The 55,733-nt window shown below is 40.0% G+C and overlaps 1 protein-coding gene across 5 annotated transcripts; it reads left to right on the plus strand.

Annotated features, from left to right (window-relative positions):
• Nucleotides 1–1,929: 1,929 nt before the first annotated feature.
• CEP41 (centrosomal protein 41) lies at nt 1,930–52,155 on the plus strand. Of its 5 annotated transcripts, XM_027538985.1 has the most exons (13): nt 2,023–2,050; nt 17,815–17,878; nt 29,087–29,194; nt 29,321–31,159; nt 33,477–33,524; nt 38,020–38,081; nt 39,309–39,378; nt 44,498–44,642; nt 46,320–46,471; nt 46,845–46,912; nt 47,973–48,087; nt 48,541–48,756; nt 49,699–52,155. In XM_027538985.1, exons 5-13 carry the CDS (start codon nt 33,485–33,487, stop codon nt 49,845–49,847), a joined length of 1,017 nt encoding a protein of 338 aa, XP_027394786.1. In that variant the 5' UTR covers nt 2,023–2,050; nt 17,815–17,878; nt 29,087–29,194; nt 29,321–31,159; nt 33,477–33,484; the 3' UTR covers nt 49,848–52,155. The 5 variants fall into 5 exon arrangements, with proteins under 5 accessions (XP_027394782.1, XP_027394785.1, XP_027394783.1 ...); XM_027538984.1 differs by lacking the exon at nt 29,087–29,194 and having other exon boundaries at nt 1,962–2,050; XM_027538981.1 differs by lacking the exons at nt 29,087–29,194; nt 29,321–31,159 and having other exon boundaries at nt 1,930–2,050.
• Nucleotides 52,156–55,733: the final 3,578 nt, after the last annotated feature.

Raw genomic sequence — 55,733 nt, forward strand, 5'->3', positions numbered from 1 at the left:
AATATTAATAGGAGGCTCTTTTAGTCTCTCAAGGTGTGGCCCTTGGACCCTGTGCATCAGACTCAGGGGTGGGAGTGGGGGAAGACGCATTTAAATTACAGATTCCTACATTTCTACCCCAGACACAAAGAGTCAGCATCTCTGACAATTGGACCTGAGAAGCCACATTTCTGTAATATCTCTGATTGCTTTATATGCAGCCCGAATTTGACAACCACGACTGCTGAGGCAAAGAAACCTGATATTCCCATTCCCTCTGCAACACAGGGGAGCCAACCATACAGAGAAGTGAGTCCAAACACTGATAAATGGAAGTTGAGCTTCCAACTTGGATGAGCTACTGGGTCTTGTACTTTCTGTTCTTTTGATTTCTTGACATCCGTTGTACTTTAACTTGATTAATGCATTATCACTATTATCCATTCAGTCTCCAAGGTATAGAAATGATAACCATCCTTGATTCCTTCCTATCTCTTGCACTCCTTACCTCTTCTCATGTCTTTAAATCTCTTTTCCTCTTTCTCACAACCCCGTAGTTTAGTCCCTTATTATTTCCCTCTCTGCTTTCCCTTCTCCTGTTTATTCTACCCATAATATCTATCACCACACCACCCCCACTGCACCAGGTAAACATCTAAGTTGTAATGTGTCCAGAAGCCTCTGCTTGCTATGCAAAAGCTTCTAAATATACTCCCACCTCCAATGGAGTCTCTAAACTCTTCCTTATTTTAGTGGAGGGGAGAAAAACTGGTAATTGCAAATAGTGGAAGGATTTGAGATAACAAGGAAGTTAAAACTCAGGAGGCATGAACGTGCAAGAAGACAGCTGTGGCCAGTTTAAGATCCTGGAGATCAAGCAGCTCTGAGTGACAATACGACTCAAGATTTGACTGGAAGGGTGGGTTGCTAAGGAGTCTGAAAGGACAAGGGCATGTCACACCATGTTGTTGAATGGGTCATCTGCCCAGACCCTGAAACAGCTCAGATGTATGCTATTATTCACAAGCAGAGAGCTAGCCAGTATGAACAGTTCAGGGTAACCTTTCTCCATTCCTGGAAAAACAACTTAAAGCAAAGGACAAAGGGTTACTGTGTTTGTTCCCCCCCGTGTAAAAGGAAATAATAATTTTGATGGATTTGGTGGGACATTTTGGAGCCAAGTCAAACTGTGTGTGTGATTGTTTTGTAAAGGTGCTAGGACTTAATTTTCAGATCTGGAATAAGAACAGGTGGTGGCTGATGGCAGGAGTCACAATGGTTTCCATGACAACGGGACTGGGTCTTAGTCATCCTCCCATCCTCCACAAAACCTTCTGCAGCTTTTCTCATAAGGTGCTTATTAAATATTTGTTAAATGAATGAAGACTCACAGAATGATGTGTGTGCTTTGCAATTAAGGCTGCCGTTCTGTTGCTAGTTAAAAGCTTTTAAAGCAACAATAATGCCTGTATTTCCACATGATATTTTGCACAATTTGCATATTAACTTAACCTGAAAATAAACTACAGATTCTCATCCCTGCTGAACAACCATGTCCCATAACTATCCTTTATTGTGGAAGAAGTATCCAGATGTTTGGCTAAAAGAGCCCTAAAGGGGGGCGGCCCTGCGCGGTGTTTGTGCTTCCACCTTAGCTAGAAACACTTGCTTTTTCCACGCTTTCGAGCCCCTCCCCCCCTCGACTCTCCGCAGCCGCCCACGCGCTGTCTGCAGCTTCCCCTCCCCCCGCGTCCCTCATCCCGCGCGGAGGCTGGAGTCTGCAGGCCCAGGCGAGAGCACAAAGAGCCTCGCCAGCCGGCGTCCCGCGTTGCCCTTGGCAACCATTGAGCAGCGTCTCACTCTCCCTTGACCCTGCAATGAGAGAGTAAACAGGGCATCCATTGGCTGGCAGGGGAAAGCAGGCCAATCGGAGAAGAGGTTGTAGGGAGGCGGCTGAGCGGGGGTTGTGGGGGTAGGAAGCTAGGGTTAGAGGCTACCGGTGAGGCTAGAACCCCGGGCGTGGTCGGTTGGAGCAAATATGTCTGTCCGGAGGCACATTGGGAATCCTGAGGTGAGGGCCAGGTCCGGATCGGAGAATCGGAGGGGGCGGGCGCACCGGAAAAGGCTCCACGTGGGCGGGGAAGAGTAGCCAGCGACTTCCGCCGTCCGGAAGGCGGGAAGCGGCGGTGTGAGGAGGGGTCTGGAGGGGGAGGGAGGTGGGGCGGGTCTGGGGGGAATGAAATGCCTGACCCTTGTCCTGCGGCCCATAGGCCACCATCCCGCACAGGCTCATTGTGTTTGTCGCCAAAAGAAGCGAAGTGCATGAAGACACAATCCTTTCCCTCAGAGGGCTTACAGTCTAAGAATGGCAGCTAAAAAAATAAGTAACATCAGGATGAAGCCCAAAACACTAAAGGAACCAAATCAAAGGAACCATCATTTCTGATTATGGGGATACAGAAAGAGCAGGAATAAGTAGACTAAGCTAATTGGAAAGGACGCAAAATATGACATAAATTTTACCTCCTCCTCGATTAAGACCTTTTACTTACTTGGCAGTTTCACACTCAGTTGCCCTCTGCATATGGGGTCATTTCACGGCAACAAATGTTTACTGGATTCCTACTGTGCAGGGGGTGCTAGAAATACAAAGAGAATCAGACAAGGCCTGTTTATTAAGTCTAGTGAGGAAGACTTATAAACAATTTGAGTTCAATGTGTTTGGAGAATAGATGTTAGGAGAGCAGAGAAGAAAGCTAGGGCTCACCTGAGGGAATGAGAGAAGTAGCCTGGAGATGATCCGAAGTCTCAAATTACTAGGCAGATGAAGAAACATCCCAGGCAGAGAGGACCGCCGGAGCCAAGTTAGGGAGATGTGAAACGCTTAGGTAGACAGCACCTCGTAGAGAGGCAGGGCCTCTGTGCCTTGCCAGTGTAACAAACTGGAGTTGCAGCTTGTTTGATCTCATGATGGATGTCTATGAGTTTTGTTGAGAAAGTTGCACCTTTGTTGAGAAAGGTTGAATTTAGGCTCTGCAGGGGAGTGCCATGATCCATTGTAATGTCTACCATGGATGTAGAGAAGGTTGGTGTGAAGAGTAACACTTTGACCAAGGCCTGCTGACTGCTGGTCAGAATTTGAGAAGCTTTGGGGTTTTAAGCAGCCCAGTGCCATGATCAGTTGCGTGTTTTAGGTGGTAGTTGTAATCACACTGCAGACAATGGATTTGAGGGGGCTAGGACTGGGGCTAGGGAGATTGGGGTTAGGTGGTTGTTATGATACAGAGCTCAAGTAAGGCTGTGGAACTAGGGTCAGAGAGAAATACTTAGGGGATAAAATAATCTTGACTTAATGATTAACTCTGAGAAATGAGAGTGTGATGGATGACTTTGAGCTTGGGCTACTCATTAGTGCTGATGCCATTAATGAGATCAGAAATATGGGAGAAAGAGGATGAATAGTCTTACAAGTGTAGGGGTAGAGAAACAGGGATGCCCTCTATGGTTGCGTATTTGTGTCCTGGATAAAGATGTTCAGCTTACTCTCTTGTTTTCATGGAGCACAACTGCCAGTTGTTTTCTTAAGAAAGATTGCATAGGAAATAAATATTTTAAATTTATGTCTACAACATTAGGCATATCTAAAAATTTTATTTTACCTTCATGTTTATTTGCCTGAGAGCTTAGTTAGGTATGGAATTCTTGGTTAGAAATCATCAGTCTATTGGAAACATTGCATCGTTGTCTAATAAGCATTCACTTTTTGTTGTGGAGCGTTCAAAACCATTCTGTTCCTTTGTATGCCACTTGAGTGTTCCTTTCTGGAAGCTCATAGAATCTTCTCTTTGTGACCAGCATTATGATGTTTCACAAAGATATTTCTTGATAGTGTTTGTTCTCACTTTTTTGGGGGAGAGGCACCAGAAACTCATGTCTTTCTATTCTGTAAACATTTTTAAAAATTGTTGTTGACTCACGTCCTCCATTTTCTCCATCCTCTCTTGAATTCATTATTCTGATATTGCTTCTATATGACTGGTTCCCTAATTTTCTTAAATTTTATCTCCTATTTTCTACAGCTTTGTTTTCTTGTTCTCTTTGGAAGATGTAACTTTATCCTCCAGTCTTTCTATTGAGTTTTTAATTTCTGCCATCATGTTGTTAATTCTTAAGAACTCTGATTTGAGCTCTAATGTCCTTTTAAAAAAACCTTTATTTTTAAATAAATTCACAGGAAGTTTCCAAAATAGTACAAAGTGACCCCATGTACCCTATACCCAGTTTCCCTCAATGATTATATTTTATGTAAATATAGTACAATATGAAAAGCAGAAATTTGACATTTGTACAATATGTGTGTAGTTTGGAGCTATTTTATCACATGTGTAGATTTAATATAATCAAGATTTGCATGAGTGTTGATTTACAATCAAGGTAGAGAACTATTCCATCGCCACAAATCTCTCCCTCAAGCTACTCATTGCTAGTCACACCCACTTTCCTCCTCACCATCCTAACCCCTGGCAACCATTAATGTGGCCTCTTATTTCTGTAATTTTGAAAATGTTACGTAAATGGAAATCGTACAGTTTGTGACCTTTTAAGACTCGCTTTTTTCACTCAAAATAGTACTGTTAAGACACATTCATGTTGTTGCCTGTAGCAATAGTTCATTCGTTTTTATTGCTGATTAGTATTCTGTGGTTGTATACCAGTTTGTTTAACCATTAAACTATTGTAGGATATTTTGGTTGTTTTCTGTTTGGGCAACAAACAGAACAGAGATATGAACTTTGGGGTACAGTTCTTTGTGTGGATGTTACTTTTCATTTCTCTGGGATAGATGCTCAAGAGTGCAGTTGCTGGGTGGTATGGTAAGCTTATATTTAGGTGTGTTTCTTTTTAAAATATTTATATGGCTGTGCAAGGTCTTCGTTGCAGCATGTGGAATGCAGGATCTTTTAGTTTCAGCATTCAAACTCCTAGTTGCAGTATGTGGAATCTAGTTCGCTGACCAAGGATTAAACCCTGCATTGGGAGCACAGAGTCTTAGCCACTGAAGCACCGGAAAGTCCCATCTGTTAAGTTTTTTAAGAAACTGCCAAACCAGTTTTCCAGAGCGGGTGTAGCATTTTGCATTCCCAGCCCTAGTGTTTGAGAAATCCAGTGTTTTTACATTCTTGGCAACATTGAGTATTAGAAGCATTTTTTATTTTAGTTGTTTTAATAGGTGTGTAGTGATGTCTTCCCTGGTGGCTTAGACAGTAAGGCGTCTGCCTACAATGCAGGAGACCCGGGTTCAATCCCTGGGTCGGGAAGATCTCCTGGAGAAGGAAATGGCAACCCACTCCAATATTATTGCCTGGAAAATCCATTGGACGGAGGAACCTGGTAGGCTACAGTCCATGGGGTCGCAAAGAGTCGGACAGGTCTTAATTTGCATTTTCCTAACTGATACTGGGGCTTCCCAGATGGCTGAGTGGTAAAGAAGTCACCTGCCAATGCAGGAGATGCAGGTTTAATCCCTGGGTAGGGAAGATACCCTGAAGTAGGAATTGGCAACCCTCTCCAGTTTTCTTGCCTGGGAAATCCCATGGACAGAGGAGCCTGGCGGGCTACAGTCCATAGGGTCGGAAAAAGTTGGACACAACTTAGCAACTAAACAACAACAGTATCTGCACAGAGTTGTGCAGTCATCACAGAAACCAATTTCAGAGCATTTTCATCACCCCCAAAATAAATTTTGTAACCTCTAGCTGCTGCTGCTGCTGCTAAGTCACTTCAGTACGACCCCATAGACAGCAGCCCACCAGGCTCCCCCGTCCCTGGGATTCTCCAGGCAAGAACACTGGAGTGGGTTGCCATTTCCTTCTCCAATGCATGAAAGTGAAAAGGGAAAGTGAAGTCTCTCAGTCGTGTCCGGCTCTTGGTGACCCCATGGACTGCAGCCTACCAGGCTCCTCCATCCATGGGATTTTCCAGGCAAGAGTACTGGAGTGGGGTGCCCTTGCCTTCTTCGTACCTCTAGCTATCACTCCTTAATCCTCTCCTGTCTGTTTCTGTCTCTGTGGATTTGCCTGTTCTCTACGTTTCATGTAAATTTAATTATGCAAAATGTCTTATGTGACTAGCATCTTTCATAATGTTTTAAAAGCTCATGCATGTTGTATTATGCTTTGATATTTAATTTCTTTTTATTACTAAGTAATATTCCTTTGCATGGATATGCCACATTTTTTTTCATGCATTCTTTTATTGATGGACACTTTCGTTGTTTCCATTTTCGGACTATTATGAATGATGCTGCTATGTGTATTCGTACAGGCGTATTTTGTTTTATTGCATTTAGCAGATACTGCATTTTCAGAAATTGAAGGTTTGTGCAATTCTGTATCAAGCAAGTCTTTTGGCATCATTTTCCCAACAGCGTTTGCTCACTTCATGTCTCCGTGTCACATTTTGGTAATTATCACAATTATTTCAAACTGTTTATTAATGTTTGTTATGATGTTCTGTGATCTTTGAGTTACTACTACAACTTGCTTAAAGCTCAGATGATGGTTAGCATATTTTAGCAAAAAAGTATTTTTTAATTAACATATATACATTTTTTAAGACAATTCTTTTGTACACTTAATGTTGTTCAGCTGTGTCCGACTCTTTGCAGCCCCATGGACTGTAGCCCTCCAGGCTCCTCTCTCCATGGAATTCTACAGGCAAGAATACTGGAGTGGGTAGCCATTCTCTTTTCCAGGAGATCTTCCCAACCCAGGGATTGAACCCGGTTTTCCTCTATTGCAGACAGATTCTTTACCATCTGAGCTACCAGGGAAGCCTGAGAGTAGAAGCCTAGTTGAGTTGCTGGAGAAATTAAAGTTAGGGGCTAAATTTCAACATGAGTATGCACCAGTCACTTAATATCCCTATTTTCAGTAATGATAGCCTTTCCCTATGTCTGGAAACCATCCCGCCCCAAGTCCAAAAACCCTTTTCAAGAAATAACTCTATGGATAGCTGCTGTGGTGAGGGAAGGGCAGTCACCCAGTGGCACAGAATGAAAAGGTTTTGAAGATCCACTAGCTTCTTATTCAAATTTCAACCAATTTTGCTTATTTCAGCCCTTTTACTTCTGGAGGTGCCTGGAGCTATCAATTTCTGGGCCTTTTAAGAACTTTTCTTGGCTTTCCCTTCAATTTTCTTGAGTATATCAAGTAATTTTCACTTGTTGATGGGCTTCCTAGACTTCTAAAAACACATGTTATCATTTCTCCTACACTCGCTCTCTCTTTGGGGGGCTTTATGTCCTTAAAATAATATCCTTTTAATGAGGTTTTTACTGAGGTTTTGGAAGGAAGTGCATTTGTTTAATATGCTATCTTCACCCAGTAGGTCATGATCTGTAATTATTTTATTTGCTTGTCTATTTCTGGCACATCTACAAGAAATGATAGGGATCTTGTCTGTACTGTGCCACTGCCTGGCACACAATTGTTCTTTAAATATTTGTTAAGTGAGTAAATGAATATATCTCAGCTGGGAGAAGTCAAGGCTGCTGCTGCTGCTGCTGCTGCTGCTAAGTCACTTCAGTTGTGTCCAACTCTGTGCGACCCCATAGATGGCAACCCACTAGGCTCCTCTGTCCCTGGGATTCTCCAGGCAAGAATACTGGAGTGGGTTACCATTTCCGTCTCCAGTGCATGAATATGAAAAGTGAAAGTGAAGTCACTCAGTCGTGTCTGACTCTTAGCGACCCCATGGACTGCAGCCTACCAGGCTCCTCCGTCCATGGGATTTTCCAGGCAAGAGTACTGGAGTGGGGTGCCATTGCCTTCTCCAAGAAGTCAAGGCTAGAGTTCACTATTTGGAAATTAGAAGCATGTAAATAGAATTAAGGCTAAATGGCCCACAGAGAACTTACAGATTAAGAAGATGGAATCCTAGGGAAGACAGTGTTTAAATGGCTAAGAGAAGGATCAATGAGTCATTGGAGAATCAGGAGAGAGCCATTATTGAAGTCAAGTGAAAACTGAAGAAGATGGGACTATATAACACTGTGCAGAAAGGTCATGTGAGTTAGAGGCTGAAAAGTAGCTTATATTTAGCAGTAGGGGATCTCTGACATTGGCTAGCTCCTCCAGGAACCATAGTAGAATGATGCGGACAGTGGCCACGTTGCAACGGATGGAAGAGTAAGATGCAGTTACTTAGTGTAGGGGTCCCCCCCACCAACAAGGAGCATAGCTAGAGGGACTTCCCTGGCAGGCCAGTGGTTAAGATTCTGCACTTCAACTGCAAGGTTCATTCCTGCATTCTGCACAGGTTCAATCCCTGGTCAGGGAATTTAGATCCCACATGCTGCATGGCACAGCCAAAAAATATAAATAAAACAAGGAGGTTAGCTAGAAAGTAAAAAGGGTGAGATGGCATTCCAATTATCTGTTGGTTTGTCATGAGTTTTCTCAGTATTTAGTGGCTTAGAACAACAACAAACTGAAGAAGGTAGGATCATGACCTACTGGGTGAAGACAGTGTATTGAACAAATGCACTCCCTTCCAAAACCTCAGTAAAAACCTCATTAAAAGGATACTATTGTAAGGACATAAAGCCCCCAGAAGAGAGAGAGTGTGTAGGAGATGTAATAACTTGACATTATTATTGGTCAAGTTCTAGAGGTTGACTAGGTTCAACTTGGCAATTACTTGGGCTCTCTCATGTGGTTTTGCAGACAGACAGAAACTGGGTCTAAAGTTATCCTGAAGGCTTTTTTCACATCAGATTGCTGATATAGTCTGTTGCTGGGACCTCAGCTGGTGCTGTCAGCCATGCCACCTACATACGACCTTTTCCATGTGACTTGGCCTTCCCTGTGGTGGGAGCTGGGTCCCAAGAACAAGTGTCTCAGAAGAACCAGGTGAAAGCTGTGTTGTCTTTTATGATCCAGCTCAGAAGTCCTGTGGCATCACCTCCATCAGTCACATGCCCACCCAAATTCAAGGAGAAAGAACATAGGTCCCCACCCCTCATTGGGAGGAGTGTCAACATCACAGCGTAAGTGGGCTGGGAAATCCTGTTGTGGCCATCTTGAAAAATACAGTCTACCACAGGTGGTAGCTGCTGGCAGAGTAAGGGCTGCTGCACATGCAACGTGGGTCCAGGCTGGTGTTTAAGATCAGCAGAATTGGACCAGATTAAAACTCCGATTAAAAAAAAAAATCTCTTTTAAAATTGATACCTAGTGCCTTCATTTTATTGATTTTCTCTTTATGCAAATGAGATAAGTAGAGAAATTCTGAACAAAATATGTAATGGAATTTTTTTTAAGTCCTTAATTGTAAATCATACATTGTCATTTTAATGTGAACAACCTTGTGAATTTCATTTGAAAAGAAGTGGGAAGTCAGAAAAGCTTATTCGTTTTTGAGTGACCTGTGATTCAGACAATCTCCCTCATTTTTTTTAGTGATTTTCCTGCAGAAAAACCCCACTGTTGACATCTCATTCTTTTCCCTTCTTCCCCAACATCCATGTATTCACAAATACATGGTCTTACCTTGCATGTAATAGTGATCTGCCAAAATACTCCTTTGATTGTCTGGCTCATATTTCAGTGTTTCTGATATCTTCCATCATCTCCAGGGCTAGTCCAGACCCTCAGACCTTGCTATTATAAATTCAGGGGTTTCCACCTGGTGCTTCTGTATCCATGTCCAACCTTACGGCATAGGATTCTATATACCTGTGATTCTTAACCATTTGGTGATAGACCCCTTTGAAAATTTGGTGAAAATCAAGGACGCTTCCCCTAGAAAAATGCACATACACTCGAAGTTTTTACATACAGATTCATGGGACTCATGGACCTCCTAAGTTCCATCCATGGACCCCATATTCAGAACCGCTGCCTGAATGAGGCTGTGCAGTAGAGTAAGAGTTCACGTTCTAGAGCCAGACAGTCCAGTTTAATTCCAGGTTCTATCACTCTTACCAGCTAACCTCAGAAAGTCACTTCACCTCTTTATTCCCGTTTCCTAATATGTAGAATGAGGCTAACACTAGTATCTACTTTAGTGGTGGTTGTGAGGATTAAAGGAGAGAATGGGGAGAAATGCTTAGCTGAGTGCCTGACAACACAGTTAAGTGCTCAGTAAATGTTAGCAGCAATTACCTTTATTATCGTTGGGTCTTCTCCAGCAAATAGAACAGTTTGCTGTTCTCTCAACATGCTTTTGGGGCTTCCCAGGTGGTGCTAGTGGTAAAGAACCCACCTGCCAATGCAGGAAACATAAGAGACTCGGGTTCGATCCCTGTGTTGGGAAGATCCCCTGAAGGAGGGTATTGCAACCCACTCCAGTATTCTTGCCTGGAGAATCCCATAGACAGAGGTGCCTGGCGTGCTGCAGTCCATAGGGTAGCAAAGAATCAGACACGACTGAAGTGACTTAGCACTCATGCAAACATGCTTTTAAAAGTGTCCTTGCTATTATAATTTCTTCCACTTAGAATACTTTTTCCATCCGTTTTCCCCATTTTGTTATCCACAGAAGTTCAACCCTTGAAACACAGCTCCAGTGCCATTTCTTCCATTCAGTCTCCTGTATCACCCCCAGTGTGAGAGCTCTCTCTGTTCCAGGTTCCTCCAGCCCTTGATGTCAGTGCTGCCCACAGGGCACTAGCACTCACACTGCATGTGGCTCAGGTCTCAGGACCACCTCCATGCATCTGGCAGTACTTAACTCCTCTCACGCTGGCGCAAGGCCCTGTACCAGGTACACAGGTAGAGCCTCTGTCCCAGTGCAGGCAGTGAGGGGTGTAAACGGTACAAAGTGCTGTGACAGTCTAGGCAGGGAAGAGATTTCTATCTGGCTGCACTCCCCAGAGGAGGAATCTTCCTGGAAGATGTGCTTGTGCTGGGTCTTGAAAGCTGACTAGAAGTTAAACTAGATAGCTGACTACCTGCTATCTAGGCAGGGTATCTATCTATCTATCTGCTATCTATCTAGTTGAGGGTATTTTCTTTCGACCCTCCCTAGAGATGTAAGCCCTCAAAGGGCCTCTGACACTTTTGGTTGCTTTCAAAGAGCCTGTACTAATACCACAAACATGAACTTTCTCAACTTTCTCCCTCCTCCCTCCCGTTGAACCTTCATCATGACCACCTATCTTATTTCATTACTTATTGGCTGCACCACAGGGCCTGTGGGATCCTTTTTCCCCCAACCAGGGATCAAACCCACCCCCCTGCATTGAAAGCACGCAGTCTCAACCACTGGACCACCAGGCAAGTCCCCTTATTTCATTATCTTAAATATATTTCCAAAGCTGCACGTTCCGCCTGGGCTCTGGGCCTCATCTTCTCCTACTCCCTCGTTTTCATAACTTCTCGCCTCATTTTCAGCCTTTTATTCAGCCCATTTGTTTATAAACATCCTCGAACCTCTCCTTCCTTCAGACAACAAAAACTACTCCTTAGCGACTCTGAAGGAAAAAAAAAAAAAGACCCAACTGGCTACTATGCTCCCTTCTCATACACTTAACTTGCTTTTTCGCTTTTCTTGGTGTCAGTTTACCGTAACGGCACCCAGCAGGGTCATCAACCACTGTTGGTTCATTCAGTCCAAATGCACTTTTCTGTTTTCTCTTCCTTGACCTGCATTCTTGTTCACTTGTTCATATTTGATCTCCTGTTCTCTGACTTGACAGCATCAATCGCTGTTGACCATTCCCTTCTTCCTGAAACTCCTCTTTAATTCTCATGACCCACTTTCTTGTGGCCTCTTGCAAGTTTCACCCACAGTGCTTTTCTCCACCTGACCATAAACGTTGGGGATTTTTCCCCCTCAGCCTGTACATTCTCCAGTGGTGATTCTGTCATTCCCATGGCTTCCCCTGCTGCCTGCATGCTGACAACCCCCAAATCTTGTTTTTTCTAGTTCAGAAATCTCTCTTGGTCTGCAGACCCCCTAGATATCCAGCTTGCCACTTCCATTTTGGATAACCCACAGATACCTCATTTTCAAAATGCCCCAAACAGAATACATAATGTTTTCCAATATATGCTTCCTCCTTAAGTCCTTTTTTGGGGGAATGGTATCACTGTCCTTTGGGCTTGCCAGATGGCACAGTGGAAAAGAATCTGCCTGCCATTGCAGGAGATGCAAGAGACACAGGTTCAATCCCTGAGTCGGGAAGGTCCTTTCAGTTCAGTTCAGTCGCTCAGTCGTGTCTGACTCTTTGCAACCCCATGAACTGCAGCACACCAGGCCTCCCTGTCCATCACCAACTCCCGGAGTCTACCCAAACCATGTCCATCGAGTCGGTGATGCCATCCAACCATCTCATCCTCTGTCGTGCCCTTCTCCTCCTGTCCCCAATCCCTCCCAGCATCAGGGTCTTTTCAAATGAGGCAGCTCTTCACATCAGGTGGCCAAAGTATTGGAGTTTCAGCTTCAACATCAGTCCTTCCAATGAACACCCAGGACTGATCTCCTTTAGGGTGGACTGGTTGGATCACTTTGCAGTCCAAGACAACCCATTCCAGTATTCTTGCCTGGAAAATTCCATGGACAAAGGAGCCTGGTGGGCTACCATCCACGGGTCACGAGGAGTCGGACACGACTGAGCAGCTGAACGACAATGACAATCACTGCCCTTCCCCTGTTATACTGGTCAGTTTTAAAGATTTTATATCTTAAAGACTTTTTAAAACTGCCTCTCACCTTTACTGCCACTTTCTTAGGACCACAGATTCTCTGAGCACAACCTCTTACCTGATCTTTGTACCTCCACTCTTGACTATGATCCTATTAGTTCTCCAGGGTGCTGCCAGAGTGATCTTCCTAAAATGGAAATAGGATCCCATCCCTTCTCCCTAAACCTTCCTCAGTTACTCCCATCAACACCAGGGTTCCTCAATTTAAGCACGATCGACATTTGGAGCCAGCTAATTCTTTCTGGGGGTTGGGGGTTCCTCCTGTCGTTGTAGGATATTTAACAGCATCCCTGGCCTCTAGTTACTAGATGCTGGTAACTTACCCACCACCCAGTCCAGACATTGACAAATATCCCTGTGAGTTGGAGGAGCAAAATGGCCCCTTTTGATGTACAGGATCCATAGTGATCTACAGAATAAACTCTAGGTTTCTCAGCATGAGTACGAGGCCCTTTGTGCTCTGCTCCCGCCCTCTCTAGCCCCACTTGGCCCCATACTGCCCATAGTCCCGCAGGTCTGACGGTTACCAGGAACCCTGCAGCTCCCACTACTAGTTCAGCTTGACTGACTTCCTCAGCCCTCAGGTTTCAGCTCAGAAGTCACTCCTCAGGAAGTAGTTCCAATCTTAGCACACACCCCCTGCTTCCCTCTGCTTGTTCATCGTGCAGTGTGACATCTGCTCACTTGTCTCACATCCTAGCATCAGAGAGAGCTGGATGGCAAGGACTGGGTTTTGTTACCTCTGTGTCCTCAGCATGGCAGTTTACTCCTAGTAGGCACCCAGTAGATGTCGACTGAATGAATGGTTGGTGCTCAATAAGCCTTTGTCGAATGAATGAATAGTCCTCCTTGAAACAGCTGCTTTTCTCAGCTCTTTCACTTTCCACCATTCCATCCTGTTTATGTAATTGAAAAAAAGAAGCTAGTTGGTCAGTAGGTCAAGAAACAGTCACCCTGAAAGCAAGGATTTTAAGGAAAAAAAGTCTGGCAGTTCCATAAACTGTGTTCTGCATATGCTAGAACACGAGAGTTTTATGTTATGGTTGGTACCAGAAAGTCAGGAACAAGGATTTGGACCAAAATGGGAAAATGGGCAAGAAACACTACATTTTTGTCCTGTAACATATGGATTTCTCATTAGTCTATGTAAGGGAAAACCGGGGGCGGGAAAGGCTCAGCCATTGCAGCTGTCCACACTCTCTCCCCCCATCATTCTGCTGCCACCACACCTGGTCCCCAGAGACACCCTCACTTCTTAGCTATGTTGGCTGAGGTATGGACAAATCCCCCTGGTTCAGCAGAAACTAGCCTGGAATCTTTCAAAATAAGCTTTGCTAGGAAACTAGTGGGAAAAACAAGAGTAAAAACAGGAAACAGTGTATAGAAACTATAAAAATACAGCGTGTGAAGGGAAGAAAGAAAGGGAAAGACAAAAAAGAAAACCCCTTAGCCTGCGATAACTAAATTCGAGTTTTAGCTTTCCTTGACTTAATTTAACAGGCACATATTTTCCCTGGGTTTTTGTTGTTGTTCGTTTTATTTTGTTTTGCCACAGTATCGTCTCCCTCTGGGGAACTCATCCTATAGTCCTCTTTTCAGTCTTTGAATATTTTCCGTCTCTCACTTAAGAATCTTCTCTGTCTTCATCTTAGACGTTAGAGTCACTTTTTCTTACCGACAGCGGGGTTGCTGATCAGATGGAGCTTTCCAACCTGTCTCAGGATAAAGAAGCTCGGGGGTTCCACCTCTGAGTACTCATGCCAAGTGTCCATGACAAAGGTTTTATTTGCCTGGGGTGAAATGAAAAACACAGACAATATCAATGAGTTTTTTAATAACACTGTAGAGCTGATCTTTTTATTCTAGGATTTTTTCTTTCTTTTTAATATTAAAATAGCAGATGGAAATTGTGAGGTTTTACTTTGTTTTTGTTTATGTCCTTGTCAAAATTAAATGTGGATAATTTTCTGTAGGTATCCCAATTTTAAAAAATTCTCCCTGGTTTACAAAATCAAAAACTCTGACTAATAGATATTCTGTAAGACATATATATATATATATATATATATATATATATATATATATACCCTATTTTTTATGCTTTGTGAGTCATTTGAAAAAGTATTTTAACATGTGGATTTGTTTTTCAGTCCTCCCAACAGGGCATGCTGTAATTTAACTATGTTTTCAAGGGCAAATGATATAGGTTTTAAAATCTAATGTTCTCTTCTAAGAAACTAAATAGTAATATAGTAATATAATCCTCACAATAAAGGACAAAAACTGTATGGACCTAACAGAAGCAGAAGATATTAAGAAAAGGTGGCAAGAATACACAAAAGAACTATACAAAAAAGATCTTAATGATCCAGATAACCACAATGGTGTGATCACTCACCTAGAACCAGTCATCTTGGAGTGCAAAGTCAAGTGCGCCTTAGGAAGCATCACTACAAACAAAGCTAGTGGAGGTGATGGAATTCCAACTGAGCTAAAAGATGATGCTGTGACAGTGCTGCATTCAATATGCCAGCAAATTTGGAAAACTCAGCAGTGGCCACAGGACTGGAAAAGGTCAGTTTTCATTCCAGTCCCAAAGAAGGGCAATGCCAAAGAATGTTCAAACTATCGCACAGTTGCACTCATCTCACATGCTAGCAAAGCAGTGCTCAAAATTCTCCAAGCTAGGCTTTAATAGTACATGAACCATGAACTTCAAGCTGGATTTAGAAAAGGCAGAGGAACCATAGATCAAATTGCCAACATCCATTGGATCCTTGAAAAAGCAAGAGAATACCAGAAAAACCTCTGCTTCATTGACTGTGCTAGAGCCACTGACTATGTGGATCACAACAAACTGTGGAAAATTCTTAAAGAGATGGGAATACCAGACCACCTGACCTGCCTCCTGTGAAACCTGTATACAGGTCAAGAAGCAACAGTTAGAACTGGATATGGAACAACAGACTGGTTCCAAATTGGGAAAAAGAGTACATCAAGGCTATATATTGTCACCCTGCTTATTTAATTTATATGCAGAGTACATCATGAGAAATATCAGGCTGGATGAAGCACAAGCTGGAATCAAGATTGCCGGGAGAAATATCAACAACCTCAGATATGGAGATGACACCACCCTTATGGCAGAAGGTGAAGAGGAACTAAAGAGCCTCTTGATGCAAGTAAAAGAGGAGAGAGAAAAAGCTGGCTTAATAGTCAGCATTCAAAAAATGAAGACCATGGCGTCTGGTCTCATCACTTCATGGCAAATAGATGGGGAAACAATGGAAACAGTGGCAGACTTTATTTTGGGGGGGCTCCAAAATCAGTGCAGATGGTGTTTGCAGCCATGAAATTAAAAGACACTTGCTCCTTGGAAGAAAAGCTATGACCAACCTAGACAGTGTATTAAAAAGCAGAGACATTATTTTGCCAACAGAGGTTCATCCAGTCAAAGCTATGGTTTTCCCAGTAGTCATGTATGGATTTGAAAGTTGGACCATAAAGAAGGCCAAGCACTGAAGAGTTGATGCTTTTGAACTGTGGTGTTGGAGAAGACTCTTGAGAGTCCCTTGGACTGCAAGGAGATCAACCAAACCTAAAGGAAATCAATCCTGAATATTCACTGAATGGACGGATGCAGGAGCTGAAGCACCAATACTTTGGCCACCTGATTCAAAGAGCCGACTCATTAGAAAAGACCCTGATGCTGGGAAAGATTGAGGGCAGGAGGAGAAAGAGATGACAAGAGGACAAGATAGTTGGATGGCATCACCAACTCGATGGACATGAGTTTGAGCAAGCTCCAGGAGATGGTGAAGGATAGGGAAGCCTGGCGGGCTGCAGTCCATGGGGTCAGAAAGAATCGGACACAACTGAGTGACTGAACAGCAAACAACAAAATCCTCATTCTAGATATTTATTTATTGGTTGAATATCAGTAAATGTGCCCTCCATGTGCTAGGTCCTGGGTGAAAACAAATTTGAGTAAGTTATCATTCCTACCCTCAAGGAAATCCTAGGCTAGAAAAGAAGGTCAAGGTATAAACAATAGTGCAGGGTTCAGTCCTCTAGGAGCCAGAGAGAAAGTAGCTAATTTCACCCTGGACACCTTTATAGAGGAAGTGAAGTTTTACACATGGACAGTTGACAATTTGCTAAGACTGGAAACCTGAGTGAACCTGGTACATTTGGAGAACATTTGGGCAACTTCAACCCAGGAACATGTGGGAGAGAACAGAAAATGAAGCTGGAGAGATATTACCCAGTTCTAATCTCAAATTCCACTGCTACCTGTCACTGAACATCTGCTTTTCATACTTGTAGGCCAGAAAAAAAGCCTGAGCAAGAAAATTGTATTTTGTAATGTCTTTATTCATTAGCCTTCCCTCTCTTAATGGCTTTTGAAAATGCCACTGAAATTTAATATGGGTAAATGCCTTGTACTTGGATTCAGATTTACTACCAAAGCACAGGACAGGGGAGACCTGACAGCTTTTTACTGACCATAAACTTTCCCTGAGCCCATGATACACCCCAGCTGCCGTGAGAGCAGATGCCATCACGATGACATCTGTGAAGCTTCAACTCAAGGGGAGTTGCAGGAAAGACCTGCCAAGCCGGGTCCTGACCTGGCAACATCTGGGCAGTGTGCTCAGGTCTGCGTGCCATTTTTTAGAGGTTGCATAGATAAAATCTAGAGGGCATCCAGAGAAGACAGCCTTCAAATCATCATCTGAAGGGGAAAACTAAAAAGGAGAAAAGAGCTGCCTTTAGTTATTTTAATGGCTTGCTTGAGGCAGGGTGGAATGGTTCATTCTAGGTTGTATCAGTGGACTGGGTGGAAATTAGATCAATTTTGGCTCAATGTCGGAAATCATTTTCAAGAGCTTTTTTCCTAATTGCATAGTGCTATGAGATTATTTTGACAAAATATGGAAATGTTTTGACAGAACATGATAACCATCTTCACCTGTGGAGAAGCTGTAGTGAGGAGCCCAGTTGGACCTCTAGAGCTCCTTCCATCTTTAAATTCAATAAATTTTAGAATTTGTTCTAATTGTTAAAGTACATTGTCCCTTTCCCAACAGTAACCCAATTATTTGTGAATTTTCTTATTTTTTAGTATCTGACCAGAAGGATACCACAAAACCCAAGGTATCAGCATGTCAAGTCAAGACTAGACACTGGTGAGTAAAGATTAACAAATTAAAACTTTAAAAAAATCTTAATAGCTGATTATTGACAAAAAGCAGTATGTCATGCCTGATAACAAATCATAGCTAAAAGTTTCTCACTGTCTTGTCTGATGTCTTTTTGAGTTCAGGACTTATGAAAGCTATTTTTCAGATTATCTTTAAAAACTCCACTCACATAATTGAGCTTACTATAAATTGCAAAACTGATTAAAAACAAACAAACAAACATTGTTTAATAAGTTACAGGACTGAGGCTAATAAAAATATCAGGACGTCACCTCTATCTTGGAACACCTTTAAGTATATTAAGCAATTTAAGTATATTGCTTAAACCTGGGAGTAATCGATTATACTTTGTGCATGTTCAATTCCCTATTTGCAGAGTGAAGCTACATGCAAAGTTCTGGGCTATGGGACATGTAAAGATGAGTGTGAACTGTTGATTATTGCAATCAAAGAGCTTAGATTCAAGTGGAGGCAGACAGACTTGAATGAGTAACTAAAATACCAGACAAAATTAAATTAGTGCTGCAATTCAGGTAAAATGAAATTTAAGAGTGCATTACTGCTTATTTCCATGCTGTTGACATTTTTCAGTGTCAGGATGAAAACCACTCCCCAATCCCCTGGTGGATTTGCAGTCTTGTGAGATTTTGGTTGTTTGTTTAGTTTTTTTCAACCTCTTAAAGTCTGCTGTGGAAAATCCATCCTATTAAGATGGCTTTGCTAGTAGATTGGAGTACCACATGCCTTTAGCAATACTGAATTTTCTACCTATAACCTCAAGACAACTAAGAAAATAAATTGATATGTTGACTGTTCAAATCTCATTCATTTTCTTTCTCTTTCTCCTAGTCTTCTTCAAAATTATTTTCTTCTGTTATGCATTTTTCCCCATATAAAATGGACTTAAATGTTTTAAATGAGCCTGTTTTGCAGATACTTTCTTGGGACCTTTTTTTTCAAACATTTTTGTGCTGTTCAGATATCTGTCCTTGCAAATATCCTGTTTTATGGGAGGAGGTAAAAAATGTTATCTCTGTCTTTGAGGAAGAGGAAATCTTAGTCCAGAGATTACGTGATTTACTTAAAGTTCAATAAAGGAGACAGAACTAGGATTTGTGTGCAGGATAAAAAAGTCAACTTTGGAGACCTGGCCTGAGGTCCTGTGTCCTGTGTCTTTGGCTACGCTGTCCCAGTTATTTCCTCCAGCCTCATTTCTTCTACCACCAGTGCCCTCAGCTCCTGCGTCTCTACCTATCTCCCCATAATTGCAACTGTGATCCACCCTTCTGGAAAAAGTTATTCTGAGAAGGAAGTACTTTTATTAAAAATACATATTTTCTCTGAGAAGTACAGATAATGTTTTAAAGACTGATTAATGCTTTCTTTTGGAGCCTTCTCAAAATTAAAATTTGTAAGAGCTGAGATGTTTTTCAGCTATATAGATTTGTTTATTACATCATTTTTTTTTTCCTCCTGGAAATTGAATTGTGTTTTATGAATGAAAACCCATTTCTTTCTCCTCAGTTCCTCAACTCATAACTAAAGTTTGACTCAATTATGATATCTGAAAATAATTCAGTTTTTGGAAATTGAGATATTTGTATTTTCTTTTTACAATACAAAATAATTGCCTATATCCTTTTATATTCTGAGAATTTTTTAATCTAGTGTTTTTGTTAATTAAACTTGTTAGTGTCTATAGATAGTGTTAGTCACTAAGTTGTGTCCAACTCGTTGTGACCCCACGGACAGTAGCCCACCAGGCTCCTCTGTCCATTCTTGCCTGGAATTCTCCAGCAAGACTACTGGAGTGGGTTGCCCTTCCCTTCTCCAGGGGATCTTCCCAACCCAGGGGTCAAACCCAGGTCTCCTGCATTGCAGGCAGATTCTTTACCATCTGGGCTTTTGAGGTCACTGTAGATTCACATGGAATGGTAATAAAACAGAGATTCCGTGTACTTTACCTAGTTTCCTATAGTAACATCTTGCAAAACTATACTGCACTACCCCAACCGTGATACTGGCAGTGATAGATAGAGTCTGGATATAGAACTTTTTTTCCATGACCACAAGGATACTTCATATCCACTTTCCACCCTCACCTGCTCCTTAACCCCTGGCTCCCACCAATCTATTCTTCACTTCTATAATTTTGTCATTTCACAACTTCTATATAGATGGAATCATACAGTATATAACTTTGACTGGATTTTTTCCTCAGGAAGTTCTCTGGAGATTTAACCAGGTTGTTGCATGTATTAGTAGTTCATCCCTTTTTATTCCTGAGTGGTGGCTCAGATGGTAAAGAGTCTCCCTGCAGTGCAGGAGACCCAGGTTCTATCCCTGGGTTGGGAAGATCCCCTGGAGAAGGAAATGGCAACCCACTCCAGTATTCTTGCCTGGAAAATCCCATGGATGGAGGAGCCTGGTAGGTTACAGTCCGTGGGGTCGCAAAGAGTCGGAAACGACTAAGCGACTTCACTTCTTAGGAATATTCCATAGTATGGATGCACCATGGGCTTCACAGATGGCAGAGTGGTACAGAATCCGCCTGCCAATGCAGGAAATGCAAGAGACTCAGGTTCAATCTCCTGGAGTAGGAAATGACAACCCTCTCCAGTATTCTTGCTGGGGAGTTCCATGAACAGAGGAGCCTGGTGGGCTACTATCCATGGAATTGCAGAGTCACAAGTTTAATCATTTTCCTATTGAAGGACATTTAAATTGTTTCCCCTTTTTAATTGTTACAAGTAAATGTGCTATAAACATTTGAATACAGATTTTTGTGTGAAAATAAGCCTTCATTTCTCCGGGATTAGTGCCCAGAAGTGCAGTTACTAGGTTGTTTGGCAGTTGCATTTATAGTGTTTTAAGAAACTGCCAAACTGTTTTCCAGAGTGACTGGACCGTTTTACACTCCCATCAGCAGTGTGATCCAGTTTCTCCATATCCTTAGCATTTGGTGGTTTTGCCATTTTTAATTTTAGCCATTCTGATAGATGTGTAGTAGCCTATCATTGCCCTTGTGTTTTGCATTTCTCTAATGACTTATGATGTTGAAGATCTCTTTGTGTGCTTTTTTGCCATCTATATATCTGTATTTCATCTTCACTGAAATGTTTGTCTTTTTTGCCTGTGTTCTAATTGGATTGCTTGCTTTTTAGTTGTTGAGTTTTGAGTGTTCTTTATATATCCTAGTTACTAGTCCTTTGTTGGATACATGGTTTGCAAATGGTTTCTGCCAGTCTGTAGCCTGTGTTTTTATCCTCCTACAGGGTCTTTCAAAGAGCAGAAGTTTTTAATCTGGGTAAAGTCCAGGATATTAGTATTTCCTTTTATGGATCTTGCTTTTGTTGTCAGGCCTAAGAATGCTTTGCCTAACCTAGATCCCAAAGATATTCTATCATAATTTTTTTTAAGTTATGTATTTTAGGTTTATATGTTTTTATTTGTTTATAAATATTTGTTTATATGTAACAAAATGTTTCCATGATACATTTTGAGGTAATTTCTGTATAAGATGTACAACTTAGATTGAAATTAACTTTTGCTTGAGGATGTCCAATTTCTCTAGCACCATTTGTTTAAAAGGTTGCATTTCTTCCATTGAATTGTATGTTCACCTTTGTCAAAAACCAGTGGGCATATTTATGTAGATCTATTTCTGGTTTCTGTATTCTCTTCCATTGATTTTTTTTTAAAAATTAATTAATTTATTTTACTTTACAATATTGTATTGGTTTTGCCATACAATGACTTGAATCCGCCATGGGTGTACATGTGTTCCCCATCCTGAACCCCGCTCCCACCTCCCTCCCCATCCCATCCCTCTGGGTCGTCCCAGTGCACCAGCTCCGAGCACCTGTATCATGCATCGAACCTGGACTGGCGATTCATTTCACATGTGATAATTTACATGTTTCAATGCCATTCTTCCATATCATCCTGCCCTCACCCTCTCTCACAGAGTCCAAAAGACTGTTCAGTACATCTGTGTCTCTTTTGCTGTCTCGCATACAGGGTTATTGTTACCATCTTTCTAAATTCCCTATATATGCATTAATATACTGTATTGGTATTTTTCTTTCTGGCTTACTTCACTGTGTATAATAGGCTCCAGTTTCATCCACCTCATTAGAACTGATTCAAATGTATTCTTTTTAATGGCTGAGTAATATTCCATTGTGTATATGTACCACCACTTTCTTATCCATTCATCTGCTGATGGACATCTAGGTTGCTTCCATGTTCCATTGATTTATATGTCTATCCTTCTGCCAATACCACAGTCTTGATTACTGTAGCTGTATATAGTAAATTGGATATTGGTTAGATGGATTATTCTCACTTTATTTTTCTTTACAAAATTACTTTAGCTACTCTAATTCCTTTGGCTTTCCATGTAAACTGTAGAATAATCTTATTTACACTTTAAAAATACTGATATACATTTGATAGGAATTTCATTCAACCTGTCTTATCAATTTGGGGAAAATTGACATGTTCCTATGTTGAGTCTTACATTCCATTAATATGCTATTTCTGTCCATATACTTGACTTTTTGTTTCTTTCATCAGCATTGTACAGTTTTCAGCATATAAATCCTATACATGTTTTGTTGGATTTACAGATAAGTATTTCTCTTTTTCTGAGCAATTTTAAATGGTATTGTATTTTTAAACTTCAGTGTCCATGTTTTCATTGCTAGCATATAGAAATACAGCTTAATTTTGTGCATTTAACTGGTATCCAGAGATGTTGCTAAAAGTACTTATTAGGTAAGGGAGGAGTTTTTGGTAGATTCCTTGGGCTTTTCTATGTAGACAATCATGTCATCTAAAAAAAGAAAGTTTTATTTCTTCCTTTCCAGTCTACATGTGTTTATTTCCTTTTATTGCCTTATTGCACTGGTCAGAACTGGCAGAGCTATGTTAAATGAGTGATTGGAGTAAACATCCTTATCTTTACCCCAGACTTACAGGGAAATCATTGTCTTTCATTGTTCGCTGTATCAGGTTGAGGGAGTTTCCTCCTTTTCCTATTTTTCTGAGAGTTTTAATCCCGAATGACAATTGAATTCTATTGAATACTTTTTTACTACCTCAACTGATATAATCATACATATTTTTTCTTTATCTTGATAATACAATGGATTACTTTTATAGATTTTTAAATATTGTACTAGTTTTGCATTCATCAAGTAAACCTCACTCAATCATGGTATAATAATTCTTATTATATATTACTGAATTCTATTTATTATTTCATTAAAGATTTTTGTGTCTCTATTCATGAGGGACATTGGTTTGTAGTTTTGGTTTGTTTTTTGGATTGTCTTTGTCTGGTTTTAGTATTGTTGTAATACTGGTCTCATAAAATGAGTTGGGAAGTATTCCCTCCTGTTTTTCTGGAAGAGATTGTATATTATTAGTGTCAATTCTTTCTTAAATATTTGGTAGAATTCTCCAATAAAACTGTTGTGCCTGGAGACTTCTTTTTTGAGAGTTTTTAAATTTTGAATGTAATGTTTTAATAGCTAAGGGGATATTCAAATTGTTTGTTTCATATTAGATGAGTTGTGGGTTTGTGTTTTTTGAGGAATTCGTACATTTCATCCAAGTTTTCAAATTTATGTGCATAGAGTTGTTTGTAGCATTTCCTTGTTATCCTTCTGATATCTGTAATGTCTGAAGTGAAGCCTCTCTTTCATTACTGACATTGGTAATTTGTGTCTTTTTTTTCTTCACTATAGATTTATCCATTTTATTGATCTTTTCAAAGAACCAGCTTTTGGTTTCATGAATTTTCTCTGTGTTTTCTGTTTTAAATGTTATTGGTTTTTCTCTTTATTATTTCCTTTCTTCTGCTTGCTTTGGGTTTATTTTGCTCTTGTTTCTAGATTCTTGAGATAGGCATTTAGATTATTGATTAAAGATTTTTCCTCTTTTTAATGCATATAGCTAGTAATACAAATTTCTCTCAGCACTGATTAATAGCTATGTCTCAAAAATTTTTATATGTTGAATTTTCATTTTCATTCACTTCAGTGTATCTTTTTACCTCTCTTAAGACTTCTTTGATCCATGGGTTATTTAGAAGTATGTTATTTAGTTACAAGTATTTGGAGATTCTCCTGTTATCTTTCTGTTAATGACTTCCAGTTTGATACCACTGTTGTTAGAGAATGTACTCTGTATATATTATTTTTTTTAATGTATTGATGTTTATTTTATTGTCTAGGATATGGTCCATCTTGGTATATGTTCCATGGGTACTTGAAAAGAGGCATAGTTTTGCTTAGTGAATTCTTTTTTTCATGATATTCTGAGATACCTTCTTTTATCTTTTCCTTTCTAATTAGAGAGCTTCCTTTAACCATTCTTTAGGATAGGTCTAAAAACCAAGAGAGTTCCAGAAAAACATCTATTTCTGCTTTATTGACTATGCCAAAGCCTTTGACTGTGTGGACAATAAACTGTGGAAAATTCTGAAAGACATGGGAATACCAGACCACCTGATCTGCCTCTTGAGAAATCTGTATGCAGGTCAGGAAGCAACAGTTAGAACTGGACATGGAACAACAGACTCGTTCCAAATAGGAAAAGGAGTACATCAAGGCTGTATATTGTCACCCTGTTTATTTAACTTATATGCAGAGTACATCATGAGAAACGCTGGACTGGAAGAAACACAAGGTGGAATCAAGATTGCCGGGAGAAATATCAATAACCTCAGATATGCAGATGACATCACCCTTATGGCAGAAAGTGAAGAGGAACTCAAAAGCCTCTTGATGAAAGTAAAAGTGGAGAGTGAAAAAGTTGGCTTAAAGCTCAACATTCAGAAAACGAAGATCATGGCATCCAGTCCCATCACTTCATGGCAAATAGATGGGGAAACAGTGGAAACAGTGTCAGACTTTATTTTTTTGGGCTCCAAAATCATTGCAGATGGTGACTGCAGCCATGAAATTAAAAGACGCTTACTCCTTGGAAGGAAAGTTATGACCAACCTAGATAGCATATTCAAAAGCAGAGACGTTACTTTGCCAACAAAGGTTTGTCTAGTCAAGGCTATGGTTTTTGCTGTGGTCATGTATGGATGTGAGAGTTGGACTGTGAAGAAGGCTGAGCGCCGAAGAATTGATGCTTTTGAACTGTGGTGTTGGAGAAGACTCTTGAGAGTCCCTTGGACTGCGGAGATCCAACCAGTCCATTCTGAAGGAGATGAGCCCTGGGATTTCTTTGGAAGGAATGATGCTAAAGCTGAAGCTACAGTACTTTGGCCACCTCATGGGAAGAGTTGACTCATTGGAAAAGACTCTGATGCTGGGAGAGATTGGGGGCAGGAGGAGAAGGGGACGACGACAGAGGATGAGATGGCTGGATGGCATCACTGACTCGATGGACGTGAGTCTGAGTGAACTCCGGGAGTTGGTGATGGACAGGGAGGCCTGGCGTGCTGCGATTCATGGGGTCGCAAAGAGTCGGACACGACTGAGCAACTGAACTGAACTGAACTGGTAACAAAGTCTCTTAGTTTTCCTTAATGAGAATGTCTTGATTTCTAAAGGGTGTCTTCTCTTCGTATAGGATTCCAATTGACAGTTCTTTTCTTCCAGCACTTGAAAAATATTGTGCCACTTTCTTCTGGACACCTGATTTTTGATGAGAAATCTTCTGTTTTTCAAACTGCTTTTCCCATATAGGTCAGGTGTCATTTTTCTGTTGCTGCTTTTGAGATTTCTTTCTTTAGTTTTCAGAAGTTTGACTATGATAACATCTTACTGTGGATTTCTTTGGAGTAAACGCCAAACAGTATTTCCTTCTATTATAAATCTGAAGTTTATATTACTTGCCAAATTTGATAGTGTTGAAAGTATTAGTCTCTCAGTCGTGTCTGACTCTGTAACCCCATGGACTGTAGCCTCTGTCCATGGAATTCTCCAGGCAAGAATACTGCAGTAGATTGCCATTCCCTTCTCCAGATCTTCCCAACCCAGGCATCAAACCTTGGTCTCCCAAATTGCAGGCAGATTCTTTACTGTCTGAGCCACCAGGGACTGATAACAAATTTGAAAAGGTTTCAGCAATTATATCTTTGAGTGCATTTTCAGCCCCAGCCTCTTTCTCATCCTTTTTGGTACTCTGATAGCATCTCATCACAGCCCAACAAAGATGAAAATCAAGATTCTCCATCTGGCCTTTATGGGCAGGTAAGGGTAAGACATAGCTTTTCTGTGGAATGCAACTGGAATAAGGTAGTTATTATCTTATAGTTTTCTGTCTTACTGTCCTTTGGCTGGAGATAGCAGATTTTTGTTAGGAATTTTTTCATCTGTTGGTATATTTGGATTTCTGGCTTCTTCAGCTCCATGTTGAGGGTAATGAGACAAAAAACAAACACACACACCCCCAGGTAGCTCAACCATTATGTCGTTGCTCAGGTCCCAAAGTCCCTAGCCAATCTGCCTTCCTTGCTCCACCTATCAGAGTCTTCTTATGTTTGTTTTATATATAATGTCCAGTATTTTTTTAAATTTTAAGTATCAGTTCAGTTCAGTCGCTCAGTCGTGTCTGACTCTTTGCAACCCCATTAATTGCATCACGCCAGGCCTCCCTGTCCATCACCAACTCCCAGAATTCACTCAAACTCACATCCATCGAGTCGGTGATGCCATCCAGCCATCTCATCCTCTGTCGTCCCCTTCTCCTCCTGCCCCCAATCCCTCCCAGCATCAGAGTCTTTTCCAATGAGTCAACTCTTCACATGAGGTAGCCTAAGTACTGGAGTTTCAGCTTCAGCATAATTCCTTCCAAAGAACACCCAGTACTGATCTCCTTTAGAATGGACTAGTTGGATCTCCTTGCAGTCCAAGGGACTCTCAAGAGTCTTCTCCAACACCACAGTTCAAAAGCATCAATTCTCCGGCAAGGTGATTTATAATGTCATGTTAGTTTCTAGTGTATAGCAATGACTCAGTTTTATACATATATATATATATATATATATATATACATAAAATGTATTTTCTTTTTCAGATTCTTTTCCACTATAGGTTATTATAAGCTATTGAATATAGTTGCCTGTGCTCTACAGTAGGACCTTGTTTATCTATTTTATATATAGTAATATGTAGCTTCTAATCCCAAACTCTTAATTTACCCCTTCCAGGATTTTCTTTTTCCATTCAATCTTTTTTTCTAACTGGGTATGTTTTCTTAAATTAAGATATAATTTACAACCATAAAATTCAACCTTTAAAAATGTACAATTCAGACATTTTTAGAACATTCACAAGGTTGTCAGACCATCAATACTATCTAACTGTAGAATATTTCTGTGTGTGTGTGTGCACGCATGCTCTGTCATGTCCGACTCTTTACAGCCCCATGAAGCCTGCAACTGTAGCCTGCCAGGCTCCTCTGTTCATGAGATTTTCCGGGCAAGGATACTGGAGTGGGTTTCTGTTTCCTTCTCCAGGAGAATCTTCCCAACTCAGGGATCAAACCCATATCTGTTGCATCTCCTGCATTTGCAGGTGGGTTCTTTACCACTAGCGCCACCCGAATATTTCCCATTAAGAAACCCCATACCCAAAGCAGTAGTTTCCTATGCCTTACTCTTACCAGCTCCTGGTAATCACTAATCTATGTTTTGTATCTCTGACTTTGCCTCTTCTGAATATTTCATAAAAATGGAATCATACAGCATGTGACCTTTGTGTCTGACTTCTTTCACTTAGCATAATGTTTTCAAGGTTCATCATTGTTCTAGCATGTGTCAATACTTTATTTTAATGCTAAACAATGTTCTTTTATATAGCTATTCCTGATTTCTCAGATGGTAAAGAATCCTCCTGCTGTGCGGGAGACCTGGGTTTAACTCCTGAGTTGGGAAGATTCCCTGGAGGAGGGCATGGCAACCCACTCTAGTATTTTCGCCTGGGGAATCCCCATGGACAGAGGAGCCTGGTGGCCACAGTCCATGGGATCACAAAGAGTTGGACACAACTGAGCGACTAAGCACAGCACCACAATTGGTGTATCTTCTCATCATTTGATAGATGTTTGGTTTATTTATGCTTTTTGACCATAATGCTGCTAAAACATTCGCACACATGTTTTTTACCCTGTTTTCTCTTGCTTATATACCTAGAAGTTGAATTCTTGGTCAGATGTTAACCCTGGGTTTAATTTTTTGAGGAACTACCAAACTGTGTTCCAGAGCAGCTGCACTTTGCATGCCCACCAGCAGTGTAGGAGGGCTCTTTTTTCCTCCACATCCTCAACAATACTTGCTGTTGTCCATCATTTTGATTATAGTCATCTTTGTGGGTGTGATGTGGTATTTTCATTGTGGTTTTGATTTGCATTTTCCTAATGAGTAATGATGTTGAGCACCTTTTAATGTGCTTATTGGCAATTATACATCTCCCGTGGAGAGATGGCTATTCATATCCTTGGCCGGTTTTCTTTTTTCAGTTGGGTTATTTTTCTTTTTATTGTTGAGTTACAAGAGTTCTGTTATATACCCTGGATAGTAGACCCTTATCTGAAGGATAATTTGCAGATATTTCCTCCTATTTTGTGGGTCATCTGGGGATTTTGTTGTACTTAGCTGGAGGAGTAGAGAAAAGTACATCCTACCTCATCTTCCTGGAAGCAGAAGTCTAGTTTTATAATACCTTTGGAAGGGCCAAAGTGTGCTTCATTGCCGGAAACCAAGTGTATTTTAAAGTCGGTATGGAAGAAATGTAATTCTAGTGTTTGATTTTTTGTTTTGGATTTTAAAAATTATGTTAAAGTCAATTTAAGGGAAAGATTTTCATTTTTTTCTATTCATTTTGTGTGTGTGTGACTTACCTCTCTGTATATTCAGTACAGCAGCCTATGGGTTACCGATCTCTTTAGCCCTGTGGCTAGCCGTCAGGGCCTGAGACAGCCCAAACCTCAGTGTTGTGTCCAAATGTTACCACTTATGTGTGTCTGCCATAAGGCGAAAAGTGTGAGGAATCCTGGCTGTGAAAACACCAGACTGACTTTAAAGGTCAAGTAAAAGTAAGGAATTCCTGTCTGAGGTATGATTTTTAAGCTCTGCAGTCAGAGCAGTAGAAATAGGCACAGGAACAAATGAGCATTTCTCATTTCTAGGCTAAATAGATGGGTCTTTAATCTTTTCTTACCAAACAGTGAGCAACTCAGAGTTAATCCCAAGAAATCAAGAATTTTGTGGCATCTCCAATCTTCACCCAAATCGCCTTCTACTGATTTCTTCAAAGCCAGATATCTTCTTCCTGGGTAAAGATAATATTTTATTTCTGTCCTTCTGACGCTACTTCTCTTATAAATTCAAACACCATTGTATAGCCATGGCTAGAAATATCGGAATTATTTTGAACTTCAAATATTTCTTTTGTTCCATAGGTTCCTGAGTGTATCTTCCCAGCTCCCCAGCACTGCCAGACTGTGCCCGGAATGGATTATGCTTCCGATGAAATCCCTGCCGGCGTTTTGTTCAGCCACCGCCGCAGGGCCCTTGTGTATTCTCAAGCACCCTCTCTGGGTTTCTGTCTGTAGCCCTGCAGGCTGATTAAGGGACAATTTCCAAACCACAGGGCTCTCCCTTTGTTAGTCTCCTAAACGCTTTCATTCCTGGCATTATTCTCTCATTTCAATCTATATTCAATCTAATTTCAAATTTCTTTAGCTCTCTAAAATTCCATAGACTATCTCCACTCAGTCTTTTGTAGCCATTTTTTATTTTTTAAAAATTCATCTTACTTTTCTTATCTCCATACAAACTAGTCATTTTCTTTTTTTCTTCTTAGTCTTTACTTTTCCTGAATATCTGCTAATAGCCTTGATCCTAAGCACTGAAACTCATTACAGACTAGGTACTCTTCATCTTTGCTTGGTATTTAATTCTGTTTCTTATACCAAAGGAAGAAATGTATGTGAAAGCCTTTTACAAACCAGAAAGCGCTATGCGCTCGTGTAACTTATTGAGATTAACAAAGGACCTCTGTGCCTCTTTTCACGCTTTCTGCTCCTTCCGAGCCAAAAGAACTTCTCCATAGAGGAGGGAAATATTGAAGAAAAATAAAGCAGTGGAATTGTCTCTTAGCAACTGAGTTCCTGCCTTATAAATCTTAACCACTTTAGATTACTGCTGCTCAAAATCACTTGCTTTTCTTACTGGCTCAGTACAAATAAGGTTATTACATTATAGGAAAACAAAGGAAAAACTCTAATGAATGAGCCCCTCAGTTCGTTGATTGTGCTGTATCTTTGCTTAGCAATATCAATATAGTTGTCTCTTTCTCTTGACTCCATTTGTAAAACCTTTTTATATATCTCTTTTTGGAAACTTAAATTATAAACTAAGTAGAGGCTAAATACCACCTTATACATTTCTATTACCTGAGTCCTGAAACAATATAGGTCATTTAAGTAGTACGTAACATATATGTACTATATATAAATCAAGTTGTGTATAGCTTAGAGAAAATCAGGCATCCAAAAACTCAAAGCAATTTGGGATATGATTATTTACATTATGATATGATCCATTATAAGGATTCTTCAGCTAGTACATCTTCATAGTATTTCTCATTTAGCAAATATTGTTGAGTGCCTCCAACACTAGACAGTGGAAAGGATAAAGATATTCTGTGTGTGTGTTTGTGTGTCTATGTGCGTGTAAATAGTTATTTAGGGCTTTCAGTATAATAAGATAGATAAGACTTACACACAAATAAGGCAGTACAATGATAAATGCCTTGTGAGCGGTAAGCTGAGTGTTATAGAAGTTCAGAGGAGGGAAAGGTCACTTCCAGCTGGGTGAGCTATTATGATTATGTGGGCAAGGTGACATATTAGCGAGCCAAAGACTCACAGAGTTTGTCAAGTTTAATAATTAAGGCAAGATTGAAGAGGTAGGTAAGACGTTGGCGCCTTCAGCAGTAGAGCAAGGAGTTTAAACTTCAGTCAGTAAGCAGTGGGGAGCCACTGACTTTCTTTTTTAATCAAAGTCTTGTCTAGGAAAATATATCTGGCGGTAATGTGTAATTTCAATTAAAAAAATTATTCTGTTGATAGTCTTTTAGCCTCCTTACTTTTGTATAAAATAAAAATATGTTTATAAATAAGTCAATTATAGAATTGATTCATTTGTATTCTTTTTAAAAGGTCAAAAAGCTGTTTTCCGATGAAATTAGATCCAGTAAGATGAGCTGCTTAGTTAAGATACAAGCAGTACATGAGGTGGGGTAAAAATACTACTTTTCGTACTTTCTAAAATCATTTTTAGGGATTTCTCTTGTGTTGATTAGTCATTTCTCCAATTGAAGCAATGCAGAAATCTTCTGTTTTCTTTTATTTCCCCCCTACAGGAGAGAATGAATAGCCATAATGAAAAAAGCTTCTTATCAATAGCACTCTTAGATTTATTCCTAATTTTGCCAAGTATTTGTACACCTCTGCAAAAGACTTTGTATCTGCCTTCTCCTTTAGTGGAAAAAATAATCAGTAGGAATGAAAACATACCTCACAGGGTCATTGTGAGGCTCTGCTGGTACAAGATGAAGTGCTGTGTAAATATTCTGAACATGTTGTTAACTGACTGAGAAATGGATTTTAGACACATTGTTAGTGGAAACTGCTATAGACTGGAAATGCAGTGTTTTAATAATAAAGACTATCTGATAAGGTTGGCTATTGTTTCCCATGCATAGCATGCCTCAGGGAATTTGAGAGCATGAAATGGTTCCCACCTGCTACTATGAAGAAAGTAACACTTCCTACGTATTTACCTCACAGTGAAATCATGTTTTTAAAACAGCACAGCTAGAGAAGCAGTGTGTTTCTGTGAGCCATGTTAGAAACCAGGAGGTTGGGAATACTAATCTCGATTTAGTTACTAACTTGCTGTCTCCGGACAAGTCAGTGGACCTTTTTGTACCTCAGTTTTTCGGCAATTCTGGAAGGAGACCTGAAGCTTGCTTCTCCAGTGAAAAGAAACTAACTGCCACGTCAACAGCCTGGCATTGAAAGGGGCCTAGGAATGTGCAACCAGAAGCTCCTATAAAGTCGTTTAAGAGTAAGCCTGTGGGACAGTGAGGAGCATGCCATTTGCCCTGTCTTCTAACCCAAGTACTGACCAGTTGAGTTCCCGCCCAAGTGCAGACTTGCACAGGAGAGGCTGTGAGTCTGGGAAGGATTCATGGTTTCCACTGTGGAGATCTGGTCAACATCTCAGGTTCATTCCAGCCTGAAGAACCTAGAAAAGATCATATTTGATTCCAGCCTTGGGCTTTGGGCCTTTTTGGATCTCTTCTGAGGTGTTCTCAGTGTCTGTCTTGAGAAGCCTCAGGCCTTCTGAGCAGCCCTACTACTGTCACGTCTCTGAGCTTCTGGAAGGATACGGTCTGGGTCCAGGACTGCACTGAATCAGTCCTGCTCTTCGGTTCTGATCTGGGGACTGTGTGTTGCCAGATGAAAAAAGAATGTTCTAACTCAGTGAAATTTTATTCCATGATGGTATAGATTTAATAATAACAAGTGATGTTAAGTTGTTTTTTGAAAATGTGCTTTGGGTTTCAGAGAAATAATTTTCTTTTCTCTGCTTGTCACCTACACATGAAGAAAAGTTCAGAACAGTGCTGAAAACCATAAGTTCATACCATTAATCGGGAGCACTTCTTTTACCCAAAGTTTGTGACTGAAACTGACTAGTTGCTCTCAAGACTTAAAAGTTAGGAGCACAGTTTTAGAAATGAAAAAGTATTTTTAGTGTTTTCCTTTTTTTTGCTATACATGTTAGGTGCCAGATAGAGCTTGCTGTGCTGAATTGAATCAAATCGAAGTATGCTCGGTAAAAAATAATAGCCCCTGGCTTGAGAACCAGACTTTAGTTCATTTGGAAACCATAAGGATCCTGGCCCAGTTTTAATGCATGAAAACTCTCCAAACCACCTTGGCTAGAACCTAGTGTTATAGAACCAGGCCATAAAACATGAGGGTGGGGGACTCCCCACAGTGCTGAGGATCTGCTGTGATTTCTCAGCAAATCAAATCCATGGTGAATACTGGTGTACAGACTGTGTGGTCTAGTTCAGGCTGCAGTATCAGCATGAATAGTGGAAGACCAAGTTCAGGGAAGAGAAGGAAACCACAAAGATTCAGTGAAAAGGAAAGGGTTACTTGGCCGGGCACGGCAGCTCATTTTAGACATTCAGAGGTTGTTGCTTCTTTCTCTTCCTCTGCACACCTTCCCCACAAAAAAAGCTTATGGGGCAAATAAATGGAGGATGAAAGGCTTAACTCAGAAACAAAAGAAATTACATAAAGCGATCATTTGTAGTGCCTGGGGGGACTTCTTAATGTTTATTGGGTGTGCACCTCAGCTTAGCACATTTGACCAAAACATTTCCCGGGATTCCTTATCTTTTAACAATGCCGTATAAAGACTGTTTACTATGTCTGATCCATTTGTCTGCTGCAGTTCTGTAAAAACAGGATGGGAAGGCTCAGACGTCATTTTCTTCCATTAAAAGCATATTTAAAATCCTTCTCTTTTTAGGTAACAGTATGACTAAATACATTGAGAAGCTAGAAGAGATCAAAAAAAGTGAGTAAGACTATTTATGGTGTGGGGTAATGGAACCCTATAGTGGCTCTGGAAGTTGGTTATTAACAATCCTAACCATACTCTACAGGTGACTCACATACAAAGCTATGGGAGTCAGGTGAGCATGGCAGATGCCCTGAAGGATGTGGGGAACACTGTACCATCGGGTCAGCTGCTGAGGCTGTGGTCTTTGGGTCTGAGTTCTGCCCACCTTAAATCCCATGGGAGATATTAATGTTGGAATATGAAATAATCTCTAGCTAAGCAGTGAGAACCCCAGCTTCTAGTTTCATTGCACTGCAGTCTTTATGATCTGTATTCAAGGTACTTAATCTTTCCTATTTTCTTATTTTCTCTGTACCTGAGATAGGAGTAATAATATCTTATTTCATAGCATTCTTTTCAGTATAAATTCGACAGTATTCACGAAAGAGAGGTGTGAGAAAGAGCTTATTCTTAAAGTAGTGTTATGCATTATAAATTCATTGCAGTCAGCTTTCTTTTAATTAAAAATCATATTTCATACACATCCTTTTAAAAAACTAATCTTTGGCAAAGATATGCTTCTAGTCACTGAGTGCATTGCGCTTGCACAAAATTATAATTTTTCAATCTGTGTCCAAAACAGATGTAAAATGTACACATCATGGCCAGAATCAGAGAAGCAGGGACATCTGTTTTCTTAGATGGATTTGCTCATAGCTTCAGTAGGAGAACCCAGTGCTAGGGCAGTATTGAGCAGAGAGGTGCTCTGATTGGTAGCAGTTCAGGACCTGGCTCTGGCAGAATATACCTTCTGAGAAGAAAATACTACAAATCCAGAATTCACCAGAACTTTTGTTTTTACATACATAGCAGGACTTTTAATTTCAATGATAATGTTCCTGTTCCTTTTGAATTGCTGCAGTATTGAGAAACCCCAGACAATAGACATGGAGTCAGGAACAGCTCCTGGAGAAGGCGATGGCACCCCACTCCAGTACTCCTGCCTGGAAAATCCGTGGACAGAGGAGCCTGGTAGACTGCAGTCCATGGGGTTGCTAAGAGTCCGACACGGCTGAGTGACTTCACTTTCACTTTTCACTTTCATGCATTGGAGAAGGAAATGGCAACCCACTCCAGTGTTCTTGCCTGGAGAATCCCAGGGACGGGGGAGCCTGGTGGGCTGCCGTCTATGGGGTTGCACAGAGTCAGACACGACTGAAGCGACTTAGCAGCAGCAGCAGCAGGAGCAGCTCCGTGCTGAATCTGTTATTTGCTACATTCAGCTATAAGGACTGATGCTATAGACATTTGTTTTTTAATGTGTAATATCACAGTATCCTTTTTTCTTATATATTTTATACTTTATACATTTATGCTATATATTTAAAATGTTATGTATCTGCAAAATATTCCACTTTACATTCATACATATGTGTATATTAAATTTTTAAACTATGAAAAAAATCTTGTTTACTCACCTAAACTTTATTGTTGTCATCCTTAATTCATCCACTGGGCGCAAAATTCAACTGGCCTGCTTCTGTTCTGGTTTGTAGCCTTTTTCACCGCCTAAGCATAGGTAGCTGAGTGTAAACTCACCCATCCACACCAAAATTTGTCCCATATAAAAATTGTCCCATGCCACCCAGCTTGCTGAAACCCTGTTTAAAATATTCCTCATAAAAGCACAATGTGGTTTCTGTGATATATCAACTTTAAATGGAGCTTATCTCCCAAAAGAAATACCTGTGGGTTAGAGTCCTTGAAAATGCGTACTTCACCTTCCCTCTTCAGAAGTTGTGGGCTTCCTTTTAGTAAGACAGGAGGTTCCACTCACCTTGTTTCACACACTTTGTGCTGATTCTCCAGCTAGAATTACTTCAGATTCTGGTTTGGGATCTACATCTTGGAAAATATTTCCTTCTCTTTTCCCATCTTCTGTTGTAGGTGTTCTTTTGGGTCAGAAGGAGGAGAGAATGTTGCCTTGTTTTGTGACACCCTAAACCCATCTCTTTTCTCAGATTACCTTAGATGCCATGTCTTTCTGTGAAATCACAAACCTTGTCCTGTTACTTCCTTTGATTTGTCTTCCACTGTGAGCCCAACTTCCCTTTGCTAATAACGCGTTTTAACAGAACCCTGAAAACGCAGAATTCCTTTGTGATCTGAATATTCTTTCAACTCTGCCTGGGGAAAATAGACACCCTGTGTCTATTGACCATTCACAAAGCCCATTCTTGGCTTCTGGTGGTTAGATGACACTGGTTGGACCCGGTGTGAAGCATCCTAGATAGTTAGGTCTCTGTCCTTCCAGTAACTCGAGAGAGACACACTTAGACTCCAGACTTACCGGAGAGGCAACACTTGATAACATATCTGAAACTAGGATTGTTTGTCTCCATTATAGAGTCCGGGAGAAGCTACAGTAGCAGAAGCTCCATTCTTAAAGCTCTGTTCGCCCTTGCAGGGACAGACTGACAGAGCTTTCCAAGTTATCCTTTTTATAAAATTTAAGACTTACTGTAAAGCGTCTAGCTTAATCTTTTATCTGAGTAATAATGTCAGAAAGTCCTCATGATGGCTGTCCTTCTAAACCAGAACCAGGTATGTAGAGTTCAGGTTCAAACGTGCAGTGCAATTTCTAGTGCGTATGAGAGGATGCTGGAAATGCCGATCATTAGAAAACAGCAGTGCCTGTTTTCTTATTTAAGGTGATTTCTATATAAAGAGGATTTTAATGTGTGTATTTTGTACATAGAATGTGAAGAACTAGAGTAGTACTTCCAACTATGTTAACTATACCAAAAGAATAGCAATGGATAAATGCCACAGTGCAAACTCCTTTTAAAGCTATTGACTATTTTCATTGGCTGACTTATTGCCGTTTTGATTTACATAAATGACTTTGGGTGGGCAAGCTGATGGCAACTGAGAGAAATACTGTAGTTGAGTTGCACTTTCTAAAGCTTCTGCTCAGCTTATTCGGGTCTGCATTCTGATGTGTTTTAGAAACTACTTTGCGTCTGGGTTTGTTATCTTGTTGTATCTAGAAGAAACTGTTTTAAGAATTTCCAGAAAGAAAAATCAATTTTTAGCCAAATTGCTATCTTTAGGACATTTTAGAACAGAGAAGCTTTAGTTCCTCATCAGAAAGAGTCTTGAGGTACTTAGAGAAGGCATGTTTTTAAGATCCTATCATTTCCCGACTCTGAGCTTCAAGGTGTTTGGTAAACCATGCTCACATTATCCTCCAAAGTAGCTATCTGGTGTGCGCTGGTGTTTTGGAAAGTTCGTGGGAATGATTAGTATAACCAAGTAAATAATATTAAGTACCTTTAAGCCTTTCCTTTGCTAGGATTCTTTGTTTATGAGACTTGAGTAATTATCCAGCTAACCTTCAGTAATTCTGAAATAATGAGGTAGTATTTAAGGAGTCAAGGATGTCAATATATAAACTAGAAGAAGAGTGAAGAGTAGGGGTGGGCAGGAGTTCCATGCTGGAAACTCTTCAGAATTGGCAAGTCTTCTTCAGAAAAGTTTAGGGAGGCCAGCTTTTAACATGCCTCTATGGGACAAATAATAAAGTGAGTTTGGCTGTATTTCTTAACTGTTTAACAAACGAATGCAAAAGTTTGAGTTATGTCTCAGAATTGTAAAGATAGCATTGAATAAATATTGATGTTTTCCGTTGATTTTTCTTTTTTTTCTAATTTTGGTTTTTAAAAAAACCCACAATACAAGATTTACCATCATAAATCTTTGATTATAAATTTTTCAGTATACAGTTCAGTACTGTTAAGTATATTTACTTTGTCGTACAATAGATCTCCAGAACTTTTTCCTATTGCAAAACTGCAATAAGTTGATTTTTATTGAAGTAAAGTTGAAGGAAAATTGATATAAGAGATTATCAGGACCAATCATAAGTTTGTGCCCAGTATTGACTCCAGGAAAAAAAGGTCTTCCTCCATTTCTAGCATAGTTTGTAACCTCAGGAATAATTATTCTCTTTCTAGGACAGAGACAGAATACTGGGGTATAAATGTCTTACCAGCTTTTGACCTAGGGCACCTCAGCTTCTCTGGGTCTTTGTCCTCATTTGTAAAATTCAGATATTTATCCCCTGCTTGTTCTGAAAAGGATTTAAAGGACTTACAAAAATGTATGCTATACAATGAGGTCAAAGTAGAGACAGCATAGTAAGGATAATTGTAGACCAATAAAAATAAAGGGAAGAGGTAAAATTGCTGGACCCAAAAAGGTAGCTTAGAATTTCAGCTGGAGGCTTCTCCTGTCCAAAGCAAAAATGATATAACACCTGCCACATTTAATTCTGAGGGTATCAGGAGGATCAAGTGAGGTAATGCAAGGAAATACATGTAGATAACTGGAAAAATATACCATTTTTTGGTACATTTCTTGATGAAATTTCTTGATGACTAGAAAGAATTAGTACCTCCAAGAAAGCAAAATAAACCTGGAAAAATATTTGTCCCGTTCTGCTTTGCAGATTATAGATACAAAAAAGATGAGCTTTTCAAGAGACTAAAAGTAACAACTTTTGCCCAGCTGGTAAGTTTAATGATCTTCCATTGGAGTAAAGACTATCTAATTTGTGCTACTTTCTGTATTTCTAAATTCAACTCTGAGTAATGTTTGCAGAGGGTTTTCTTCTGCTTCTTTATATTTCACCTATGAGAGGGCTAATTGGGATGAAACTTTTTTTCTTTGAAAAGAACTTTATACAGTAAAATATAAATTCTACTTTTTAATCATCAAATTTGTAGTTTAAGTTTTACTTTTCCTTGTCAATTTATCTTAATAATGAGAATCTAGAATTCTGGGTTCTTTATTGCTTGGACATATTTCTCTGTGGAAAGCAGGTAATCTCCCATCTATGACTGTACTCTTTTTTCCAAGTCTTTCTGCCATGGGCTATTTTGTTACTTTAGGAAAGTCACTTTCTTCTTTCATTTGAAAATTATGGACAAAATGTCTCTCTGGCCCCCAAACAAAAGTTCCAGTGATATGCAACTCAAGGTGGATGTTAGTCTAATGAGCTAAGTTGTGAAAAGTGATTTATTTATTTTTTAATTTGAATTTTACGTACCATTTTTTAAATGTTTATTGGAGTACAGTTGATTTATAATGTTGTGTTAGTTTCAGGTGTACAGCACAGTGAATCAGTTATTATATGTATATATATTCTTTTTCAGATCCTTTTCTCATATAAGTTATTATGGAATATTGAGTTCCCTGTGCTATACAGTAGGTCCTTGTTAATTATCTATTTTATATATAGTAGTATGTGTATATTAATCACAATCTCCTAATTTATCACTTCCTACAACAGAAAAGTACTTTAAAAACTATGTATTGGGTGTACAACATTGTAATCAATATATCCATAATTACATTTATTTCTTCACTGAATAATTTCTAATACAATGCTGTTATGCACTTTTTAAGAAATAGCATGTTATATTGAAACTAGAATATACATGAAGGCAGTTTTAAACCCTTATTTATGTTTCTTGTCCAAAATTATCCTTTTGGTCTTTTGAGTTTATTGTGTAATGTTTTAAACAAGTTTTTTCTTCTGGAATGAAGAAAATGTAATGTAATTACTGCCGTCAAAGTAAGAAGACCTGAGATTTAGTCTTCAACTGGGAACACTGACAGTTTCTTAAAACAGGAGATCTTTGATTGATATTTCCTCGTCTTCTGTTAAAACCAGAATTGCCTCTGTTTAAAGACAAACATACACACATCTACACATTTCATTCTGTTTTCTATCAGGTCATCCAGGTTGCGTCCCTATCTGATCAAACACTGGAAGTGACAGCTGAGGAGATTCAAAGGCTAGAAGGTAATGAGAATTGAGGATTTGGGGAAAATAACAAGTTGACCATTTGACTGTGGGATCCTGTGCTATTGTGTTCACAGGGACTTTGATGTATCTGTCTGTAATTAGATTGTGACTCTCTGAGAAATGCTATCTGCTGCTTTGCTAATTCTTATTTCTTTAAAAAAAAAAAGCTGTCTGGTTTACTGGTTGTAACATTTTTAGTCTTAAATGTTTTAAATGTGTTTAATATACTAATTAATTTTTTAAACAAATATTTTTACTGCTCTCTGTATATGTACAGGCCACAGAGTTAGGTGCTATGGGACTACAGCTGAAGATGAAAAAGACACAGCTCTGCTTACATGGAGTCATGTGAATTTCTGTCATATGAGTAACCTTGTCTTTCTGTTGTTATTTTCCCCCCCAATACATGTGTGCACGTGCATACCATGGCCTCCAGGGCCTGGAATCTCAACAGGTGCAAGTTAAGGGTGAGACTGTCTCAGGCTGAGGAGCAGCCTGAGCAAAGGCACGGAGAAGTCCAAGCGTGTTTGGGGAATCACATAACCCAGTCTGGCTGGGGTCTGAGTGAGGGTTATGAGATAAGACTAGCAAGACAGATAGGCACCAGATCTCCTTTCTTAAATACCAAGTTGAAAAGAAAGCCTCTTAGGTGTACTGTCATGAAAAGAATCCACAGAGCAAAGGTCTTTATTCATCCTGAAGTCCTCAGCTGTCAATGTGCGGCTGCTTGTTGAAGGGGGATGTGTTTTGTTAAGGTTGATGTAGGCCAGGAATTTGACTTCTGATTTCAAGACAAGTTTCTCAGGAAGACTGAACACCGGGTTTGTACAACTCAACTGTCATTTCCCTGGGCTTGTTTTTGTTAGGGAGGATAAAGAGAATCTGAAAAAGGCAGGAATTTATCTTTTGACGGATGCCTCTCACACTGCAGAGAAATAAGGGCTCTTTGTAATAGAGATAATTGAGTCTCCTCATACGAGTACTCCCAGTTTTAACCTGGTTATTATAAAGTACCTGGATTTTGTCCTTTAATTCATTGTCGAGATTGCAACACCAGGACATATGGGCACATGCAATTTTCTCTTCTGAGATAAATTTGCAGAGCAAAATAGGCTCTTGTAAAGTAGGACACCATAATGTGTGAGTAATATTAGTGTTTTTAGTGCTCTATACAGAATAATAACTCACTCAGTAATGCTTGTAGAGCAGATTGTATCTGTATACACATTGGCTGTTTTTGAAGGAATAAAAAAACTCCTTTTATAATATTTATTTTTCCCTGCTTTAAAATATATTTCTAGAAAATCAAAAACCTGTTAAAAAAAATATAAAGAAGAAAATTAAAATAACTAATAAACCCTATTAACATTTTGGTCTATTTTCCCCACCCAAATCCATACTCTTCGTATATAGTTTTGTATTATACTGTTATCATTGAACATTTTATCATGAAAACTTTGCTATTAAATAGATTTCAAAGCTCAATTGTAAAGGCTGTGTTGTCATATAATGTCTAGCCTTTAGATATGCCATGATTTATTTAATTATTCTCCTATTGTTGGCCATTAATGTTTTTCTGATTTTTCATTTTTATGAGAGAATGTTGTAATGCAAATACATAAATTTTTATATGGTTCTGACTTATTTCCTGAAGATAAACTGCTGCAGAGGGTCAAAGGGTGGAACCGTTTTAAGATGCTCAGCGCTGATTCCACATTATCTCCAGAAAGGTTCTACTTGTTTGTATTCCCACCGAACAAATAAGAAGACCCATTTCTCCCCATCCTAGCCAGTGCTGAATAGTTCTCACTTTTGTAAATGTTTCCCAGTTTGATGGATGAAGAACGGTATATAATAGTTTTAGTTTTAATTTATCGGAAAACGAGATCAAGCCTTGGCATACATGTCTGTGTTTGTGGCCATAGATATTTCTTCTTTTGAGGACATGTCCTTTCTTGCTTTTTTCTAATGGAATGTTCATCTTTTACTTACTGATTTGTAAAATCTTTAAATGATTATGATCTCTTTATTCATTGGAAACCAATATAGCCTTGAAAATAAATGAGAAAAATCTTTACTTGATGTTATTAAGTTAAAAAAAAAGTAAACAACAAACCATAGTGTAGAGCAGTATGAATAGCATCTTTCTGGATATGTAAGAAGAGGAGAAATAAATATATGTAAAATATGTAGTTGTTTCATTTTGGGAAGGAGACAAATATTTGAAGGTAGTTCCCTTGGGGGAAGGGGCCTGATGGCCTGCAGTTCTGGAGTGCAAAGAAGGCTTCCTTTCCATGTTAACAGTTTTATCTTGATTGCATTTTTATTTTGTGCATACAATCTTTTTTCTACTAAAGAGCTAGTTTTAAAATATTAATGAACTAAGTATATTAACCTTTTCTCACTTACACATGTCATGGATTTTTTCCCTAATTTGTGATTTTTAATTTTCTTTGTGTTGACTTTTGACATATTTGAGGTTTGCATTTTTTATGATTAAATCTGTTAGCCTGATGTATTTTCATTTTGGTGCTTTAGAGTCATAAAATCCAAAATAAGAAGAGGTTATCTAAGGTTGCTTTTTTAAAATAGTTGGCAGATTATCCCAGCACTATTTATTTAATAGTTCTTACCTACTGGTTTTTGTACCTTTAACATACATTAGATTTATATATATATATCTGTCTCCTAGGATTTGTTTCTGTGTTCTTTGTAATTTTCCATTGTTCTACTGCACTGTTTTGATCCTTCACCTTTTCAATATATGTGACTACTTGAAAAGGCAGATTCTCCGAATTACATATACATATATCTTTTTTCTTCTCATCTTTAAAATCCTTTTAAGCTTTTTTTTTTAAAAAGTCCATTGGGATTTGTTTTAAGGCTGAAAATTAAATTAGGAAAGGATTAACATCACTTTACTTTAATCACTAAGTCAGGAACATGCACAATATGTCACTCTCTCTTCATCCAGGTCTTCTTTAATGTCCCTAAGTAAAATTTTTATAAGACCTATAAAGCACTTATCAGTTTTTATAGGGCCTTTACATTTTTTAATAGGTTAATTTTCTAGGACAGTATATTTTGTAACTAGCTGTTATCGTAAATGAGATGTTCTTCATGTTATTTTCTTACTGGTATATAGAAAAAATATTTTGATTGTCAGTATTTATTTATTTTATAAATAGCTTATTTTTTTAAATTAACCTTACAATCTAGATTAATTTTAAAATCTAACATATTTATGAATATTCTCCTTATTTTCATAGGATTCTCTTAAAGTTTCTAGGTATGTTATATGCAAATTAAAATTTTATATTCTCTTTAATAACTACACTTCCTATTTCTATTTATTCTCTCATTATACTGGTTAGAACAGCACATTCTCAAGCCTTTTGGTACTAGTCTTCCTCTACACTTTATTTTTGACGACCTCAAAGAGTTTTGGTTTTTGTGAATTATATCTATTAATACTTGTGATATTAAAAATTTAAATAGAATTTTAAGAATATTTATTTGCTATTTACCTTAAAAATAATCATATTAACCCCATTGCAAACATAAATAACATTTTTATGCAAAATAGCTGTGTTTCCAAAACAAAAATATATATGAAGCATAACATTGTTTCACACTTTTTGTAAGTCATGTTAATGTCTGTTTTAACAGAAGAGAGCTAATATCTCATACCTTCTGCATTCAGTCTGTTGCAATATACTCTTTGGGCTGAAGTAACCTGAAGAAAATCTGGCCTCACCCAGATCTTAATTGAACAAAGGAAGAACATTTTAATAGCCCTTTCATATAATATGAATATTTTTCTTTGACACTACATCAAAACTTGATAGCTGGTACCTTCTTAAAGGTTGGTTGTAGTGTGGAATCTGAAACCATATCAATGAACTTTTCATACCCTGTTACATTGAGCCCATTGGTCTGTTTTGAACTCTGAATGTATTTTTTACTCATACATAATTTTATAACATCATTCATTGGTCATTTGGAAAGTACTGATGAGGCCTTCCCTGATAGCTCAGTTGGTAAAGAATCCACCTGCAATGCAGGAGACCCCGGTTCGATTCTTGGGTCAGGAAGATCCCCTGGAGAAGGGATAGGCTACCCACTCCAGTATTCTTGGGCTTCCCTTGTGGCTCAGCTGGTAAAGAATCCACCTGCAATGCAGGAGACCTGGGTTCAATCCCTGGTTTGAGAAGATCCCCTGGAGAAGGGAAAGTCTACCCACTCTAGTATTCTAGCTTGGAGAATTCCATGGACTATATAGTCCATGAGGTTGCAAAGAGTTGGACACAACTGAGCGACTTTCATTTTCACTACTTTCACTGAGTTAAGAGTTATCTTCCAAATGTTGACAGATTTCACTACACAATATCAAAAAGTCACATTAACCTCAACACCCATCTTATCAGGAAAGTCATTAAGATGGTAAAGAAGTCAAGCTCTTGGTGGCAAATAGTTTCCAAAATTCTATTTTTGTTTAAAATTTAATCATTGCAACAAATACCATTGGTTGTTTTCCTTGAAATGAGAAATTCACTTAGATCATCTTTTAGAAAATATATGCCAAATGCACAAACCTAAATAACTATAGTTTTCATGTCAATTTTTCTTCCACATAAAAGTGGAGTTCAAGGCAAAAGCAGCACGAATCCCACACATACTTTCCCTTGAAACACCAATGGGATGTTAGTATGTAGCAAATTTGTTGTGTGTGGATTCTCCCATTTCATCACACAGAATATTTTAAAGATGTGTTATTTAAGGAGGACATTTAATAAAAATTATGATTACTACTTTATCAGGGACTTTTTAAAAAATGTTACTGCCATGGTTACCCTCAGTGCAAACCGCAGCATGATAAAAAAGACAAATAACATTGTAGTATTATGAAAATAGTTTTCACCTTTCAGATCCCCTGAAAAAGGGTCTTTGGGACTCCTGGGGTCCACAGACTACAGTTTGAGAATCTGTATGTTAGAACTTAGAGAACAGTTTAATAATGATCATATGAGTTCCTTTTCTCCACCTACTTTCAGTGGAACTACCTAACAAGTAAATACAAATTCTGAGGTTAAATTTATTTATTTATTCATTTTAGACAATGATTCTGCAACTTCAGAGCCTGATGCTGAAATCACTGCCAAGACCAACGGGAATGGGAGCCCTGGGGAGCAGTCGCCAAGCCCCGTGCAGTTCATAAACAGTGAGGGAGCCGGGGACTTTAGCCGCTCAACTCTTCAGAGGTGCTCTTATCAGATTCATGTTTTCACTGCATTTTACCTTCATTAATCTATGTACCATGTCAATGATTTAATTACCTTAGAAACAGGTTGGTGTCATGAAATCCCACATTTTCATCCCAGCCATTTGATTTTCTCTATATATAAATGCCACCTCCTGAATCTTTTCACAGCATTCTTAGTTAATGCAAGCATATATTGATAGGAGAGCTTTAATTTTCACTCCTCAACCCCTTTCTTCTGAGCTTTCACATATGCAAGTTTGCTATTAGGACTCAGTTTTACAACCACTGTCTTTTGACTCAGAGTATGATTCCCCCCCTCTCCTTTTCTGTCTGCTGCAGCTTATAATTACCCTGTCTAGAATCAGAAGAAAAACAGAGTGCCACACATAGTGCTCTGATACTAAATAGGTGCGAAGGAGAGTGAAAGCAGCCTTGATGTCAGCTCTCCAATGCACGGGGCAGTTTCACGGTGCAGCACGTCCTCACCTGTATTCACTGTCGGTTATAAGATGGTACTAATGTTCTGCACGTATCCATCTCTTCTACTGGTAAAACAGGTCTACCAGACAAGCTAGTTCTACTGGGGACAGCACTGCTCTTGTCAATCGCACTACTGTTATTTTCATGACTACTTCTGTGCAGGGACTCTAAAATTGCATTCAAAACAAGATAGACGAACAAGGCTTCCGTGAGGATGTAGTTTCATATGACATAGTTTTTTCTTCTTTGATCAACAAAATATGCACCATATGGCATAGAGTTGTAGCTTTTCATTGGATTTAAAGGCAGACTTTGACTTGCTGTGATGGGAGAGGAGCTATTGCTACAGACCAACCAGCCTGTGGTTTGGCATGTGTGTCTCCATATTACCAGAAGAGTGATCATCTTCTTATCCCAGTGCAGATATTTCACTGCTTGGCATTTTGCTCATAACACATGTTTTCTCCAACTCATGTTTGTACCACATTTTGCCTATATTAACCTGGCAAGCAATTTTGGTAATTCTATGACTTCAGAAATGGGTCAGAAACAAACCTTCCTCATTTTAATCGTAGTTTTTCCACCGTCTTATCATATGCCACAAAATCTAAAAGCCTCTTCAACCTCAACGTCATAACCCATAAAAATTTAAGTGACTACAGATAACTATTAAAGACATTGAGGATAAGACATACTGGATAAGTCACAGTATATGAAATATATTAAAACACCATTGTTACTTTATGTTACATATAATATACATAGAAATGTCTTCAGTTTTCCTGTCCGGTCAACCTTATTCTTTCCTTTTGCTCTGCTTTCTTACACTCATCAAAATTCCATTGGATTAACTGTTCGCCTCTTTCTTTCTCTGAATGCTGCCCTTGTTGCTGGAGGCAGCATGTGCCCTACAGTTTCTGCCCCCTCTGCCATGCTAATGACCTAACATGCACTCTCTGAAGGTGAGTATGGACAGTGGATCCCTTCCTTGGTGTCCAGGGTGATAGAATAAGAATCCATCCATAGTACCTTGCATTCAGAGACAGAACTGAGAGCCCATATCCATTTTCCTTTTCCTTTGAAGTGTTTTTTGAAAAGACATTGAGCACTCTTGTCGCCATTCTGAAGAAATGCATTTGACCTTTAAGCCACCCACCCCTGACTAGTGTCTGCCGACCTACTTTTGCACTTGCAGCGTCATCAGTGGTGTTGGGGAACTGGATCTAGACAAAGGGCTTGTGAAGAAAACAGAGCCCAATACCAAAGACAAACCTTATCCCGACTGCCCTTTCCTGCTGCTAGATGTACGAGATAGAGACTCTTACCAGCAGTGCCACATTGTTGGAGGTAAGAGAGAAAGGCTTTTCAGTGTCTCACTCCCAAGAACAGAGCCCGGTCCTGAGCCCAGGCAGACTCGACCCACACCCCGTGGTCAGCACAGTGCTAGCCAGAGGGGTTCCGGGAACCTGTGAGTTGGCTCCACCGCATGCTCTGAGAGAGGCTGGGGAAATTCTCAGAGGGATCAGGGGCCCAGGGCTAAATGTCAGAATGCTTCCTGTCCTTCACTATGTCCTGTTCTCTTCTCTCTCACAGAAGCATTTAGGTTTATCACTAGTGAGTTTGAAAATATGTTTAACTCTTAGATGTTAAACCAGCTAGGGATTGGAGCCGAGTTGTACTGAGAACTACAAACTTCCTAAGCTTTTTCTTCTCTTTGCAGCTTACAGTTACCCAATTGCAACTCTGTCTAGAACAATGAACCCTTACTCAAATGATATTCTTGAGTATGTATCCTTTGTTGCACTTTAAGGAGTTGGGTGGTATAAGAATTGTAAGAATCAAATTTATTACCGATATTATTTAGCTAACTTAGCATATTTTAGAATTTGGATCTTTAGCTATTGCTGAGGCTGCTTTCTAGTCCATCCTGCAGTTGGACAAGAAACGTTAGATTAACAGTTAGGATCTATTGACAGTTAGTCCTAAGACATTTTTTTCCCCAGAAAGCTTTTTTTTTTTTTTCATTTTCCCCAAGTAAAATATAAGGATTGAATTTTTTCCTTCTATTTTAATTTTTTTCTTCTTAAAATTTTAGTTTGCTTTGCTCATAAAAATTGTACAAATAGAAAATTTAAATACTGAAAAATATAAAAAAGAAAACTGAAATCCCCGATAACCACACAACTGCATAAGAAACTCTTAGGGAATCTTTTGTGTATGTTATTCCAGGCGGTCTTCTATGTAGTCTTTTTAACAAAGTGGAAGTCATACTTAGATATATAATTTAGTGTGTTGCTTCCCCCACTTCCTATTACTTGAATTTCCCCACACTAACACAAGCTCTGTATAAACTCTGTTTTTGGTGCAGTAAAATATCTGATCTTAAGATTTACTGTAGTTTACTAAATCATTCTTCTCTGGAGGACTGGACTTTTAGGCGGTTCCCACTTTTTTACCGTTCTCAGTAAGGCTGCAGTGGACACACCAGGCACTCAAGTTTTTATGTTTCCTCATCTGTAAATGGAGTTTATAATAATTGCTCTCCAGGACTGTACAGATGAAAGGGCCAAAGAGTATACAGTATGTAACTAGTGCCATCTTGGAGAGAGATATATATATATAGAGAGAGAGAGAGAGTTATGTGTACACACACACACAAGAAAAGGATACCAGCTTGTGCTGGTTTTCAGCACAGGAAAAAAAATCCAGGATGCCCTGAAGAGGGGTCATCCCGTGCTCCCTGAACTCAAGATAGGCAAACCTTGACTGCTTTCCTTCCTTCGGCATTTCTGTATAGTCTAGGAGCATTAGCTCAGTGTGGTCAAACCTTAACTCATGTGACTGTTAGAAAAATGCCCACGGCAAGATCATCATCCTGTATGACGACGACGAGAGGCTGGCCAGCCAGGCGGCCACCACCATGTGCGAGCGGGGATTTGAGAACCTCTTCATGCTTTCTGGAGGTGAGGGGCTACGTTCTGCTTAGGACTTAAAAGGCAAATACTTGGACTCACACTCCTTCTGCTTCACTCCTAGAGTTTCCCCCCTCCCCTCCCCTGCAGAGCTCAGAATTCAGTATTCTGGAAATAGAAAAAAAACATGCTGGCGGAAGGGAGTCAGGATATGTGAAACTTCCCTTACCTCAATCAGCACATGTTTCTAATTCCTGAAAGAATGATGTTGCTTTATGGTTCTGTAAGAAAGCCTTAATGCTGAAGACTTGAGCAAAGCAATTTCTGGTGGAATTCTCAGAATCCCACATAACAACGGACATTTTCTGGTATAATTTACTTAATGGTGAAGCAATTAAGAAAGATTTCCCGTCCTTGTGTTGAGGAGACACGTGGGCTCCTTTCCAGGTTTGCCTTGGCCTTACCATGCTAACAGTGCTTTTTCTGATGATCTTCCATACCCAGGTCTAAAAGTCTTAGCTCAGAAATTCCCAGAAGGACTGATTACAGGTTCCCTGCCAGCATCTTGCCAGCAGGCCCTTCCTCCTGGTTCTGCCCGAAAACGATCCAGTCCCAAAGTGCCGCCCCTACCAGCTGAAAATAAATGGAGATTTACCCCGGAAGACCTAAAGAAGATAGAATATTACCTGGAAGAGGACCAGGGTCCTGCAGACAATCCTAGTAAGATATTTTGACCTTTGGAAATAATGTTTCTGTAGAACTTGAGATTTACAGCTTTGAACATCAACCTCATCATATGAGAAGCTTGATCTCTTATATTCAGATTCTTAAAATATTTGCAGGGGGGAGGGAAATATGCAGGTGCTATGTGAGGAGAAGGGAAATGAGTGAGCGGAGGTGCTCCCAGATGATGGCAAGAATCAGGCATTGCACACAGACAACTGAAAGAAAAGTTTTCAGTCAAATAAAGTGGGTATCTTAGGAGGAGCTGAGAGGCTAAGCTAAAGCATTCAGATTCCTTCTTGGAATACAAAGCATTCCATCTTTCCCCTCATCATTACCATTGTTTAGTCGCTAAGTCGTGTCTGACTCTTTTGCCATCCCAAGGACTATAGCCTGCCAGGCTCGTCTGTCCATGGGATTTTCCAAGCAAGAATACTGGAGTGGGTTGCCATTCCCTTCTCCAGGAAGGTCTTCCCAACCCAGGGACTGAACCCATGTCTCCTGCATTGGCCAGTGGATTATTTACCAGTGAGCCACCGGGGAAGCCCTTGATTCCTTCTTGGAAAACTTTGCTTCCTTCTGCTGCTGCTTCTTACACTTCCAGCCTTTCCTTTGACACAGTGCTTTCTCTTTCTCCTCTAGTCGTTCCTGTTCCTTCTCTAGTGAGAAGGAATGACGAATAGGCGAGGTTGGTTGGGACAGTGGAGAGGAAGGAAAGAACAATAATCTGGGTTTCCTTTCATCCCTACCCTCTTCCCCACCTTCTAATTGATCTCAAGGCTCAAGAGTAAGTTTTAACCTAAAGAAGATGCTGAACAGAACTTCATTAGCTTAAAAGTGGTGTGTAGCATAAGACTTCATTAGTTTAAAAGTATACTTGGCAGATTGTCTCTGCAATCATTTTTGCAGCTCTGCTCCCTGCTTTCTTGCTTCCTCCAGGCCGGCTGAGCCAAGCTAACGCTTCTGGAAGAGATGCCAAGGTTCCAGGCACCCGCAGTGGTCAGAACCTGCCTGCCGGGGGCCCTGCCAGCCACCAGAATCCCCGCTCACTGGGCAGTGGCCACCTGCAAGGCAAACCCTGGAAGTAAAGGACCTTGTCTGCCTTAGTCAAATAAATGTTTTCTCTCCTTTTGGAACCCCGAGCAGTTCCCAAGTTGGTCATTTCAGAAACTGCTGCAAAGACCTCAGCATGTGTGCCAGGCCCTCTTCCTATCTCCAACTCCTTTCCCACATCCAGCTTGGGAAGGATTTTTACAAAAACCAGAGGCATGACAGGCTCTAGTGTCCTCCCTGTTGTTTACAGAATATTTAAGTCTCTGAAACTGAGTAGGAAAAAAGTCTTAATTTTTTTAGGCTTTCATTTTTTAAAAAATAAGGTCGAGTTTGTTTTGGTCTGTGTCCTGCATTGTTTTGTAACTACTTCAGGCACATCTGTGTGTCCTTCCCAGCCAGTTCTTTTTCACTCAGTGTTCTTGGTTTCACGAAGGTTCTCTAGGTAGGCTTTGCAGCCTGAGAAGCTGCCCCTGGGGGTGCAGATGATTCAGAGCCGCCACCAGGGTCTCCATCAGGTGTGGACCCGCTGGCTGAGGAGCTTTTTGCCCAGCACCCACCCGATGCACGTTCTGTCTTGAGTTTGGAAGCCGATACCTGTAAGCATTACTGAGTTAAGACTTAGTAGCCGCTCTCACATGTGTGCGAAGCTCCCCCTCACGAGATGTTCTGGGGCCAGCACAGGTGATGATGTGTGCTCAGCCACCCTCATGGGAAAGCCCTATCCACTGTACAGGGCTGGGTTGAGAGCCATTCATTGAAGCCCCCTGGAGTCGCCCCTCATTTGTGGTTGGTTTATTAGTTGTAAATTTCCATTATCCAGCTCAGGCATATTCATATTAGATGGGTAGAAATCATGGCCCCTTGAAAACACTGGCTTTGGTTGGGTCACCACCAGCACACAAGGTGAGGATGACTCCACAGCCCTTTGTCAGAGCTGACAACCCCTGAAATCCTTGCTTAGAAATACAGTATTAGTCTAATTGAGTAATTAGTGCAATTTCCTGCTTACTTTTCATTCTCATGACTGAGCTGTGATTAGGAGGTTGTGATTATAGATTCTTGTTTGGCCAGAATTTTGAATCGGCATTAATTGAATTGCTAGATGACTGACATTCATTCCATTTAATTGGGGGAACAAAAGACCTCAGGTAAGGATGAGGAACTCTGAAATCATCAGGAAAAGGAAAAAGAGGCTTGTTAATTTTTATGGTCTGTGATCTGTAGTTGTGATAAGGGACTGAGGAATAAATTGTGCTCTTTGTCATGGCAACCAGCCTCTGAAAAGCCAGCTGAAAATTGCCTATCCTTAGGTGGTTATTGCTGCTGGGGAAGATTTGTCTTAACAGGACTCTTTTTCTCACCACCAAAAAAAAGGTATCACAGTATTTCCAGCATGGGAAGCTGTATTTGTAGGAGAAATAAAGGTAATAAATATCTTATAGAGACATATGGAAAAATAACTTTCAGATTCAGCCCAGTTCTATTTTAGTGTGTTTATTCTTCTCTACTTGATTTCCAAAGTGCAACATTTTCCGATGCTTTAGAAATCAAACAAACCAGGGACATTGTTCAGATGTCAGGCCGTGCCCAATTTTCCATAAGATTCAAGAATCTTGTATAAAATTCAGCCAACGTACACAAAGCTTTAATGAGGAGCCTGTCATGTTTCCCCATAAATTTATTGCCTGAGAACTAAGTTCAGCCTTTTGCTAATGCCAAAATGCTCTGGCTTTTTATTTTCTTTACAGCATTGATTTTTTTTAATGCAAATTTTTCCACATTCAACTTTCCCCTAGCATGGACAAGATTTTCAGCCATTTTGGACACATATACATTTTTAAGAAATTTTTTTTCTCTGTGACAGAGTTCTGTTTATTCCATTTTCAAGTCGACTAGTCAGGAGTCTAGATTTCCCCCACTGGATTCAGTTTTACAAGTGAGTGGTAGCCCCTTTTGTTCCTATTCTGCATTCCCATCACCACACAACACTAGAGCGTTTGAAATGGCTGTGTGTGTGTGTGCACAGTCGGTGTAGCCGATCCTATTAGAGTTGCTGTGCGTTTACTGGAGAGACCTGGCAGGTTGACTGTACTGACGTGTGTCTCTCCATAGTGCTTTGCCTGTTGGTAGGGGTTTTATATAACTGCTCCTCAAAGACCTGCTCTCATTCTGTACTTTTTGTGTTAAGTGTCACTCGCAGACAGTTTTTACACGCTCACGGTATTGCTCTGAATGTTCTGCATGACTAGTTTCTTCATTAGATTAACTGACATGTATTATTTAAGTGATCTGTGATACTCTGTGCAATTATGAATGTTGACGATTAAAGTACATAGTTGTTAATTTGTTGTTTGCTATTAATATGCTGAAGTCTGCCAACTTCTCTCTCCCTCTCTGTTGAGATGATCTGTGGGGAGTCACATGAGCCTGGGGTGATTGGAAAGTGTACTTCTTTTTGCTGTATCTCCCAGGAACGCCTATTTTCTTTGTATAAATGAATCAGGAAATCATTCCAGTTAGGGCAGGAGACCTTAGCTCTCCAGTTAGAAGGTCTGGGTTTCTCTCCATGCCCAGCAGGGACTGATGGCCACCTTAAACACAATACCATGGGACTCTCATCAGTGTTGCAGAGGCTGGCAAGCTGCTCTTGCCTGGGAACTTAGGACCCCCTGGATGGAAAATGCTTCCTCAAAGTACAGCTACTCCTCTCTCTGAGCAACAGTGATGGTCAAAGTCTAACTAATACATTCAGTACTCTAAAGAAGGAAAGGAGGGGAGGAAGGAGGGAAGCGTGAAAGCAAGAAGTGAAGAGGGAGGAGAAGGCAACATTACTCATTCAAGTACAAAAAGAACATCTCGGGCTGTAATGTCAGGTTTAGTCTACTGAAAGACATAGAATGATTTAAATGGCCTAAAAGTAATTTTATTTTTCACCTTTAGTAGAAAGTCAGAACTAGCACAATCATATTGGACTAGGGTATAAGTCAGAATTAAAAGAGAGCAAATAGAGTTCATTAGTTGCTGAGGGATTTTTCCCGCAGTGCTATTGAGATTATACAAAAATTCATAAGACTTTAGGCTACTCACCAAGAACACAGAACAAAACAAAACTTCTTTTCTCTAATTCCCTTGTGGAATATAAGTGAAGTCAGAGTCCTGGGCTAGAAAGAAATATGTAGGCAATTTTTCTTGTGTTGGTTTTGGTTTCTGTCACGTTATATATTCGTTGTAGATTCTGTCTTTTATGTTCTCTGACTTTTTTAGGGGGGATAATTAATTTCTGTCCACCTGGATTTAAATCCATGACTCCCTTCCTGTTCTATCCTGAAGATAATCATTAAGAACCTTTCTTTCTCCAGTTCTAAAATACTCCCAGTATCTATAATGTGCTTTTATTTTTTCACAGTTCTTTCAAAGTTGTAACTCCCATGATACTCTCCTTTTTCTTTTTTCAAGAAACATCAGAAATGTGTATTTTACATCAGTTTATGTGAGCATGATGATATGCTTATCTTCTATTCAATTATTTTTTTGATGAAAATTAATATGTTTTTCCTATGAAAACAATAAACAGGACACACTGTGCTTCCCAAGTGTTCAAAATACATTTGGGTAGTAGTACTTTCCTAAAATTGCAGTAATTATTGAAATTGCTATTGCCATGTGCTTAAATCGGCACGCAGGTCAGTTATGGCATAAAATGTGTAATGGTGGCAATTTGTCAGCACTGAATCCTGGCAGAACGGGATTCAGTGCCTGATTTTATGTGTTTACAGAACTCTACTGCCTCCTTCCCCCGCCATCCCATCCCCTTACGGCCTCACTCTCTGGTGCTGATCCTCTTTGTTCCGAAGGCAGACTCAGATTCTCTTCACATGCATAACATCCTGAGGTACCTGGTGAAATGTTTGGCAACAGAGGTCACTTACTAGACACTACGGACTGATTGACTACATTTTTAAAAATTATTTTGACTGTAAGCTCCTAGAAGGTAAAAATCACCAGCTACGTGACAGTGCCCCTTAATAAGCATATGTGAATAAGTGAGCTAAAGAAATCCGTCAGGACTGCACTCTGGGATGTCAGGCCCACCGTGGCGGTCACCCAGCCCTGGCCTGCCATTCTGGAGACCGGAAAGGCTGTTACCCTTGTCCCCTTGGACGTCCTTTCGTAGGCGAGGCATTCGTAACTCTGAGAGTTGTAGATTACCCCCTGCAGGAGGTGCCCGGGAAGCTGTGAGGACCTTTACTGTTACCCTGGCTGTCTACAGTCTGCCTGTTTCCACGGTCCCCTCAGGCTCAGCATAGCCTTCAGAATTCATCAGCTACGGGTTATACACCATCTCCCCATCTGAGAGCAGGTTTTACTTTCTCTTTGGTTTCAAGTCTTAAAGATTTCCAGGTATTTATGCTTATAAACATTTATGGGGCGTCTACTATGTGTTAGGTAGTATTCTTAGAGTCTTCATTTTATGTTTTGACTCATTTGACCATCCCAACATCCCTACAAGGTAGGCGCCCCCGTTCTTAGAGGGAGAGACTAAGGGTCGAGTGGAAATTAAGCAACTTGCCCTTGAGTCACTGAGCTGGAAGGTTGAGAAAACTGCACTGCTCTGGGCTTCCCTCTCTGGGTGGGCCCAACACCCTCTCCCTGGCCATGCCTCCAGTTCACCAACAAAAATGTAACTTTCCCTTGGCTGTCCGCCTCCCTCCCTTCCCTGTTACCTGAGATTCCACTGAAAGCCTTCCTCCTCTACCTACACGAAGGGCAGTGGGAGTTCAGGGACAGAAGCATGTGCTTCTGGGACCATGAATTTCCCCGTTCCACCGCTGTCTGTGTCTGGTGACCTGTCTTGAAGACAGGTGCCCCAGGGTTTCTAAGATTTGTTTTGGTTCTCAGCGTGTCCCTAATGAGGTATCACTTAGGGAAGGGGAGTTACAGGCTTTTCAACAGATTGTACGGGGAAGGTAGGCTGTTTTCCTGATGGTTGAACTCTCCAATAAAACCATATTGATATGATTTGTGTCCGATCTTCTCTTTCCTTTGTGGCTATGTTTCTGATGTAGGCTGAAACATAAATTGTGGGAATTGGCTCATGGTTACAGGCCTAGGCTTCATGGGAGGAAGCAGCAGCAAACCTCTGCACCTCTGTCCGTGTGTGAGCAGAGCTCTCATTCCACTGCAGTCCTCTAAAAATGTAGCTGAACACACCACTGTGGTTACAAAGAAGACTTTTAACTTTCTTCTTTTAGTTTGGCAGTAAACATTTGGCCGTCTTTGTCTCTGGGGTTGGTAGATGATGCTCACAGTTTGAGTTGCCAAATGGATCCTGAAAGCTTTGGGGAGAATTCATTACCCTTTGACAGTTTTTTTGGATTTGACGGGTGTTCTGTGCTTCTTTCTCAGAGCTCTTCCTTCATCTGGCCAGTTTGAATGTTTTGGTTGGTCATATCAGTTTCCTGTAAGGAGCATCTGGGTCTCAGTGTGTTCACAGAATGATGTTTCTGACCTTAGAGTCCTTAGAGCAAGAATCCATCTGCATCTTCAAATCCACCTAGTCCCACATGTCCTTGCAAAACAATCACTGAGATGATGAACAGCCCTGCACTGGATGAGGGACTGGTGAGGTCATATCTGGATTGTGTTCAGTGACATTTCAATTTTAACTTCAGGCCAAAGCTAGACATACATATCTTGGTGTTAATTCAAAAGACCACCCAAAGGATTCTTATGGACCACCGATGGCTTCACAGGCCACACTGAGAGCCATGGATAAGGATCTAAGAATGGAGTAAATGAGTTCATTTTAAAATAAAGATTTTTGAAAACTCCTGGAGAATAGGCATTAGCCTAATTAATTCCCCAGATTGCTGCAGGAATTGAATGTGAGCGGCAAGGGCTCCTGGGATTTGTCACCTGCA

This window comes from Bos indicus x Bos taurus, chromosome 4 (assembly GCF_003369695.1).
Source record: "Bos indicus x Bos taurus breed Angus x Brahman F1 hybrid chromosome 4, Bos_hybrid_MaternalHap_v2.0, whole genome shotgun sequence".
In the NCBI taxonomy this organism is placed as follows: domain Eukaryota; kingdom Metazoa; phylum Chordata; class Mammalia; order Artiodactyla; family Bovidae; genus Bos; species Bos indicus x Bos taurus.

Bases quoted from the DNA above. Each gene is read 5' to 3' on its own strand.
- CEP41 (XM_027538981.1), top strand. From the start codon at position 2,018: ATGTCTGTCCGGAGGCACATTGGGAATCCTGAG. The intron at 2,051-17,814 runs GTGAGGGCCAGG...CTTATTTTTTAG, and splicing joins GGCACATTGGGAATCCTGAG to TATCTGACCAGAAGGATACC. The intron at 48,757-49,698 runs GTAAGATATTTT...TGCTTCCTCCAG, and splicing joins GGGTCCTGCAGACAATCCTA to GCCGGCTGAGCCAAGCTAAC.